The sequence below is a fragment of the Alligator mississippiensis genome, chromosome 5, assembly GCF_030867095.1.
Source record: "Alligator mississippiensis isolate rAllMis1 chromosome 5, rAllMis1, whole genome shotgun sequence".
NCBI lineage: Eukaryota > Metazoa > Chordata > Crocodylia > Alligatoridae > Alligator > Alligator mississippiensis.
Genome location: NC_081828.1, coordinates 187867560 through 187939119, shown reverse-complemented (window position 1 = coordinate 187939119; position 71560 = coordinate 187867560). Strand labels below are relative to the sequence as shown.

The window sequence follows — 71560 nt, the reverse complement described above, 5'->3', positions numbered from 1 at the left end:
TACCCCTCACCTGCTGTACCTTGATGTATTTATCTTTTAGAAAAAGGGGGACAGTCCCAGGGCTCCCCAAACCTTGTCTCACACTCATAAACACAGGTTTCTGTGCTCATTGCCTTAAGGGATAATTACATGGACTCCATCCTCCCCAATATCCATGCCCATGCCTCGCAGATGTTACTCATTTCTCTTTCTCTCACTACAAGCCCCTTGGCCCTGCTGACAAACACTCCTCCCTGGCTACAGGCTCCCAACCCCAGTCCAAAACTCTTCTGGGCTACAGGCTACTTGTCCCCTTCAATCTCCAGTTTTGACCCCCAGTCTTTGGCCCTCTTTCTGGGTCCTGGCCCCACTCTTAGGTCAGCTGAGACTCATGGGCTCCCCTGACCCTGCCTGTCTCTGGCTGTGGCCTTCCTCAGCCTTCATCCCCCATCTCTGGACCAGTGAGACCTTTGGGGTCCCTGTCCCTATTAATGCTCACTCCTTCTGAGCTAGAGACCTGAGCTCCCTGGCCCAGCTCACACTCCAGACTCAGTCCCAGCAACTGGGGCTCCCAGCTCAGACGTACATTCTCAGTCCCACTTGGGGCTCAGACCCTTTCTCCATGTCCACACTTCCAACCCTACCCCTGTTGGGCTACAGGCCCCTGGCCTTGCCTACTCAGCCTCTCCTGAGCTCAGGCTCTCTCCCAGGACTGTTTACTCCTCCTCCCCTTAGTCCTTTCCTCAAGTGTCCAGATGGTCCCCAGCACTACAGCTGCCTGTTCTGCTGACCCTGAGCCTAAGGCTGCACACCCCCAGACATGCTTGGTGTGGACCAGAGTCACTTTCTCAGTAGCCTGCTCAGGAGCTCCTTCCCTGTCCACTACCTAGATAAGACTGACTACCTGCCTCAAGCCCTGGGCTTATATATACCTCAAACCCAGCCAACTTCCTGTCAGGCAACTTCCCTATGTGCAGTGCAAATCACAGTAGGTAAAACATTCTAGAGGTGGTAGATCCAGAGTACACATCTGACAGGTGGGAGTTAATTCAATTTGCTACCAGTCAAGGCACCAGGGAGGTTGCTACCTGAGGACAGGCCCTGTTTCTTCTACCATGACCATATGAAAACTCTGTGGAGTTAAAGGACAGTTTAAAGGAAAAGGATAAGGAACCAGACAAGCTAAGTGGACTTCTACTGGCAATGTATGTAAGCAATCATTCTTACATGTATAAAAATCATGCATCTCTTAGGCTGTCACTAAGTGATAGCTCAGACCATTAGCTACATATTGTCAGGTAAATAAAACATTATAAAACTAATTTACGTTCAACTTCCTATAACTATTTACCTCCAGGAAGGGAGCTGGGAGCAAATGCCTTTAAAAATTATGCAAGTCTTGGAGTCTGAGAGATAAAGGAATACAAGTCATATAGTAATTGCCCAACTACTGCTAATGTTTCCAGCCAAAAAGAATGAGGTAAATAATGAGTCACCTTCAAGTACAAAGACCCCATTTTGGAATAAGGCATCTTTTACTGATCGGAGAATGATCATCATTAAGTGCCCACTTGGCCTTTGAATTCCTTGCAGTGTCAAGTGTGAAAAACCTCAAATTAGAAAAATAAGGGTGCAGAGTCCAAGTGCAACAGTATCTCAAGGGCTTGTTAACATTTCTGTATTCAGTATGTGATCAGCCTGTGGCATTCACTGCTGCAGAAGATCATTGAAGCCATATTGCTAAGGGACACATATTGCACCTAAAATTTCAAGACCTCAAGCTATAACAATTCATTTTACAGTATTTTCTGATTTAGAGTTCAGTATCAGTAATATTATACAAGGGCTTGAGCAAATTGTCACATTTTTAAAAAAATAGTAATTGAAAGCAAATGCAATGTCATCTTCGAAAAGCATTGTTGTCAATATTTATAATGATAGCAATAATGATTTGGATGTACAATAGTGCATATGGAGCCCAGGGGCCCACTGCATCAGACACTGCCTAACAACTAACCAAATTAGGGAAAATAAAAGAACAGTGCCATGTGCATTAAAAGGAATGACTTAGGGTCAAACATGTTTGCAGGGCGATCCTCTGTAATTGGTCACATAGTTCCAACTGCTTCTACTTAACCAACCTGTGATTTTCCTCTGCTTCCCTCTACCAAAATTCCTGTGTCTAAACAGTAAAAACACTTGCAAGTTCCCCATAGTACATAATATTTTACTAGGTAAAATGATGATAATTCAAAAAAAGTTAAACAGATAGCATTTACAGCTCCAGCTACTTACAACCAATGATTCAACTTACCAACAATGGTCAATTACTCTCAGAAGTGCCTTATGTTGATTCAATGTTTAGGTCTTCCTAGAAACCTCACTAGTGCTCTTGTCAAGAGTCAATAAGAAGTGTGATATCCTGAGACTCAATAGTATTAACTTGTCGTGCCATTGGATAACAAAGACTATCTCAGGAAAAAGGTCAAACTCAGTGTCCCTTATCTGTATTCCACTTTGTTTTATGTCCTGAGATGTCATTGGTTTTCAGAGATGTGCACTATGCCATATCCATAAGGTAATGAAGCAGACCACCCACACATATAATGCTTCCTTTTATTTGTTTCCTTTTGTTTATTTATTATCCATCTTGCTATAGTTCTAAAAACCTCAGTTCATGTGGTCTCAGCTTCCAACAGTACGGATTATCTAGTTCTCAGTTTTGTTTAACACAATATCTAAAGACAATAAACCATGTATTTTACAGGTCCCATCATAGTTTTGCAGTGTTAATATACAGAACAGTATCTGACTGGCAGCCTTTGTCAACAGCCTTTTTATCACTACCTTCCACCAGCCCATATGATTGGAGAACAACAGTTTAAAACCACACTTTACTGAAGCCTGCTTGAATCCATCTTTGCCTACTGAAGTGGTTCCCATTATCAAACGCTGCCATGGAGCATGCAGAAGTTATTCACAAACTTATGACTTTATAAGTGATTTCTTCTTTGATCTTTATAATCCGATATAACATGGCACCACCACAGCTGTGCCATAATACTCTAATTGCACAACATATTTTCTTTTCTTTTGACAAACATACATCAAAATGTTCAAAGCTAAGCAGTCAAGGACCAAAAGAAAAGAAAGAGTGGAAATAGCTAAAACAATTTTTTTACCCAATACTATGCTAGTATTCATTAGCAGAGAGAGAGGTTGGTAGTTGTGTTAGTCTATAGTCTATAAGGTACATTTTTACCTTGCCTTATACTAGTAATATTATATTACAAATAACTGATTACAAGTCAGAGGTTCAAAAGAAAGGAGCAGGCTTACTTAGTGCTCTTTGCCTGCTCATTGAGTGCTAGCCCAAATTACTCAGAAATAAATTCAGTATGGTAATTAACTTGAAGTACAACAGTAAATGGACACTGACTTTGATCAACATTTTACTCCACGTTGATTATGTGTGTTTTTGGCACAACTGAATTGTCAGGTAACTTGGGCAATTCATTTTAATTCCATCAAGATTCTTAAGTTAAAGTATGTGCATCTTTGTGTGAGATTTTCAAAGGCACAAAGGAACAAATTCTATTAAGCATAATGAGACAGTTAACTCCTACTTGTACTTTTTTTTATTCACCCTCTGGAAAATTAAACATATTTTAAGACTAATTTTGAGACTTTTCCTGGCTGATATGTTAACTATATCAAAAGTTATATTCCCCTCTTCCAAAACCGTGGCTTCAGAGAAACTGTTTATCTTGGGGCATCTAGAGAAAGAACATCTGTTTAATGCCAGAGTAATACCTGCTCACTCAGCAAAGACTGTCATTAGTGTCAGCTACAGATACAACCCCTCTGTCCTCACAGCTACATTAAATGATAGTAGTCATCCCAAAAACAGAGGGATGATACATCAGTAGGTGGGCTGCACATGGAACAAATGATTTATCTGGAAAAATACACTACTATTAGAAAGGATATTCTAGGACCCTGAAAGTTTTGTTAGCAAAGATCTATATAGAGTTATCATCCTGCCTAATATATCCTTTTCTGCAGGATTTAAGTCTTGAAAAGAGACTTCATGGGGCACTGCAATTGCCTATATTAGTTTCTGTTTTTAGCTTGAATTCAAGATATATTATTTCTTCCTATATGACCTGCCTCTAGGTCCTAGCTAGAAAGGAAATGCAAAAGATTAATATCTTTGGGACTGATCCTACAACCCATACAAGTCAGTGGCAACCCCCTTCCCCTCGCACCCCACCAACCAGACTTCAGTGGTGTGAGACTGAATAAATAAAAGGATTCAAACAAACCATCAAGACTGACACTATTTTCTGAAATTATGCTCAAGTGTTGTTTGTCAGTTGTGTGCCCACATGGGTTTCCCTACACTGCAGGCATTTCTTTATTTTAGGGACAAGAATAGTGGGGTATATAATTTTAACTTGTTAAAAACAAAAGAAAATATATAAAAGAAGTGAGGCACAGGGAAAGGCAGCTGTGCTTTTAGACTTCCTTTACCTGCATAAACACATACTTGAAAGTCTGTAGTAGGATCATGTAATCATTGAACTGCTGACCTATAAACATATGACAGCATCCTGCTGAGCAGTATTATTTTTAAAAGACTGATACCTGTAAATCTGTTCCTCAGAAGACAGGAAATTCCCACCATCTCCACCTTCAAAAATAACACATTAGACCCAAAAGGAAGCATTCTCTTCACTTCAGCACTATGGATTTGGAAGGAAAAAAACTGTAGTCTTTCATCCCTAGGTTAAAAGCAAAAATTATTCAGCTCATGCAGCTAACTAAAAGTATGCACCAAGAGTGTATTCTGCTGTTCAAAGGTATTTTCTTGAGCTGCAACAACCATATATCTCACTAATTTCTATGGGATCATTGTGAATTTTAAATAGTTTAAACTTTTTTTTGCTCATTTAGTTTTCTAAAAATGAAAATGGACAGAAACATTTTACATCACAAACATAAGACTCATTCAGGACACCCCTAAGAACTGCTGGAAAGCATCATTTTTAGTAAACTTCTGTTAGGAATGCCATCTTGTGGTTAAATGCCATATATAACAATGTTTCTAGCCTAAGTAAAGCAAAAAAAAAAGTCACTCAAAACACATTATTCTTTTACCGGTCAATAATGCATGAAAATTAACTGTGAGTGTGGTTTCCCTTCACAAATAGTACCAGAAATTATGTTCAAAGAACCAAAACATTTAATAGAAGACATGAGAATGATGACTACCTTGCCCAACTTTAGGGGAATTGGTCCCATATATTAAAAAGGACAATGTGTTTTTCATCATGATGTACTGACCTGTTCAGCAACAGCAACAGCCTTTGGCAATTTAATCAGTGGTACAGTCTAGCTGGGGATGGCTAGAAAAATGGCATTTAGAGGTTTGCTTTTGGGAATTGGCTTATAGGTAAAGTAGGTATGTATTAGGATAATGGTCCAAGGCAATGGCAAGGATTAATTGACACAGGCCTGGAAACTGTAGGTGTGTACCACACTGTTCCATAATATGAGATAAGGTAGCACCAGGTCAGTGACCAACTGAGAGCCCTTGGGCTTTCTGGTTTGAGGGAACAGACTAAATTAAGAGGACATCGGTAAAGCCCAATTAGGATGTGTGGATGTGATGGGCTTGTGAAACAAAGGAAAATGCTGACAGAACAGAATATGGACAGTATGATGACTGTAGCCAAGGTGGGGCTCCCCACCTAGCCATTGTGCTAGGTTCCCCACTTGCCTTTGGGCACACCCCCCACCTGACTCATCTGCCACGCCTTGTTATTAATTATCTTAATTAGGTGGGAGACGTCCCATTTACTGCCCCGATGCCAGGGGGCGCTATCTGTGGCTCCATACCTCCCCTAAACCACAGCCCATGCCTCGCAGATGGTATCCAGATGTTACAGTGCTCCCGGCCTATAGCTGGGGCAAGCTTAGGCCGTGTCGTCAGGCCTCAGTCACATGCACAATCATACCGCCCGCCTCTCACTCAGGCCTCATACACTCCACCCTCTCTCACAGGGTCTGTTTCATGCATCACCAATTTAAGCTGCCTTTCTCCCTCTTGGAGCAGGCCCCCTTTGGCCATAGGCTTAGCTAGTCTATCCCTTGGGTGGCAGACGTACCATCTAGTGGGCCTCTCCCACAACCCTCACTGGGGTAGTGGCCAGCCAATTACCCAACTGGGTCTAAACTTACTCTGGCCTCTTCCAGGGGTAACATTATGTATATATAAACGTACTAACTTGGCCCTCTGGTTCTTCTCCCCCTTCACTGGGGCTCCCCATCTCTGCCCCCTCTCTAGGGCTCCACACCGCCCCCTTCACTTGGGGCCACAGGGCTTTCATCCCCTGTGGGCTCAGGTGGCTGTAGCCATGCCTGGCCCCCTTTACTCGGATGTTACCCAACCCACCCAAAGGTGGGAGCTGGGGTTGAAGCACCCCAACCCACCTTTCACCAGGGTGGTAACTGGCCTGGCATTTCCTGGGGGCTCCCACACCACTGAGAGCCCTATCAGGCCATCCACTCCTGGCAGGGTGCAGTTTTAGGTCATGCCTAGGACCAGGAGCCTCCTAACCATCCCCTACAGCTCCTCCCTTACCTCCAGGGTGTTCCATGAAGCCTCACAGCCAGGCAATGTTGTTGCCTGACCTGCCAGCAGCAAAATGCCCTGCTTATATAGGCAGCCCTGAATCTAAAATGGCTGCCCTAGTCAGGCACCTGCTGGCTCAGGCCCTTAAAGTGGCAGGCACAAACAGTGCCCTGCCACACTGCCCACAGAAAGACCAGTCAGTAATGCCCACAGATGAAGAGTCATCAGGAGGGGAAAAGAATACAAAAGAAGGGATTTCAGAGAAACAAAGGGTCCTCAAAAGGGAAACCTGAGGCAACATGGACAAAGGGCATACCACCAGCCCATTTCATCCACCCGCTGCGGGTGGGGGAGCCTCAGCCTCTGACCTCCAGGCTGCTGACATCTGACATTCAAGAGAACCTCAGAGTGAAGCTCACATCCTGGACAGATGTACCCCAACTGGTGACAGCCCTGGGACTGGTAGATATAGAATTGCTTGTATTATAGATTTATAGATGTTAGGGGTTGGAAGGGACCTCTTGAGATCATCAGGTCCAGCCCCTCTGTGCTTGGGCAGGAAAGACTGCTGGGGTCAGATGACTCCAGCAAGGTGAGTATCCAGGCATTTTTTGAAGATATTCAGAGTAGGTGATTGTACCACTTCTGGGGGGAGTCCATTTCAGACCCTGGACACTCAAGTTGTAAAGAAGTTTTTCCTTATGTCTAGTCTAAAGTGGTCTTCTAGCAATTTATGACCATTAGTCCTAGTCTTCCCCTGGGGAGCCCTGATGAACAGACATTCTCCCAGTCCCTGTTATGCACCCTTTACATATGGATAGGCTGCCACAAAGTCCCCTCTGAGTCTTCTCTTCTCCAGGCTGAACAGCACCATATCTCTCTGCCTCTCATCATATGGCCCGCTCTCCATACCTCTCACCATACATGTAGCACTCCTTTCAATGCTCTCAAGCTCTCCACATCCTTTCTGAAATGTGGTGCCCAGAACTGGATGCAGTACTTCAGCTACAGCTTGATCAAGGCTGAATAAAGTGGGAGGATGATCAATCCAGTTCCAATAGCTGGAAGCATTGATTATCTAAAAACCATCTGTTGGTTGTTCATGTATACGTTTTTAATGCTCTGACACATGCATTAAACCCTAATATTGCAAGACAAGGGCATCACCAAAAATTCCTATGCTCACTCTATTGAACTGTAGGGGGAAGAGAGAGGAACATATATGATAGAGTTAGGTAGTGTGAGGTTGGAAGATTGTTGAAGCTAAGAGGAAAAGGTCTAGAAAGGATGTGACCAGTGAATTTCCCCATCACCAAAAAAAGGCAGGCTGCCCCTTCAGCAGTGGTTCTGTGGCCCAAATCAAGCACATCTCTATGTGAAGATCCTAGGGAAGCAGCCTGTGCAGACAGGCTCTCACCAAGTAGAGTCTTGGGTTTTCAGGTATATACATAAATATAGAGTCAGAAAATAACAGTTGTTATATGGGACCTTTGGAGGTCATCAAGTCCAACCCCCTGCTCAAAGCAGGACCATCCCCAACTAGATCATTCTAGCCAAAGCTTTGTCTAGCCGGGTCTTGAAAACCTCCAAGGATGGAGCTTCCACCACCTCTCTGGGTAAACTGTTCCAGGGTTTAACTACTTTCCCTGTGAGAAAAAATTCTTCCTAATATCCAACCTAAACTTCCCTTGCTGCAACTTGAGACCGTTGCTTCTTGTTCTGTCATGTGCCATCACTAAGAACAGTCTAGTTTCAGCCTCCTCTTTTGAACATCCCTTCAGGTAGTTGAAGGCTGCTATTAAGCCTAGATCCCCATGGAGCACTGCTGTTAGTGGAATGGAGAGTTAGAGAGAGACAGACCATGAAAAGTAGGAAGAATGAAGAGAAACGTACCCAAGAAAAGAACTGACAGAACCGAGAAAAATCCAGCTCAAGAAAATGTGAAGATGGAAGAGGACAGAGAAAGCATGAGAGGCAAAGTAAGGTAGAACATGCAATGAAATTATTAGGAAGCAGTTTTAAAACAAACAGGTTCTTCCACACAATATGCAATTAATTTATGGAACTCACTGTCACAAGATATGGAGGCTGATCATCTAACCAGGTTCAAGAGGACTGGGCAAGTTTCATGCAAGTTTAATACCATCCATCAGTGGGTATTAAACCTGCATAAAGGCTACAAAGTTGGAGGTACAACCTTCAAAATTAGGACTTCCTCAGCCTTTGAATAGTGAGAGCTCTAAGGGAAGAGGGGCAGGGAGTTGATCAGTCTGGATAGGCTCTGCATATATACTCTTCCCTTTAGCCTTCATTCTCTGCCACCATGATGCTGAGGATACTGGACTAGATGGATATGTGGTCTGACAGGATATGGCACTTGTGTTCTTACATGATAGAAAGATCAGAGTCTGAGGAAAGAAGGAGGAATTTAGGGAACAGAGCAAAGAGGGTTGGACCTACGTATATATGGCAGATAGGTCAGAATAGGAACTGCAAGGAAGGATAGAACAAGAAATTAGAAGAGTGACTTGAGGGTAGTAAAGGTAAGAGGCAAAAGAGAAGGAAGCTTAGTGAAGAAAGAGCTAGAGAAAGGACCAAAAAGAGAGCAAATTCTATTTTTTTTAAATTGCTTAGTTAGATGCCAAATGTGTACAAATAATATCTGTCTGTCACTGTTACTGAATACCAAGAAACATGGTCCTTTGGGTAAGGGTGGAGTTAGGAGCTACTTGGATAGAGAAGAAAACTGGCAAATCCTGTTTTAAATGAAAAATGGGAATGGGATCCCAGTGCATTTATGTCTGTGGAAGGGAATGTACAACTTAGATCCAAGGTTGCAGTTTAAAGGGGTTGGTTTTACAGTGTTGATTTTGGCCTGGTGACAGTTGTGTAGTTTCCATGTGCATCTGATGGAAGGTGAGTGAGTAGTCAAGAATTACTCTGGTTACTCTTTATTTTAGTAATGAATTCCAGCAAAATGCCAAGAACACATTTACTATAGAGTCTGTCTGTGTGTATCTGGCAATGTTTTAAAATCTAAAAAGTTAGAAAATATCTCTGGCCATTTCACAGAGAAACGTTGACCCCCCCCCCCCCCCCCCGCATCTGTGCTTCATCTCAGCTTTCCAGGATTTTCCATTTGAAAATGGCAGGCCCACGTGATGGTCAAATAGCCTTCTGTAAAGCAGTTAAAACAAAGCTATGAACTTCTCAATATTTTATATCTAAGTTTGATTAAAGGCAAGCAATGAATTGAAAGTGGCTGTTACGCCAGAAACTGCTGCTGAAATGGGAAGGGAAACAAGCAGTCTAAACAGTCCAGCAAGTCATAATAAGAGGTAGGGGAATAGTTAGAAATATTAATAATGCATAACTCTATACAGTATAGTAGACATAATAGGAAAATATCTTTGAAAACATTGTATTTTGTATTCTAGAGATTAGGAGCCAATTTTCATAATGAAAGGATACATTGCACGAGCCATCACAATACATATTGCATAATGAAATGTAAAACTAATGAGCCCTGCTCTAATAGCAATATGTCAAATCAGGGTATGCATTAGTAGGCTCATATGCAATTCTCAAGTAATAGAGAAAAAAGGCCAAACATCCAATAGCTTATTAAAGTGCTCCCTGTTCTGGTACAATGCTATCTTACAGCAGGATGAAAATGGGTTTACAGCCTGTTAAATTGGGCCATGCTATCGCTGGTAGGTGCTGTAAGGTTTCAGCCCCTTTCTGGTCGGTGCCTTCTTCCCTAGTGATGTCAGGGTGAGACCGCATCCTGGGGCCACCTAGATGGTTTCGAGCGCTGCCCCTACTCGTCTGCCATGACTTCAGTGTTGATTGATGGGGAGGCAGTTTCCTGTCGGTGGTCCCAAAGGGGTCATGACCCTGGTCTTTCTTCGTGGGGCTCCAAACCTTCCCTTTACTCCACCCTTACCACATCCACGGCCTGGGAAGACGCTGCTTCCTATAATCTTCCCCGGGATAATCTCTTCTCATCTGCGTAGCCTGCCTCAATTGGGGTCGGGTCTTTCCAGCCGTCAATCTCTCCCGAGTCGATCCCTGGTCTTCGGACCAACTTTTGGGTAATTAAACCTACCCCGGCCTGGGGTAATGATAACTTAGGAAATTCTTAACTAAAAGAGAAGATATTCAGCATCTGCCGACGGGTGCCTGGGATGGGAGAAGGAATTTGTCTGTCTCTCTGGGTAGTCTTCCCAGGGACCAGCTGACTAGGAGTTAATCACTCCTGATCCCACCATCCGGTGGTACTTGCCGCTTCCCCATAGGGCTCTGAGCCAGCTTCTGCCTGCTCCTCCTTCTTCACCAGGCTGCCTGCAGGGTTTTGCCATCACTCATCGTCCTTCCCCGCCATGGTACCTGAACTCTCCAGTGCAGCTGTGTCTTTGCTCGTGGTTGTGGGGAAGAACTGCTTCTCCCTGCCATGGCCCTCTGGCAATCTTTAGCTCCCAGAGCCTGGACTCTTTGCTCTCTGAGCCAGGCTTCCCCGGCTAATGCTGGTGCTTTCTGCCCCACTCTCAGTTCCGCCATCACCACCTGACTGCCGCCCGTGTCTCCCAGCCAGCATGCCACTCCTCTCCATCGGAGCAGCTGCTTCTCTCCCCAGTTGCCCTTTGAGCAGCCCGTGCTTCCTTGAGACCCCGCCCCTGGGGCTTGCCAATCCACAGGCTCAGGCAGCTATGGAACTGCCAAGCCTTCATCAGCGTTTCCCCACAGCTGCTGCTCATCTCGGTCCCTGTTGTAAGTACCAGTGCTCGTCAGACAGGGTCCCAGGACATGTTGGTGGGGCTTCTACCTCCCCTCTCACACATGCCTTTTTCAGAAATTTTTACACATTTTTGTAACTATCCAAATAATTGAATTATTCCATGCAAGTATGATAGCAATCATACAGAATAAGATGAGAAAAGACTGTTGTGATCATCTGGTCTGACTTTCTGTATACGTTATTGTGGTGGTGACACCCCCCCACAGGCTCTAAAGGAGGCAAGGGTAAACACTGGGGGGGGCCCAAAACCCAGAAACAGACCCCCCGAGGGGGGAACTTACCTCCGGCCAGTCCAGCAGCACAGGAGCCGGGACCGCTGTGGCCGCACAAGCCAGCATTACGCTGGCTGTTTAAGCAGCTGTGCCCCGTGCAGGGAACAGCTGGACCAATTGCGACGACCAGCATGGCTGCCACGGGGAAGTTTAAAAGCCCCAACGGAACCCGCGGGGAGGAGGGGGAGCCAGAGAGGGAGAGTTGGTGGGCAACATACCCGACTTGTTGAGGCTTCCACTGGGGAAGGGCACAGCGCAGCTGGCGCAGCACAGGCAAGCGGCACAGGGGAAAACTTTGAGCCCCCGCCGGAGACAGCAAGGGAAGCACTGCAGCTCCCTGCAGGAGCCTGACCTGGAGAGGCAGGCACCCCCCCAGAAGAGGCAGAGCAGAGGAGGGGTTTTGAGCCCCCTGTAGACAGCTGGGGAGGAGGAAGCAGCTCCACAACCGACTCCTCTCCAGAAGAATTTTTTCTTTGAAGACTACGGAAAGAAAGCAAAAGGAGGAAAGGAGGAAAGTCCCAGGGATAGGGAAAAAGGGTCTGAGGGACACGAGCTGGCTGAGCCATTCAGCCGAGTGCTCTTCCCTTACCTTGAAGCAGACTGCGGGCAAGCCCCGCCAGACCAAGGCCAACGTCGGACTATCATGTAACTGGTTGGTGAGTGGACGGGGTGTAGGGGAGGCAGAGCCCCGTGGAACATCACGCCAAACAACTGTGAGTATAGCCGTTGTCGGGAAGCCCCTCTAGGAAGATCTTCACTGAACCCCTCTCTTGATAGTTAACAGTAAAGTCGTGGCAGGACAGTCGAGGGGAGGGGTTACATTACCAGCAAGCCGTATCACCCATCAGGCCCCAGGCATCACAGTTATACAACTTATCAGTTAATTTTTCTTTAAGCAAAATCATATCGGGGTGGGCAGGGAGGGAAGGAATCATGATTTTAAGATGTCCAAGTATGGATTTGGGTAGATTCTTCTTAGTAAGTCATTTCAATCCTTAATTACCTTCAGAAAGTTTGTCTTATGCCTAGCCAAAATTACCTGGCTTCATATATCAGCCACTGGATCTCAATATATCCTTCTGTGCTAGACTTAAGAGTCCTCTTATCAAATTTCTTTTCAAGTCTCCCTTTAGCCTTCTTTTGCTGAAGCTAAGCAGATTGAGCTCCTCTCGTCTCTCAGAATAAGAGACTGTTTTCCAATTCTTTATTTCTCATTGAAAAAGCACCCCTTTCAATGAGCCATCCTTCTCATGGCTCATTGTCCTCTCCAATTTGTCAGCATCCTTCTTGACTTGTGAATCAGACTTAGACACCATCCTCCAGCAGCACTTGCACCAGTGTCAAACACAGAGGTAACACAACCTTCTTTAATCCAATAGGACAAGCAGGAGATTCCCATTTAAAGTATCCAAAGATTGCATCAGTCCTTTGAATCATAGCATCACAGGGAGTTCTTATTTGTCTGATATCTACCATGATCTTCAAGTCCTTCTTACAGTCACTCCTTCCCAGAATAGTCTCCTACCCTACAAATATAGTCTGCATTGTTTTTTCCTACATGTAGGACTTCATAGTTGTCTGCATTAAGACATGGCTTGCTTGCAGCAGGCTGTGAGCGGGTTCTTGTTTTGGGCACAAACGAGATGTTCAGTCCTGACTCCCCTCATAATGGTGTCTATCTCACCTGCCGTGACTTGATGGGAGTAAAAATAGGTGACACCAAACGGGAGGAAGTCTTGCTGATTTAAATGACGAGTATCACATATGCCTGCTCACATATAGCCTACTACGGCTGACCATCAGTTATCTGTCACTCACAGACAGGATGTCGCCGCCCTGGCTCCTCTGTTCCCAGGCTGCATTAACTGTCCTGTAATAAATACTCACTCGGGCATTGCGTCCATTGCCCACCTCTTGCATACATCAACAGAAAAAGTCTCTTACTTGTCTGGCTGGCACCAAGTTCAGCTGGCCGCCTCAACTCTCTGCTCCTGGTGTGCCGGTAACTCCACTGCTCGCCGTTCCAGGGAAAGACTTCTCTTCTAGCTCTCTCTCCCCACCTGCACCTCCGTGCAGGGAAACTGCTCATTGCTCTGGTGCCTAACGCCTCTGCTCTGGTTCCCCTTCCAGAGGATCTCTTCACTCAGACTGTCAGTCATTTATACAATGTTTCTAACCACCAATTAACACTTCCCAGCAGTTCGCTGCCGGGAAGTGAGAGTCCTTGATTGGCAATAAACCAGTCTGTATCCCAGTTCCTTTGCTAAGCTACAAGTTTTAAACAAAAAGGATCAATATCTCCCCGTTCCACAGGTTTACCAAAAGATTCCAATTGCTTTGTATGAATGACCAGACCCCTTCATTGCTTACTAGGGTTGAGCAAAACAGGCCATATTCGATTCAGATTTGGCCTGAATCGGGGACAGTGATTCAATTCATTGATTCGGAATTAGATTTGGCGGAATCCAAATCTAAAAATTCAATGCAGGTTAAGAGAATCAGCGATTCGGCCATAGACACAACTTTAAATGTTTTCTCTATGTACCTCGAGGTACCAGGTGCGGCTCATGAATGATGTGATGCTGGGGCGGATGGAGTGTCCCACAGGGGCACAGGGAGGTCCCCCCCATGTGCTTGGCGGCAAACCTGGAAGTGGAAGTGGAAGTACTTCTGGTCCACTTCCAGGTCTGCTGCCAAGCATGCTGGGGAGCCCCCCATGCTCCTGTGGGATCCTCCATCTGCCCCAGCATTGCAGCATTCACAAGCCACTTGGTACCTTGAAATATGTAGAGAAAACATTTAAAGCTTTGTCTATGTCTGAATCACCAAATCTTTCCAAATCAATTTGGAGGGTTCTGATTCGATTTGGAGAGATGAAAGGGTCTCCTGATTCAATTTGGATTCGGAGACTTGGCCTCTGAATCGAATCAGGGACTGAAGCTTCGCACAGCCCTATTGCTTACCACAGTCCAATATTTTTGTCATCTGCAAATCTGATCAATAGTGATTTTGTTTTCAAGCAGATTATTGAAATAATGCATGTTCAAGCTCTGATCTTTGCACAACTCTAGTAGAAACACCCATTCCAGGATGATTATCCCTTTATTTTAGCCCTCTCCAGCAGTTGCAATTGATATTTGTCGTGTTGTTTCAGCAGCATCAGGAAGGGAGCTATGCTTGTTTCCATAGTAACACCTTGCCTCAGATAGAAAAATGGTATTTGAAAACCTGAAGTTATCCTCAATATTTGTGAACCAGTTTTTACAATCAAAACCTGGGACTGCTCTTTCTGAGCTAAGCCATGGATATTATGAAGTGAGGGGTGCTCTTTCAATGAGAAAAAAAATCTCTACCATATTTCATCATGGAAATAATTATTACTATTTACATATTACTCTGATATGCAAGCTGTTAAATTGTCCATTTCATTATCCTTTGTATAGTGGCTTTCCCATTAAAGTCTTAGTTAAGGCTTATTTACCATGGTCTATGCCCATAACGAACTGGACACTAGCCTGCACCTTCTGCTTTTGAATGCTCTGGCTGAGAAAAGCAGCCATATATATTTAAGCAGCTACATGGGAAGTCTCCTGGCACAAAAGGGAATGATCAGGTGCCTTAAATCCACCTTTGGGTTCTGTGTCACTCTTCTAGCCCCTGACACAAAGGGAATGGAGAGCATTGTGTGACCACTCAGCACTGTCATCCAGTTATTCACAGGACACTTCAATGGACATCACCCTCAAAGTCTTAATTATTTTGGCCTTAGTGAAAGCAGATTTTGTAGGATTATAGTTGATGTCAGAGACCCAAACAAGCCCAAAATCTTGTGGTCACTAAGGCAGCAAAATAAAAGGTTTAGAACAATGGGGCTCAACCTTTGGTCCCCAGGCTGCATCCAGCCCCAACAGTGACTAGATCCAGCCCACAGCAGAGGGGATCAGCAGCAAGCATCTCAGCCCAGTACATCCCTTTCCTTGCCCTGGGCCATGTTGTTGATCCCCGTTCTCTCTTCCTCTCCCTCCCCCTAAGGCAGGTACTGCCTACTAAAGTCCTGTCATGTGGGACACTTAGTACATACAAATTCTGCAAGGTAGTAAAGCTAGAATATATTTTGAGTGGTTGCAAGCTAACGGTAAAATTTACTGTGATCAACATGCACAGCTTGCTGATTGCTGGTCCCAGCCCCGGCACTGCATCAATCTTGAACCGGCTCCAATGAGGTGTCCTGGCTAGGACTGACAATCAGCTGATTGGCAGTCTCAGCCCCAGGTCCCTCCAGGGCTGTGGGCACTCAGCTTTCAACTTGGTCCTGGAGGAACCTGGCAAGTAAAAGATCCAAGATCCTTTCTCCTGGCACATGTGGCCCACCTGGAGGCTTGGTACAACAGAAGAAATGCCTGGCTAATGTCATGGATGGGTGAGGACCACAAATTGCTCATGTTATCTCCATGGAGCAGTCAAGAGATTGCTGACTACATGCTACTTAATATGATCTGAAGATATTCCTTAGCAAAACAAGTCATAACTTTGCTACCATAGAAGTATGCTTAACATGTGTTTCACTGCTGTGTCAATTGCTTTAAGTGCATTACCCCAAGTTTAATATATGACACAGTGTTGCTTACTATAGGTGAGCTCTCTTCTTTTTCCATCCCCTATGGCAGATTCCGTTTAATGGACATTAGCTCTCTTCCTCCCTACCTCCTCTACTACAGGGGAGTGGGAGTCAGAGGTGCAGCCAGGTTGCAAGCACCCAGCACCACTGGTTTAGAGGGTAGCATTAATGTAATACACAAAAATTTCTGGGGGAGGGAGGGCTGTAACAGGGAGCTAGAGGATCCTGTTACTTTGAGAGAGAGACTGCAGCAGAAGTGTCCCCAGGTGGCTGGCCATGGGCTAGCTGCACAAGAGCAGGCAGCCAGGGACCCATAGACTGCATGGCTTATTGCTAGGCAGCTACCCATGCAGTAGGACAGTAGAGCAGAGCCTGGAAAAGGCAGCAAAGGATCCACTTCAGCCTAGCCACAGAAACAGCAATGAGCTGCTTAGTAAGCTGGGAGGACACACCTGTGGCCAGGCAGGGGAACACCTAACTGGAAGGAGGAGTCCAGGGGACATGGGCCTAGGTCCGTGATGCTAAGGGGCAGTGCAGTCCTGAACTCTGCTGAGAGAAGAGTTTCTGCCAGCTCCAGATGACAAACAGCAGGAACTGCAGGCTGGGTCAGATACTCCTGGGGCCAAGGGAAGCACTAAGAAGGGGAAACAGTTGCTTGTATTTCTGTTCTGGTTTTAAATTGGAGGACTGAGTAGTGGTTGTAGGGATGCCATGCAGGGGCGCCTGAGGGGCACACCAGGTTAAGCCCTGCCTAGGGCAGGGGCACCAGATGGAAGGAAACAAGCAGAGGCAGGCTGAGGCCAAGAGGGCCAGAGCCTGAGCCACAAGGGACACAGGCAGCCAGAGGCTGAGACTGGAAAGCCAAGCCTGAGCATGTGGTCCCGGGCAGAATAACCTGTAGGATAAGGCTAAGAGGGCTAAAACCTATACAGGAGAGTAAGTGGCTACAGAGTGATGCCCACAAGGCATGGGCATGGCTATGGGGGAAGCTGAAGGCCATGGTTAACACTCTTAAATTAATTTAGTGACTGGGGGCAAGACTGGTGTCCAGTGGGCACAAGAAGTAGAAAGAAACATGAATTGAGGCTCAGTTCAGGGCCCTGGGGCAGCCACCCAAGGGACTAAAATATCCATCAAAGGTACGTCAGGCGAGACAAACAAAGGAGGGTCCCATGAGGAGCCACGGTGAGGTAGGGGTAGCTTGGCCACCAGGGGGCATCACAGCCACTGTCAGGGCCCGGAACCCGCTAGGAGGAAAACTCACATTTTCTGATTTCTATTTTCCTGTATAATGATGTGATGTGAATATACTGGAAATAAAATATTCAGAGCACAGCATCAGGCACATAGTCCCAGCCCAAGTAACAAATATTTCTGTAAAGTACTATGGCCAATAACATCAGTCATATTAAATCCTGTGCTTATGGCTAAGGTCACTAAGAGGTGCTAAAGCTGGTGGCTTTTGCCATGGAGACATCTGCTTACTAAGAACTGGACTGAGACCAGCAATTCGTTTCACATGACCCTTTCAACAGCTGTCAGGTAACAGTTGGTCACTACTATCCTGGGCCCTTTTCAAACTGGTGACCTTGGAGCAAAATGCTCCATTTCATCTGAATCATTCATTTCCTGCAGGAAACTTGAACAGCAGTTCAACCCTCCAATGTTAATAAAGGTAAATAGATGGAAGTGGAAGGACTGCACAGGCATGGATTTTCTTGTCATTTCCACACAGCTTCTTTTTTTTCTTTTGAGATCTACAGAACATCATAAACTTGTGGTGCTATACACAGCAAATGTTTTAAATATATTCCTAGTACTACTGGCTGTTTTCCATATTTGACTTTATTCTAGAAAGAATCTCTCTACTACTTCACTGACACAGGCAGGTGTTCATTAAACGTACAGCCAATGTTAGAGAAGTAGAGTAGGCTGCCTGTACAGGACATGTACTCAAGTCTTTTGGCTAGGGACAGAAGTTTCACATCAGCTGGAATAAGCAATCAGAAGCCGGTTCAAAATCTATAACACAACAGAAGTTCAGTGCATAAAAACCACTTTCAGAGTGGCCAAAACAGATTTAAGATAAACCTGGATGGATGTAATAACAGACTTAACTGATTTAGGATAAACTGGTCTATCAAACTTCTGTCCCAGACCCCATAGCAAATCAAGTTAAGTCATAGTCCTCCAGCATGCTTTGCCGCCCCAGCTGTCAGCTCCAGCCAAGCTGGGTGGCCTGCCCCCCAGCCATGAATCCTGTGTGCCCCGGAGGCTGGGGGGCAGGGCAAGCTCCTGCAGGTGGTGGTGCTGTTGGTGGCGGGAGCATGGTGGCAGCAAGCAGGGAGCAAGCAGGGAGGCTGCAGGCAGCTGCAGTGCTGTTGGGGGGGGCGGGGAGGGAAGGTGGCGAGTGCTGACCAGTGGTCAGCGACCATCCACAGATGCCACTGGCAGTGTCGGCAGCAGCCAACTGAGATCGCAGACCTCACACAGATGCCACCAGCAGTGCTGGTGGCAAGGGGAGGGTGGGGGTGAGCGGCGACTGCCCACAGGCGCCACTAGCAGTGTCAACAATGCCTTTCCACAGGAGGTACACAATGCTCCCAGCTGTCAAAGAGCTGAGGCAAAGCTTCTGCTCCCCAGCCAGGCTGGCAGACAGCATGGGGTCGGGTGAACAAGGGAATGGACCCCTGCTCCAGCCCCAGCAGAGGCCAGAGCAGGTCCACTCCCTCCCTGCCCAACCTCCAGCAGCTGACAGGCCAGGGGCTGGCAAGATGGTAGGGCCTTGAGGTTCCCAGCCTGGGGGAGCAAGGGGGAGCTTGTCAGTGCCCTCCTCCTTCTGGCATTTGCCTGTCTTGGCCAAGGGAAGGCAAGAATGTCAGTTCAGTTCAGTTTGGTAACGGTTCAATCTACACAGCTTAGAAAAAACCTGTGTAGATTAAATTGATTCTGCCTCAGGCTTTGACTATCCATACTTCACTTTTGAAAACTACAAGACACTAGTTTCAGGACATGACGTAGATTTAATTTGGAGTAACCTGTTGAAGCCCTGAGAAGCAAGACGCAACTGAGGCTAAATTAAAAGAGGCTGAATATTAGATAGCATTGGGAATTTTATTGCCTACAAATTTGGAAAGGATTTAAAAACAATTTGAAAATACACTTCCCAGGACAGTGGGGGGAAAGATACAGCAGGAACTTTTAAAGGAGCTGATCCCTCATTATTGTCTGGGAAAATTATGAAGTGCACGGTCTGGCAACTTTTTACAACGGCAGCAGGCTGGGCACTTATGACCCAGCCACTGCTGCAGACAGCTAATTCCCTGCCCCTGCCACAGATCCCCTGCTACTCCCAGCTCTGTAATCACCTCTGCTTACTGTGTGCTGCCCAAAACCAGGGCAAATGCCAAAGTCAGCCATAAGGGCACAGAGCAGGAAGCTTTCTATTGCTGCTTTAATCTAGCCTCTTTATATTACAGCTTTAAACATAGTGCCTTTAAATCAGTGCCCCTACACATACATACACCCCCCCGCCCCCCCCCTCCCCCCCCGAATCAGACCTTTGTGGGCTGGATATGGCTCACAGGGCACAGACTGTTTAACCCTGTGTGACTAGGAAGCATCATGTAGACATGAAGAACAGAGGCTAAGGTGTATTTAAATACATTTTAATGCTTACTTGTAGTTCTGGTATCACTAAATAATGCAAGGCTGACATCTTTTGGGAAAAAAACCAAAAAACCTTCTATTTACAGAATTCTGCTAAGATCTCACAAGATCTCTACTATACATATATTACACCATGCTAGATCCGGTGCATCAAACATACAGCCCACTGGCTATATATGGCCTGTGGAGCTGCTCTGTCCAGCCTGCCAGACTAGTGGGGGGCATGGCCTGACATGGAGTCTGGAGCCCTATTGGACATGGGTGTCAGTGGCACGTGGGTGAACAAAGGCAATGTCAACACCCCCCTATCCCCCCAGTGGTTTGGCCATCCACCATTGCCACTTGTGCTACCTGTACCATGTGGCTACTTGGCCTGTAGCTATTTGTCCCACCCTCTCCACCACTGGCCCCACCTCAGACACTGCTTACCCCATGGATCCAGCTCATGCAGGAACCCTAGGGTCTGGCTCTGGCCCAGGGCACATTTGATATGCCAATGCTAGATGAAAGGACTGTTAGGAAAACAGGACGATGCTAGAGAAATTCAGCTGCTTCTGAGGCTGGCTCTTTAAGTGGCATCATACTCTAACATTGCAAGTTGCTGTTTGTATCACAAACTGAATGATAACTGAAGGCAAGTAATGAGCAGCTGGTCAGCTTCTAAGGACTACGGATAGTATTTGCATACAAATATTCAACGTTGAAAAACAAACAAACAAAAACCCCAGCATCAACACAGATATTGAATAAGCTAGTATCTTCTTACATTTCTTCAAAGTCTTTCATGTGATATCAAGGAAGCAGGAAAGACTTATTTACACACACGTTACAATTGTTTAACTCAAGGTGCAACCACTTCAGTTAAACTAGTACAGCTTTGTGTGTGCCCAGTTACCTGGTTCGTAGATCTTTAATTAAACAAAAGCAAGTTGTGCATCATGCCTAAATCCCAAGAGCATTCATATTCCCTACACATTACTGTTATCGTGTCTGCGGGGTACCGTCTTTTCCCCTGGTTCTCGCCTGCCATGACTTTGATCTTGTTAACAAAAAGGGAAGAAAGAGATGACACATCAATCAGTACCCGCGGAATGACAATGCTTGACCTATCACATGATTTAGGGTGTTTTTATTCTTTCCTTTCTTTTACAGAGACCTGGATTGTAGGTGGCAGCAAGTCCAACTGGCCCCCCTAGATCACCTTTGGGCTCAGGAGCGCCCAGGCCACCCCCTATAGCCTCAAAATCCTTAAGGTAAGTGCCGGCCGATGTCCTGTGGTGCTAATTACTTAATTAGCAGCCTGCACGCACAGCACCTCTTATTCTGCACTGGCTACTTATGTGGGGAGCAACCCTGGTTAAATCCCTATTGTGAACTAAAGGGGATTACAGTGCTGATTTAGTCACTCCTAAGTTTCGAAGTGGCTAAGGGATTCCCATGCCCGTGCCTCAGTCTATTGCCGCTAATTGCCTCATTAGCAATTCGTTAGTGGTATCCCATGGTCTCTCCCCGTGGCTTGTGCCGGCATGGATCTGGGAGTTCCCTCGCCGTCAGAGCTGGCACCGCAGGCCCAGGAACACTTTCCTCCCATGCTCCGGGGTCATAGCCAACTTCTCCTCCCAAGTCTCACCCTAAGGCTCCTTCTCTAATCAGGGACTCCTTGCCTCATCACTGCATGGCCTCGGCTTTTCCCCAGACTCACCAAGGTAGCTGGAGTTTCTCTGTAAGTAATTGACGGTATTGCCGACCTGTCATCCTTGTGGACCCTCAGTCTCAGTATCACTCTGGGCCTCAGATCCCTCTGCCGAGGTCCTCTCCCTCTGGGGTCTCAAGCAACCCCCTCTTCAATTCATTGGTACCCGAAGGCGTCTTTCTCAGGGCTTCGTCCTCTTTATATCCCCGGAAGCCGAGCCCCATTGGCTCACTGCGGGCGTGGGAATCTCCTCACCCTGCCCTCTCCTGGGCATTATTACTGTCAGCTGCTGGGATTTCCTCAAGAAACAGGACTCCAGGCGGGGACCCTGTTACAATCACAATGGGTGGAGACCAAAGTAACTTTAACATTTCCAAGCATACTGTACTCAAAGACTTTTCAGAAGGGTAGTATTTCACCCAGGGAATATGTACAACCTCTCCTCTCCCCTGGCTGGAACACTTCAATTGCTATGGCTGCATGCAGTCACAGGTCTCCAGCTGGGGACAGCAGAGGGAGCTGAGGATCTCTCCCAGGATCAAAGATCCAGAGGAGAGAGGTCAGCAGAGGTTGCAGAGAGCAAGTCTGTGGCATCAGTGGGGGATCCCTGCTGCTGGGACTTTGGTTCTGCATCTTGCCAGAAAGGGAGGTAAGAGGATAGGAGAGAGGCTGGAGATTCTGGTTCCAGTAGCAGGCACAGGAGTAAGCAAGGATTGGTGGAGGGGGGACAGGGATTGGCGTCCCCCTGGAAATTTGTCAGTGCCCTGAGCACCAGAGTGGGACCTAGCAGCTGGACAGCCCTGCAAGACATCACTCAGTACACTGTGGGATTCTGGAGGACCTCTGGGTGCCCCACCCCATACACATGTAACAAGAAGTGAAACACTACAGAATAGCACCTCATCCCAAGAGGTACTATTTTGGAGTGCTTCAGCTGCTTCTGTAATGTTTCAAAGGGCATTTATAAAAATGTCAGTTGTTTCTTCTGTCCACCCCCTTTTTCCCCCCCTGGAAGTACTACATAGGTTTCATTTTCCCCAATAAGAATCAAAATCAAAGATCTTTTGGGGCCAACAACCATTAATAATATATGCAAGGCATGCCAGTTTCTCAAGCCATGGAAGGGAGTGATGTAGTTACCATTGTATTCAGCCACCTCTGGGTACCTGATCATTTAGGTTGAAGGAACATTTACACCTGGGATGACCAGGGGCAGCCTTCAACATTAATCTAGAGCAGGAGTGTCAAACATACAGCCCATGGGGAGCAATTCTATCTGGCCCACCAGACTAGCAATGGGATACAGGAAGTTGGGGACATGGAGAGGCAGCAGGGAATGTGGTGACAGTGGTAGCAGAATACACAGTGCTGACAATGGCACATGCAGCAGCAGCTCCAGCCCCTGTCATATAGGCCCCATGCTCAAGCCAGAGCTGGAACTGCCACCACATGTAACAGGGGCTCCTGTTACTTTAAAAAGATAATGCAGCAGTTTGGGTAAGCAGCTGAGCAAAAGATGGCTGCACTGCAATAAGCAACTAAGGGGAGGATCTCCAGACAGGCAGGAAGTAAAGGCTGCAGACAGCAGGGTCAGACTCCAGTGCCCCTTGTGGCTCAGGTTCTGGCCCTCTTGGCCTCAGCCTGCCTCTCCTTGTTTCCTTCCATCTGGTGCCCCTGCCCTTGGCAGGGCACAACCTGGTGTGCCCTTCAGGCACCCCTGCATGGCCTTTTTTACCATCCCTACAACCACTACTCAGTCCTCCAATTTAAAACCAGAACAGAAATACAAGCAACCGCTTCAGCAGAAGAGGGCAGGCGAGCCCTTAGACAAAAGGGGGAAACCCCTGTGTGTGGCTGGGGAGTCACATAATTGGACGGGGTGGTGCTTTGGGAGCATATAAGAGGAGTGCCTGAAGCAAGACTGGCAGGCTGGCCCTGCATGCCAGAAGGAGCTCCTGGGAAGAGCAGTTGCAGAAAGCAGGACCACAGGCACCCAAGCTATCTTAGACAGCCAAGGGGAAAATATGGCTTGGGACACGGCATTGGCCCAGGGTAGGGGTGAACCTTAGTTGGAAGTGGTCTGCTTGTATTTATGACATGTTTAGGTTTGATTGGAGGACCACATTGTGGCTGGAGGGGAAGACAAAAGCCATAGACAGTGCCAGGGAGCCCTTTCCAAATTGATGCCAACCAACACGTACAAAGCACGGGCACAGCTACAGGGACAGCAAGAAGCCAGTTATAGCCCATAAGGTGATTTGTGCCCTGAGGGCCACAATCTAGTACCTGAAGGGCAAGACTAGGATCAGTTGGGCATAGGAAACGCCAGCTGGCTGAAATGAAGTGAGGTTCACTCTAGGACCCTGGGGCAGCCTGCCTAAGCACTGTAAGATCCATCAAGGCATGGCAGGAAAAGTAAAAAAAGGGAGGGTACCTCAAGGAGTCAGAGTGGGGCAAGAGGTGCTTGGCCACCAGGGGGCTTCACAGCAACCCTTGGGGCCAGGTTCTGTTAAGCATGGCACAGGGCATGTGGTGGGAACAGCTCAAGATCCATCATGGAGCATGCAGCAGAGGTTGCCACCACTGCCACCAGATGCTCTGCTTCCACCATTACCGCCACCTTCTTGTGCCCCAGGATGGATCTGACCTGCAGGGAGCTTCATGGTCCGGATCTGGTCTAAGGCATAAAGCTAGTTTGACACCTCAATCTAGAGCAAGGCTTAAACTCATGCCCCTGGAAACTCTCTTATAAGGTTATGAAAAAGTATTGTTATTTTATATACCTTGCAAAAGAGGGAATATCTAATTCCTTGTTTTAAGGACAGAGTTAATGCTGTACTTACAAACATAGTGGACAATAACTACTTAACACAAAACATGTAAGCAGCATTGGCAGCGGGGAGCAGAACCCAAGTCTCTCTCCTTCCCAGGAAGTGCCCTCCTGAGTCAGAGCTAGATCTACCTCTTGCTTGCTCTTCCCCTAGCTCCATTACTCTTGCATTCCTTTCAAACAGTGAGTGCAAGAGACCAGGCCATGGGCAGTCTTGTCTAGTGCTTAGGCCACCAGAACAGAGTATGACAGGACCAGCCCTGAGAGTGGCTATGATGCTCCCTGGTGACCACCTTAATCTTGCCCTACATGCCCACTCTGGCTTGTCAGGGTCTCACCTGCCCCATATTAATGGTAAAATACAACTGGGGATGCTGCCCTCAGAGGTCAATGAGCTCTGGGTCCCCCATCTAGCCCTGCTCCCCCTCAGGGTTTGCCCTCTGCCCTGAGCAGGACTCCTTCTCTTTATCTTGGTCTTGGCCCAAATTGGCCCACTTGACTCAGAGCTCCAACCCTATTGCACACCAGCTCTTTCCAGGGCCCCAACCCCACTGCACACTGGCTCTCTGACACTGAGTCCTATCAGCCCCAACAGTGACCTGTGGTCCTACTTGCCTTAAGGGCCATAATTGTAGCCTCTAGCCACCCCCATGGCCTTGCCCATGCCTTGCAGGTATTCTGCCCTCTCATGTACTGGGCCCTCAGATCCTGTCCTCACTTGCACCCCGCCCCATAACCCAATACTCTGTCCCACCCTGTACTGGATTTACCCCCAAGACTCTGACTGTACAGGGTTGTTCAGCCTCTCACTCAGTGGTCTCCAACCTTTTTAAGCAGGACATCACTTTTGGCATTTAAAAGCAACCCAAGATTTACCATGCGCTACCGCCACCCTGCCCTCCGCCAGCAGATAAGTCTGTGGAGAGGGAAGAGGGGGGTAGATTGAGGCAGAGGGGGGAAAAAACTTATTTGGGGGCACGCCTCCTCAGCAGGTAAATCCCACCCAGCCTGGGCCCCACTCAATTTACCCCTGCTCCTGCCACTGCAGCACTATCCCTCACCACAGGGGACTCGGTTTAGCCCCCGTCCCTTCCTTCCCCTACAGACTGATCTGCTGAACTGGGGTGTACACATGCATGCACACGGGCACTCAGACCCCCACCCCAGCCTCAGATCGACTTCAAGAGGCTCCGAGATCTACTGGTGGACCGAGAGCCCTGGTTGGTGACCACTGCTCTAACTGCTTGCCTTTAGTCCCACACAGCATGCTGGGTCTCAGACCCTTACCGGGCTCTCGCTCTGGACCTTAGCCTCTTCAACAGCAAAGTACCTCCCAGGGACCCCACTTGTAGCTTCCACACCACCCCTATAGCCCCAGTATCAGCCAACACTAAAACACAAACCCCTCTTGGAGCTCCCAACAAACTCTGCCTTCCAATCTATTGGCTCCTTGCAGCTTTTCTGAATATTAGTCAAGTTTCCTCACTTTAGCAGCCCAGGCCATCAGTTCTACTCTCAAAGGTCAGGGCCAGATTGAGGTTACTGGCTCAGGATCCAGGCTTTTCGTATGCCGCGGCTCCACCCTTTCCAGTCACATGGCCTCCACACTGCCCAGGGGGCTCCAATCAGCCCAGTCCTCAGCTTACTGTAGTCTGCTTTTGCCCATACAGTTAGCTCTCAAGAGGTTGCCTGCTACATGTTAGGTGCTCTCTTTAACTACCTTGGCTGCTTATTTCTCTGCAGCTGGCCCTTGTTCAGCTGCCTACCTGATTGCTGCCCTCTGATACTAGCTTCCTATTCTCCAAGTTGTAGGGGGTGCAAAGGGCCAAAGACAGGAGTGGAGTCCAAAACACAGGCCAGGCTAAGATCAGGAAACAGATACTAAATTACTAGACCCAGAGGAAATCCAGAGGCAAGGTCCAAATCACAAGTCAAGTCTAAGTTCAGGAGTCAGAGACTGATTTACCAAACACAAAGGAAACTTCAGAAACCAGAGTCCAGGAACAGAGCAAGCAGAGTCAGGGAAACTGGAGTACTCCATCACAGAGAGCTGCAGGGCAAACCTTCAGCAGGAACTGCTGGCTGGTCTGGAGTCTGCTGCCACAGCTAGAACTAAATGAATAGACTTCTCTCCCAGGAGCCAGTCAAAATGCCTTACTAGTGGCCAGCTGGCATCATCAGCTGGGGTAGAGCTGCCAGTCAAAGCCCCAAACAGGTGTGGCCTGCTAGACCATTAGCCCATGCTGGGCAGCCTCCGAGGGCACCTGACAGTGGGCCAGCTTTAGCAGGAACCATAAAAAATACTCTCAGTCTTGTCCAGCTCATAAATTGGTTGTTAGGAAAGTGAAAGATGTGGGTTTGAACCACCTCTGGCTGTTTGGGGCCTAGAACCAAAGCCTAACTATGTAAGTACCCTAACCACTCCGTTATTGGGAAAATAACTTCACTTGCTCAGTGTGTTCTTTTCTTTCTAAGGAATCTGGACTTAGGTGGATTTTTATGTGCTTCAGCGGAAGAACTGGTGCTCAACAGATGTCTCAGTGACTGTTCTGAATCTTTTCTCTTCAGGCACAGCATGCCAAATCTAGTACCTAGGGATCTTTTCAGGCCTAATTAGAAATGCAAAAGGAATCCAGAGGCTTTTGTAGTTTTATGACACCCAGTGGGACGGAACAGGACTGCATTCAGTAGGATAGAGGAGACTAAACTGGGTAAGTTTCAATTTGATATCTTAGAATAGAATCTGGGTTATAATAAACTCTAATACTCATGAGACGACAAAATCATATTGATCTAAGCTCAGCATAGCCAGACGTTGTGCAATTTCCAATGAAATCCTGGGCTGCAAGCCATTCCTATTCTGAAACATCAATATTAGTTCAGTCCAGGCTTTTTTTTTATTTTGAAATTGACAATCATAACAAATCATGTACATATTTGACACTGAGCATATATGAGTCCAGAGTGAAAAGTCTAACTTGGACCACCAGAAATGAAAAGGTAGCAGCACACTAACACAATGGACCACAGATTCTTCTTTCCAGTAATAAAGTTGTGCTACTTTTTTTCCCCTTGTGATATTGCACTAGATGTCAATGCTTAGTGTGCCAACATGTATTTGGGGGCCTTCCCATAGCGCTTCTTGAGAAAAAAAATATAAATTGAGTTTCCAGGATTACAGATACAATAAGGAACTATGATAGAGCTAAAAAGGGCACAGAAAATAACTTAGAAACATCCTGAAAAGGAGTCCATGTACAGCAATGGAAAAAAACCTATGTTTAATGCTTACACTTATGCTGAAGAGTCCATCTATAAATTAAAAGGTATTGTTTGTTATATTTATGATACAACATACATATTTTGGAAGCATTCTAAGACCTTCCTATTTGGGTAGGCATTTAGTAGTTAGGTTGAGACATTGTTTGGGGGAGGTCTGTTTTAAATTGATATTCTAGTTCCCTTTTCAGTTGGTTTGTTTTCTTTTATAAGCAGTGATGTACTCAATTCACCAGTGGCGACGCGTAGGAGGTACAAGGGGGTGCACATGCACTCCCTGACCAGCCACACTCCCCACTTAGGTGATGGGCAGGGGGGGCAGGCGGGAGCACCAGTGCCCACCCCTGCAAGCACTGGCCAGGGAGTGGGAGTGCCAGATGTAAGCTATCGGAACCACCACGGCTGCTTTTGGGAGCAGCACCACCACTCACTGCTCTGTAAGTTTTGCCGTGGGGGGGATCCCCCCCACCTGGTCAGTGAGATTGGCCGTGGGGGGACTCCACCCCCGATCGGCAAGATTGGTCACTGGGGTACCACGTGCCCTGCCTAAGGTGGCGCCAGTAGCCCCACGGAAGTCACAATTTTGCAATTTTCACAGAAACCAGGAAAAAAGGCAGTTTCCATGATCACTGTGAAATCGGTTGTTCCCCACAAGGGAAAAAAACCTTACTAAAAATACAATGTTAGCTTCCCAGTAGAAGCCAGAGCCCAGCCTCGCAGCCCACAGGTGGGGGGGAGGGAAGCTGCTGACACGAAGGGAGGCAGCCAAGATGGTGGTCACCCCCTCTTCTCTCCACCACTGACTGGCAGAGGGGGCTGCCTTTTGTGCAGCCCCGCCCCTCTTCACTAATCAGCAGTGAGGGGAGGGCCTGCATGAAGGGCAGCTTTCTCTGCCAAGCAGTGGCAAGCGGCAGGGCTGCATGACAGGCAGCCCTCTCAGCTAATCAGCACCGAGGGGCAGGGACACCAGAGCCCCTCTGCCAATCAGCAGCAGAAGGCTGAGGAGTGGAGGGGAGGCTTGCAAAAAGATGGCGAAAATGGCATCAGGCACCACAAGCAGTCTGCAATTTTTACTTCCCCTATGCAGGCTTTAAGTAGATCCTTATTTATAAGTTATTCTGTTCTCTTATTGTAAGCTGCCCTGAGCTTTTGTTGGGTAGGGTAGCATATCAATGGAATAAATAACAACCATTCTAGTGTCATTTGGCTTATACTGATCTACACAAATGCATTATAACATGTGGACTATTCTTAAATTTTACACTTATAAACTGCAAAATATAATAAACACAATTACACAAAAGGTCATCTGGTTTAAGGCAGGTTTTCCCTAATGACATCCAAAAAGAAATCTATTAAACCTCTAGTTCAGGGGCATGCAATTATTATCTGTTTGTGTAGTGTACATAGAGGTGACTGAACCATAGTTTAAAAAGAAGCCTTAGTCTTGTATATTGTGCGGGGGGAGCATGGGGGTGGATATAGGTTTGTGGCAGGGTGTGGGTGTCGGGGGGTGGATAGGTGTGGGGGTGTGTGTGGATATGTGGGCTCTGGGTAGGTATGGGGTTTGTGGGGGGGCTGTGTGTGGGGGCAGGGTGGCTGGGGAGCGTGGGAGGTCTGTGTGTATGACAGTTCAAAATGGGCGTGCATGTGGGACTCACTCTATGAACACACACACACACACCTACACACATACTCTCTCTCCCTCCTTTATTGTGCACGTGCACACACACTTTCTCTCTCCCCCTCCCTCCCTCATTGCAGACATATGCACGCACATCCCCCAACCCCCTGGGTACCAGTGCATGTCCCATGTTCCCTTGGTCTGCTAATGCAGCCAGGAGCCACATGGTGCTGGCGCAGTGGGCGGGCAGGTGGCAGCAGGCAGAAAAGTGGGAAAATGACAGCTACAGGCAGGGGGAAGGGGCAGCAAGTGGGCATGTGGGAGCCCAGCAACAGCTGGGCGGGAGCACAGGACCCACACTGGTGCTCCCAAAGCCAGGGCCAGCCAGGGCCCAGAGTGGGGCAGCAGGAGTCCAAGCCAGCAGGGACTCTATGGAGCCAAGCCAGCTCCCCCCCCTCTCCCTGCTGGCACAGCCCAGCCTGCCCCCTGAGCCCCTGCCAGCCCAGGTCCTGGACCCACACCGGTACTGGCCCTGGGACACTAGCGCGGGCCCTGTAATCCCATCCAGCAGTCGCTGCACTCCCGCACACCAGCTCACTCCCACTCCCCTCCACCTGCCACCACTTTCCTACCCGACACCATTGCGCTCCAGCACCATGTGGTTCCCGGCTGCATGGCTGTGACCACAGGACTCAGCAGGAGCTGGCCTGGCCCAGCCCCGAGGACTGGAATGATTGCCTGTGGTCCTCCCTTTCCTCCCTCCCTTCTCATTCTTATCTGAATTTCCCTCTCTGGCAGAGGGAGGCAGAAACAGCCCCATGGTCCCAGGCCAGAAGCCTCCACTGGGCAGAGGTTTCCAGTTGAGAGAGTGGGGAGGCTGGAGGTGGGGTGGAGCCCAACAGGCCTTGCTGCTGGGTCCTACTGCCCCTGACTCCTTTCATCTTTGACAGGCAGCCAGGAGCAGATAAATATTAATTTGCTAATTTTTTTAGGGGCCCCGCAGGCCAGATAGAATGGTCTGGCGGGCTGCATCTGCCCCGGCGGGTGTATTTTGGTCACCCCTGCTCTAGTCATCACCTGATAGAGGGAATCACATGACCTAAAATAGATTTGCCTTAGCATGGGAAAACTTAAAATGTGCAGTGGCATTAATGTAAATTTGTTCCCAATTTTCTTTTGTTTTCTGCTACTGAGTTTCTGTGTCTTATTTACACTACACCACACACACAAAAATAAAGAATAGAAAACTAAGAATAATACAAAAAATAAAGTTAGAAACTTCCAGAGGCCTATTGAGGTCCTAAACATATACTTTAAGTTTTATAGTTTAAAATGTAAAGGATAGAAACTGAAGAACTGAATATTTTTATTTCATATTCAAGAAGATAGTTTCTATTACTTTTGTGTAGAATCTTCTTCTGCACTTGTGAATTCAAATAAAAACCCTCAAAGTTGAAGCTGCAATGAATTATGGGAAGAAATATGCTTTAAAAAGTTATTAAAAAGATATAGAGTGAAGGTTTTTATTTCACACAAAAAAATACAAACTGTTGGTGTGAAACCCTTGATGTTTGATGAAGAGCAAGATTTTTATATAAAACTTCAGCTACAGTCAATACAAAGACAATATAAAGTGAGAGAACATATTAAAGAACTGTGCGATTGTATGGCTCAAGGGATGTAGATAATTTCACTTCAAGGTTTGCAATATTAATGTATAGTATATTAGTAACAGTCTTCATATATTACTACATCTGACAGCTTTCCAGTGCTCTGTGAAATGAGTTAAAGGGTTTAGCAAAAATTCCCAGTGGACAAGCATTCACATCACAAACTACATACACAACAAAAATACAACTCATTGCACTTGTTCTCAGAGGTGCCAGCAGCTGCCTTTTCTTTTCTTCTTAGCAGTCCTTCTTCCTTCCAGGTCAAGGCCAAGGAACAGTAGAAGGATTGCCTGGAGAAGTTGGCACTGCTGCTGTCCTTAGCCTACTTGTTCTGGAAAAAGGCACATCAGTGTCTTGGGCTATCATTTCAGAACCTTCACAGGGATTCAAATTCTCACATGCAGTGAACATTTTTAACAAGCAATGTTAAAATGTTACAGCTAAAAATGAAAACGAGAATGTGTGTTCTGAATGTAAACTGGGCACAGGCCTCGTGAACGATGCTTTTATTAAAGCATGCATCTTTATCGAAGAAAATATTCAAATTGACACAGAAAATGCCTAGTGAGTTTACTTAGGAAACCTTCATGAAGCGGTTTTGTATTAAGGTTTCTATATGTGCCATCAGGACATTCACATCAGCAGCACAGACCTGATGTTTCTGCAGCTCATTCTTTTTCAATGTCTCTAACAGGCCTTGGTGGACTGGAGGCAAAGGGCTGTAAGAACTCAGCAAGTGAAGCTGACTTAATGGATTCTGTTTTATTTCTGCAATCCTCAGAGCCCGCAAAATAGCAGGTGCAAACTTGGAATAATGAGCTGTAGATGAAATGATAACTGGGCAGGTTCTATCCTGTAATCGATCTGCAACAACTTTAGCAACAGCTGTGTGTGTGTCCAAAATATACCCAGTAGTACTGTATACAGAGTGAATAGCAGTTAAACAGTCCTCTTCAGAACACCACCCAGCCATCAGGTCCTGCTGAAGCTTCTCAAGTAGCTCATTCTGCAACTGAAAGTGGCTTTGATTTTCCAGCTTATTAAACAATAGTGTCACCAGCTGTCCATCACCATTAGCAATCAGATGCAAGTGTCGTTCAAGGTTGGAAGACTTCAAAATATCTATTGCTGGTGACAAAGTACGTATTAGCCTTCTGCCCCTTAAGTCATAAAGGCCTGTTCTCATGAAACTGGTCAAAACATTATTTTCATTAGAAGCACAAATACATTTCCTGATAGGTATTCCCATCTTTTTTGCATACAAGGCTGCTAATATGTTGCCAAAGTTTCCAGTAGGCGCACACACATCTATTGGGCTCCCAAAAGCAATAATACTTTGATGAACGAGGTCAAGATAGGCAGAGGCATGATAAATCACTTGAGGAAGTAGTCGAGCCCAGTTTATAGAGTTTGCTGCACTTAAAGCTGTTCCATATTCTGCAGTAAGAAAGCCAGTATAATCAGAATCGGTAAATATTTGTTTTATAGCCATCTGGCAAAAATCAAAGTCAGATTTGACACCTATTGCCCATCCATTTCCTCTTTGGCAGCCAATCATCTGAGATTTTTGAATCTGGCTCACTCCATCTTCAGGAAAGAGACTGGCCACAACAATTCTTTGCTTGTCAGCATCATTAAGACGACTAAAACCATCTAGGACAGCACTCCCTGTGTCTCCAGATGTAGCTGTTAGGACCAAATAATTGCAGCTTCTGGGAACACAGTAAGCAAAGATATGAGGTAACAGCTGTAATGCAAAATCCTTAAATGAGGCTGTTGGTCCATGAAACAACTCAAGGAGAAACTGGTTGCCTGACAAGTGCCTAATAGGGGCAATTTTAGAACAGGTAAAATTCTCTCCATAAGCAATCTCAACTATTTCACCCAGTGTTGAAGCAGGTATATCAGCAGGATGTATACATTTTTCCAATATAATCTGGGCTCTTTCAACATAGGTTGCTTCTACTAAGCTTTGCCATTCTCCAGCAGTTAATTTTGGAAGCCCCTTCTCAGGAACAAAGAGTCCACCATCAGATGCTAGGCCCTCAATCACAACATCACTGAAATATTTAGCAGGCTCTTTTTTATCACATTTTTCAGATTTTACATATCTGGTTGAAATAAAAGTTTCTGCTTCTGAGTCTTGATACCTCTTAACTGCATCAAGTACTTTATCTGCTACAGCCTCTGCTGTAATCCCACTTTCACAAAGAACCCGGATATCATACCACTTTTTATAAAACTGTTTCCTATACTGAAGTATGTCTCTCATGGAAATTTGAGGCCCCTGACCCACAATACGATCCAGTTTTATGAATTCCAGTCTATCTATTATGTCTCTTGTGGGTACATCCAGATACACAACTAACCCATTTTTCTTCATGTGCTGCATACTAGCAGCATGCATTGGATTGGATCCAGTAAGGGAAATTACGCTTCCAGATGCTGAAAACCTTAACAGGGCTTTTCCTTCCTCTTCTAAAAATTGTTCATTACCAATATCCTGCAATTTTTCTGACACACTCATATTCCAGGTTTTTTCAAGGACATCGTTGTCTACATCTATGACAGGACAGCCCAGTTTTTGACCTACTATTCTCCCTACTGTTGTTTTCCCAGCACCAGGAGGTCCCATCAGGATAATATTCTGATCTGCAGCATGAGAGTGACTTGAGATCCATGACCTTCCCAGTTGTGCAAATGCCAGGGTCCTTGGAAAAATCAACTTTAAATGCACCTTAGAAACAGTGTTCTGGGTTATTAGTTTCAAATGCTGATATCGAACAATGTGATACATCTTCTTTTCTCTGATTTTTCAAGATAATTTTACAAGTGACTCAAGTGCTTTAAAGAGAAAAAAATATATACAGAATTAGTCATTTGTACAAATAGACACATGAAATTAAACAAGGGAGAAAACCCAATCCATTAGAATGGAAAACTAATTATGGCTGTCTGCTAAAATACCAGAGGAAAACATGTTTTTCAGCAAGACAGTTCCTCCTGATCTCCTACACTGTGCCTTCCCATTTCATTGACAAGTGTTATAATCATGCCTGAGTTTAATACGAGAAACTATGAGTTTACTATATCTTCATGCAAAATATGGTTTTATAAAAAAAATGCTGAATTCATGCAGAGCTTCTAGTCTAGTGGAAGACACTACCATTCGTTCAAAACCTTTGTTTCTCTTATCCTAGAAGAAATGGAGTCTGTATTATACCATATGAGAAAGCTGATCTCTGCATGTGTGTCCCATATTGAACACTGGGCATAGCTAAGGGTTGTCATCTGAACTACTTAGAACCAGGTCCAAAAGAGAAGCTGTTGAGTATCCGGATAGTCCATACTGATAACACTCCTGGAAGACAACATCCTCAGAATAATAAGAACTCTTGCTGGCCGCTGGAAAAGATCCCAGAACTTAATGATACTATATTACCACAAGAACTAATACATACTTGTTGCTTATACACAGATCCTAAACAGTGGTTGGTTCTGTGTCATTAACATCAGACTTATTTATAAAAGCATATACAAGTCACCCTTATGAACAACATGCAATAAAAATTATCTTCTCCAAATCCTAAAAACCAGCCTAACAGCTAGAGGTCTCTGGTTCTGATTTTAAAAAAAGCAAAAAAAGCTAGAAAACTCACTTAAATTTACAGACAACTCAGACTACTGTAGCAATACTGGCAGAGGCTCATCCAATTCCATTCTGCATAATTAGAATATACAAATGGTATCTCACGTACTCCTAAGATGGGATCCTATTTCCTCTGCAGTTGACATGGATTGAGTGAAATTGGAGAGAGAATACAGTGAACACTCTATTCTCAAAACAGCCATTGGGCTAGGGGGCTCTCCAATGCTGATAAATCAAGCAGTTCCCAACAACAATGAGCTATTTTGTTTGCTCTGAGAAACCAATGCCAGTGTCAACATGAACTGTAGAACAGGAATGGTGAATAGTGTTCAAGGGGGCAGTCAAAATCTGCACGAGAGGAAATGATCAGCAAAAACTTGCACAGAAGCAGCCCTTCAGGATCACTTTCCATTTTATGCTGGAAAATAAGTCTGTCACTTTATTATTTTCTACTTAATAGCTAAAAAAAATGCTTATTATTTAAAATAATCAGTATTGTTGCAGGATATTATGGAAAGCAAACTTTTCTGCTCTATAAGCTCACAAAGTCAAAACATAATTGCTTGCGTACTGCTGGCTACAAATGACTTGCATGGAAATTAATTCCCTGCAAGATTGTAGCCTTATTGGGTATTACAGTAACTACCACAAGAGTTGACTATGCCTAGAATAAAATATTAGAACTGTCAAAAAAAATACCCAAATAAAAAAAAACAAAAACAATCTTTAAACATTTTTCAGGTAAAGCTATTAACTAACTTAACAAGATGACTATTTTTAAGTTATCCACAACCTGTACACAGTTAGAATATTAAGCCTAAAACCAAGTGGTCTAAACCTACAAAAATGGCAACATTTTTTAAAAGTAACTGTTACTTGCTAAAATAAGCCAGGGTTGCCCAGGATAGGTGGGTTCAGTTTTTGAACAGGTCTAATGATTCAAAACCAAAAATGGATGCAGTCATTCCTAATAACTAGATTTTAGGGATTCATTCTGGTAGCTGGAATTATGACTGCTTGCATTTCATGTTACACTGAAACACTTCATGAATTTTTAAACTACTTGTTTTTGACCCTTTATATAACCTACGCTGCCAATCAATTTCTAATAAAAAGAGGTGTTTTGCTCTTTTTCTGTATTAGCAGGATAAATTAAATAAACTAACTTCCTTGAATCATTCACTACATATGTTTTCCAGTCCTTGAATCAATCGCATGAGTATTCTCTGCACTTTCTCCATTCTTGCAACTCTCAGACTGAGGATAGAAGAATTGGGCATGGTATTCCATTAAGAGTTGTACCAGCACAAATGCAGACTTCCTAACTTCCACCAGAGATTCCTGAGTGTACATACCAGGATCACAATAATCCTTTAAACTCTGTACTCAACTAGTTCCACCTGCACTAGAGCACCATCCAGATCTGAACTTATGTGGCTATAAGTGCAGAAGTAGCCACTAGATCCTCATTGGTTCTTGGAGTGAACAAATTCTGCAGTATCCCTGTTCCTGTCATTCTCTCTTCCATCTTCCAGGCTCATTATCATTGAAAAGATCAGTCTCCAAACATCTTGTATCTATTATTTCACAAAGCAGCCACCTTTAACACGTTTATGTACAGTTTAAATTATGGTTTGTATGGGATGGTTTGGATAGGGATGATCCTGCCTCAGGCAGGGGGTTGGACTAGATGACTTCTGGAGGTCCCTTACAATTTCTCCTATCAACTCACAGTGATTCTCAACCAGGGTGCTGCAACACCTTGGGGTACCATAAGATCCTTTTAAGGATCCAGCAGTGTGTCACACAACATTAACATTATTAGGTGCATGAACACCTACACAATTCACAAGATAAACAGAGATTTAAAATAGAACTTTTTTTGACATCATGGTCTTCTGACCTGTTGTGGTTTTTCTGAGTTCAGTGCAACAAAATAAATATTTTATTTCTTTTCCACAGTCAAATTATTAAAAGCTGAGCCCGCATTTTCCAAAGAGTGCCTCTAGTCTAAAAAGATACAGTAGTTGTTGTAAATAAGGGTAGTCCAAATGGCAAACTGCAACCTACATTTGGCCCCCAAGGGGTTAACCTGCAGCCCCAGGCTCCTTATTGGGGCTCCACTCCCCCACTGCTCCCCAAACAGCTGCTGCAGGAGTCTTTAGACTTCCCTCCTTCCCCTGGCTTCTTCTTGCCCCTTGGGATAGGCCAACACAGCCTGCAGGGGTGAGGGAGTCCGCAGCCTAGCATTTCAGGGGACACCCAGGGACCTGACACAGCACAATCAGTAGGGGGAAACTCATTGTGGTAGGTGGTGGGGGAGCCAGTGTGGCATAGCAAAGTGTGCAGGTCACACAGTGCAGCATCCATGGTGGAGCACCCATGGCACAGTGCAGTACTTGAGGGTAGGGGGGAAGCACCTGCCACATAGTATACAGACCAGGGTCACGCCCCCAGCCACTCACATGTTAGACAGCCCTGTTTTAAATAATTAAATCCCTCCATGGGAAAATGGATGGATATGTATGTGGAATACATTGCTTTTTAATTGTTTTAAAATGTGAAAAGTAGATTTAATATTCATTACAGGCACAAAGTTGCATCCTGCGGCTGATGCACAGTACACAGCTGGTTACAAGGATAGAAATGTTTATTTGTGTAAATTCAATTTTGATTTTCCAGTTTCAAATGTTAAATCTTCCTTTAACTACAGACTTCAGCATATTTTTATTTCCTGAATAGACTTCATCATTACCTCCTTATCTGCATTTCAAAGAACTTTCTATGCAAGGGGCCTATATGCCTAACCTAGGCTGTGGATTCCACTTGAGTCACATGCCTAAAAGTTAGGTGTTATGATACTTATTCTTGAAACACCCAATTACGGACCTCGTCCTAGTCTGATACAATATGGAACTGAATCAAGGCACCTTATGTTCAGGGCAACAATCCATTAACAAAGGCCTGGTGCGCAAAGTTGCAACAGTTTCACAAATAGGTTTGTTTTAAACATGGATCGAGAGAAACTGGTGCACAGAAATTCCTCATTCAGTCTAAACAAGTCTCTATTAATTTTGTTTGTTTCAGTGTAAGCCCCATTTATACCAGTATGCGTGTCTACAAAGGGGGTTAAAAACAATGTTGTAAAAATTATTTTTAAAAGCTGCTACTGCTTCTGTATACAGGTAAGTCCTGAGTTAGGCCTGGTCTACACTAGAAAGGCTGTGACAACAGTGTTCAGCTGGCAAACCAACAGAATTGATACTGGCCAGAGTGCTTCTGGGAGCATCCTTTATACCAGCTCCCAAACTAAATAAGTGTAGAAAAAACACCCTTTTGCTAGCAGGCCTTTTCCAATGTAGAAATACGAAAGCATCCACATCCTCATGTCACTTCCTATATCAGCAAGTTCTCCGCAGACCCAGCCTCCCTTATCAGGCCCTTGCAGAGACGGTCCTGAACACATGCTCCATAGCGACAACAACTCATGGGCAAGGATCCCTGCTGGAGGTCGAAGCTGGGCCATGACTGACTGCGTGAGTGCCCTTCACAAGGAAGCCTGGAGCCCTGGACTAGGCTTGTGAGGCTGGTCAGGTCATCTTTCCTCTTCCGCGCAGAGGCAAGCGCCAGAGAGGACACGAAGGCAGGGACCATTGCGGAGTGCACGGATGCTCTGCCATTACCACCCAGGCACCTGGACCCACATCCTCAAAGGGAGCGAGCCGTCCATGTCCCAGTCATTTCTCTGCCTTGAAGTGCCTGGGCCGCAGTCCCCTGCTCAGACCCCACGGGGCAGCTGCGCAGATGTCACCCCCAAAGGCCACATCAACGCGGAGGGGCAGGATCATGTGCCGGTCCGGGGTAGCTGCCGGTGACGGAGTGCGGCCACCGGGGCGCCCCCTTCCCCGGGGCCGCGGGGGGCGGGAACGGGCCCCCGCCACGCCCCACCCGGCGGACTGGGGCAGCCCCGCGGCAACACCTCCCCCCGTTGCCATGGGAGCAGCCACGCGCGGGGAGGGGGGCGGGGGCGGCGCCCCTCCCCCCGCAGCGGGGCCCGCGCACGTCACGGCGGGGCGCACGTACCCGGGAGGAGGGGCGGGGCCAGGTCGGCGGGGGCTCCGTGTGCAGGTGCTACCCGGACCCCAGGCACAGCAGCCTCTCCGAGCCCTCGGCCCCGCCCACTCCCAGCCCGCGCATGCTTCTGAGGCAGTCGCGAGCTTAGGCCCGGCGCATGCGCACACACCTCTTTCTCGGGCGACGCGACTGCGTCAGCTCCCCCTCCTCCGCCGCCACTCCGCCCCTTTCCAAGTCTACCTAGTGCGCCTGCGCGGCCTCTTGCGCACGCGCGCTGAGGCGGGCTCCCGATTGGTCCGTTCCCTGTTGGATCCCGCCTCTGCCATTTTCTGCCGGGCCGTAGGCGGAGGAAGGGAACTTTCCCTTCCGGGGGAGTGTTGCTAAGCAACTGGTTCCCATAGCAACTGCGTTGTTGTGGGCAAAACCCTGGTCTCTTTCTCTGGACAGAGCCTGAGCGGGGCGGTGCGATGGGCGCGGGGAGGGGCAGGGCAGGGCAGAGCGGGGCCTGCGGGGGTGAGAGGGTCTGATGGGGGGGAGGAAAAGGGGGTGACTCGCAGAGGGGGAGGAGGGGATGGAGGAAGAGAGAGGAGCCGGTTCAAAGTGGACTGAAGTGTGTGGGGACATAGAGGAGGGGGGGAGGAGAGAGTGGAAAAGGAGGAGGTGAGAGGCAGGGACCGGGGTGGGGAGCGCGGGGCGGCAGGAGCATCCTGACACACCTGCGCTTTCTGTTCTCCGCAGAGCTGAGGATGACACAGGTGTGCGCCCAGGAGAACCTCTACAACCTCCTGCCCCGTCTGGAGGAGAAAGCTGTCAGACCGCCTCGGTACGTGTGTAAGGGCTGTTTTCTCATCCGGAGAATCGCTGCGACCAAGGACACGTTTTGTCAATAAATAGCGGAGGAATGTACTGGGCCTGCCCTGGTATAAGTGACGTTATGGTCTAGGGGCACTGAGACGGGTGGATTTGATTTAAATCAAATTGATTTAAATCATAATTTGAATCACTGGTCAGGAAGCCTCGGTTTAATCATTGTTCTCTACAAAATGCATTTTTGCTGTTTGATAGCCTTTATTCATTGAACTTCTTGAAACTTTTAGAGAGGGCTTGACTCTGTGTACACAGACTTGCAGAGAGACAATGGGGCAGATGAGAGATAACAGACCTCATTACCTACCCATCTCCGTATACTGCTGTTAACAAGGATGTTATCTCTGGAGACACAAATCCACAGTTTGAGAACTGAAACGAAGCATGACAGAGATCCTTAATGGGATCTTCTAGACTGACCACTGCGTGCCATTGGGTAGAGTGGTTTTCTTTAATTTTTACTAATCTATAGAGAAGCCCCTGGGAACCCCATAAGATTGGGCCCCTAATATAGTTCATGGCCTGCTGTGACCAATGTTGTAAAACTTTTCTAAAAAGGTTACATGAATATATTGTCTCAAATAGTATATAATTAGAAGTTATAATCCCTATTCCACGATGATATCTTTGAGCTTTAACATATTTTAAATTAAAGCCATCTTTATATAGGTTTTTAAAAAAGCAAGCGTCTTAAATAAAACTACAATTAAATTTAAAAAAAAATCTGATTTAAATTAAAAAATCATTTTTTTAAAATAAATAATTGCTTTTTATCCACCCTGCACCGAGATTTCATACAGATAGCCCTGCCTGAGACCTGAGTGGCTGGCCAGAAAATGGGGGTCTTGCAGATGGTTCTGTTTAGCAAGAGGAATTGAGGAGAGGGTTAGGAGTCTTAGATTAAGTCCTGTTTATTCACAAACAATGGACAAAGTGCTGTTTTCCTTAGCAGAGGAGGAAGCAAAACGATAACTTCCTTGCTTGCACTTCCAAGTCTGTTTCAGCCAGTACCCAACCCAAGAGCTCTCTTTCTAGGCTTTGCCAGGGTCATGGTACCAGTAGTTCTGTTCCTCCACCTGATTTGCTTCTCTGTCCATGTCTCTGCATATTGTTCCTCTTGTTTCTCCCCCAACACACACATTTACCTAAAACAATGCCCACCAAATCCCTCTGCTCACACTATACTAATACCTGAGTGTATTCACATATGTCCTATGTTTGGAGAGTGATGTGTTTGTTTGTTGTGAGGCGTGTTTTTCCTCGTGTTTATTCTGAATGAAAAGTAGCTGTTATGCTTGTCTGTTTCATTAATCCATAACACACTGCTATCAAAGTGAATCAAAATGTTAGTGTGTTTTACTGGAACAAAGATACTCAATTTTATGTCAACTAAAAGGTCCACTTTGCTAATTCACCAAATTCTTATAAGTCACTGTAGGGGTATAGCTGCCATATCTGGATATTTAAGTAGTGACAGGTAGGGCTGGCCACAAAAGGCAACAAAGAAAACCCCATATGCCACACCCTTCCTAAACTATCACACACTAACTGACTGTCCGCATGCAAGGACCTCACCCACCCTAAAACTCATTTCCCTGGGAGAGAAAAGTCCTCCTCATTTCTACAGTCATTGTTTTTTTCCTTCCCATATCTACACCATCAGAGTGGCCAAATGAAGAACACTCACATGTCTACACAGTCTGTTACAAACATGGCCTCCACATCTCTAACTCTCCAGTCATGAAATTGCAGAAGGAAGATTCCTTTTCCCTCATAATCACAGGTGCCTTACACAGACAGGTACTATCACTAGCCCTCTGTTTCCGTGTACATTTTTGCTGTTGCTGTTATAGCACCTACTCACCTGAACATGAATGATCAAAGTCATTCCTTATCTTCTTTGTGTTTCAGCTAGCTAGGCTATACTTAAAAAAAACTCCTGTTAAAATGTATTGCAAACTTTTAAGTAACATTTTTATGGTTATTTTTTCCATTTGGAAAGGCTGCTCAGTTTGGTCCAGGATTTTGGCTAATATACTCCTTTGTGGTTCAGTTTTTACCTCAGTGATGTCCTGTAGCAAGGTCAACAAAAATATAGATACTATAACAACTTACCTACAAATGCAGTCTTCTTTTTTGTTTCACTTTAGGTTTTTGATACACATTTATTTATGCTTTTCATCAAAGCAGAGGCAGGGTGTCACTCTGCCTGAGAGATGTAAAGAACAGAATTGTAAGCATACAACATACAAATTCTTCTGGGTCTAGCTTTTATGGGCTTTAACTTGCACTTGTTGAAATCAGTAGCAAAACAGCCATTTCAGCATTTCATAATCTTCCCCCCTATGCTGTATTAGAAATATGTGATACAGAAATAAATCATTTTCTTTATTGCCTTATAGTAATGATCCATCTAGGCTATTTTCCAATATTAGCTCATAGTATGTACTTCAGAGGAAAGTACAAGAAGCAGCATAGCAGATGAAAATGTTATAATTTATAGAGAGATACTTCTATCAACTCTCATCAGTACTCAGTTGGCATATTTTCTGAAGCATGAGATGTTATATTAGAGTCAGCAACATTTTTTGGGCAGAGTGCCTAAAATACCCACAGTCTCAACTTGTAAGATATTGGCATGCCAGGGCCAGATGGCAGAGGAGACACAAGGGGCCTGATCCTTGTTGTGGCACCACAGTCCCAGCCCTTCTCCGCCATTTGTCCTGAGGCATGCAGACACCTGCCACTGGCAACAAACCAGGCTGGGGCTCTATAGACCCTGGTGCAGCTGCTTTCAGACTCCTAGCTGCTAGTCACAGCCAGCCTGGGCTCTGGGCAGACCCCTGCTGCCTGTCATAGAGCCTGGGCTGCTTGCAGCAGGAAGGCTCCAAGCAGCTGCACTGGTGTCTGCGGAGCCCTGGCCTAGCTCATTTCCAGTGGCGGGTGTACATGCATCTCAGGACAGATGATGGGGAAGGGGCCTGGGCTGCACTACTACAACAAGGATTGAGTCGCTTGGAGCTCCCTTGCTGACCACTTCAAGGCACATGTTTCAAGCAAAATGCCTTCACGTGCCAGGCTCTGGCGTGTGTGCCAGGAGTTGCCAAGCCCTGTTTTATATACTTTTAAAATATATTTTCATCCTATTGAATGTAACTATGGATATTTTCGTTAACGATAAAAATATTTAATCCTCTGTGAAGTTTGATAAGCTTAATGTGAGTTGTTATGATGACATCCAAGGTATGGCTTTGTGTTTTGTCCATTGAGAAAAGCTGCAACTTCTAAATCTTAATAACTTCCAATAGTGCAGGCGCACTAACCTGAATTGGGAAGGGGTGTGGTGGTGAAGTATGGGAGGGGGTGACATAGCCACTTCTCCTGAGGAAGGGGTGTGTGCACACGTGCCTTGGCTCTGCACTGGACCTGAGCTCATGACTGGCTGATAAATATGTGTGGACGTGAGTGGTCGGGGGCTGCGGGGCTTGAAGAGGTACTGTATATTGTGTACAGCCTTCCTAGACTCGGTGTTCAAATGTGGAAAATTCCATGAACATAGTTGAAATTTTCACGTAGAAGCATACTAGCAGCATATTTCCAATAATAATTGGACAAAATACAATGAAGCCAACATGCAAATTCTAGTGATCAGAAAACATTCAAGTACCATTAAATATAGCTGCAGGAAGCAGGTCGTTTAAAAAGAAGATGGAGCAAAGTATACAGCACAACATAATGATTTATCATGATGATAAAATAATGGTGTAATGTCTAATCATACTTTTAATAAGGAAAAGCTCAAGTGTTTTGAGCAACAAACTGCATATAGATAGTTTTATATAAATATTTTCTATAGATAAAGACTTAAAAATATATTTTCAGCAGAAAAATAATTTTAACTGGTAGTCTGACTTCTAATTTTTGTCTTTCTATTTTTTAATATTATAGATATATATCAACATTTAGATCATCTGTGAAGTATGAGGCACAGAAAAATAAAGCTCCTTGGAAAACCATTGGACCAGAAAAAGTTGAAGTACCTTCTCCAAAAAACTTTCTTCTGAAAGGTTCAAGGGAACCAAAACTACTACAGAGTATGTATTTTTAGGATTGATAGTCTCAGTATGGAAAACATCATTACTAACTTGAATGTTCTTTAAGAAAGTTTCAAGTAGCTTCTATATGTTGAGACTGTTTTGTGTGCTCCCTTCAAACATTCATGATTTTACAATGTCCGTTTTTTTTTATATTTTTCTTTCTCCTTTCACTGGGCTTCAGGTACAAAAAAAAAGCCCTTCTATGGGCTTAGCCTTGTTTGTTGAAAGAGAGCTCCTGGTGACAGCAGCTTTGGCTTGCTGTTTGGACATAGGAAATAAGGATTCACATTCTGGCTCTGCTGCAGACTGTTTGACCTTAGACAAGTCCATTAAGTCTCAAGTTTCAGAGTCGCTGGGCACTTCCAACAGCCATTGCTTTTAACAGGAGTTGAAAGTACTAGGCACCTTTGAAAAAATCAATTTAGTTTTCAAATATTGCTGCTGTGAGGGATATAGAAACACTCAGAGAGACAGGGAAAAAAGTAAGGTAGCCAGCAGTCTGAATCTATCTAAGAATACTTTGCTTGGGCAGTGTACAGTTTCACTAGTCATGTATTCTTGTCTTGGTGAGGTGTTTCTTCTAAACTTTGCCACTACAAAAATCCTTAGGGCTTTGCCCAGAGCAGAGTTGAGACATTTGAGATCCAGTCAAACTTTTGTTTTTTCACACTTACTTGTTGACTTGTATGACTAAGGATTCACATTACCATTTCTTACTAATGGGAGCTTGATAGCTGAGATTTAGGAGGTCATGACCTGTCTTTTCCTATCTTCCACTATCAAATTCAAGAAAACAGCTTGTTCTATGAACCAGAGGAATGTTTTAATTCTGGTAGCTATATATACCTTCTGATTTATGGTTGCATGACTTGTGTTGCACATAATCTTCCTCTAGGAGTAAATCCTCTTTTAGTTTCTCAGGCCTACACTTTTGAAATAAAGAAGTTTTCATTCTCCATTGCTTAGAATTGTTTTTCCTTTCAGAATGCTCAAAAAGCTTGGCCAAATTTTCTTTTTTAGTATGTATAAATGAGGTTCTTCATATTTATCCCTTATGTTTTTGGAGGTACCTGATCCCTCTTTTCTGATATTCAGAAAAGAAAAGGCAGAAAGTCTACTGTTGATTTAATTAGTACGGGCAGAAACTTTCAGCCCTGACCAGTGCAGTGTATATTACAGATCTGTGTATTAGAAGGGACATCTCTCAAGATATTTACTCTCTGAAAGTGCAAATCCTAGATGATGGTATCTTTGAAGATAAATTATCATTCACCTTGTAATTCTGCTTCTTTATAAAGATATTGTTTTTTAGGATTCATGCTCATCTATCTGCTTCCAGAGTTTGGGAGCTTCAGAATATTTTGCCTTTAAGGTTGTACATGGGTGAATATTTCCTCTGTTGCTCAAAAAGGACCCACAGTTGAGCACTCCACTACGTTGCACCATGCATACTTGCTTATTTACCTGCATTGCGGGGTATGGGGAGTGGGAGAAGGTGAAATCCTATAAAACTTTAGAGCTTTGACAGCTCCCAGCCAGTCTTACTCTAGATGTTTGAAATCTGAGAGGGAGAATCCTGTGAGACAATCAAGTTGAACAAAATTACAAGAAAGGTATGTATTATATGCTATAATATGTAAAAAGAATCTGTAAAGAATTGAAGATATTACAATATACATAAAACCGTTAATGTCTTGGATGACAGTACCTCCTTATTCTTTAGGAAAAGACAACTGTTATTCTTAGCTTCTTACCATTTAAGTATATTAAATAGTATCATTCTACTGCAGTTAGCAGAAAATGTATGGAAGAAGTCTTACAAGGTGGTACTTATACATGGATTTTACCATGCAAATTCTGACTGGAAACTATACAGCTTTTCTTAGGTTTAGGACTTTTCCCATATCCAAAAAACTTATAGTAGCTTTTTACTGCAGTAGTTCCCTATTTATTCTTATGTTGCTGACTAACTGGTTTACATCTTTTGAGTGATTTTGTTCATTGTTGTTTTCATTTTTAGTTGTTTCAGTTTCTTGAGACATCAGAAAACGTAAATTCTTTATAGTTGTAACAAGGATCCTTAAATGCTTAATTCCACAGGGCAAAAAGATCATGGTTCTAAAAAAATCTCAACATTACCACCAGTTCCACAGAAGACAGATCACCCAATTATAGGTGTGCAAGTTAAAAAAAATTTTATACGTACAAATGCAGTTGACGCTGTTATGGGAAAGCCAAAGACGTATCAACCTGTTTGTGTTGACAGGAGACTAGGAGACAAATATCTCCTTGAAACTTCAGGACTTGTTCCAAAATTTATAAAAAAAAAGGTATGTTTTGTTAGATTACCACAGAAGTACCTGTTTTAGATCACCTGTCACTTTTCATTATAAAAGACACTTGTGATGTTTTTGGTAAGTTCCAACACCTCTCTTGTTTGCGGCAGATTTTTGCCATTCATCAGAAAAATACTGGGATCAGAAAGGTGTCTTTGTCTATGATTGTTTTTTTCAGGTTTGTTCAAATAAAAGTTTGTGAAAATTGGCATTGCCCTTTCCTTGCTTCCATTGTCAGAAGAACGTTGGCAGCATGCAAAAATAACAACTATAGATGTTCTAAAGTTCTGGCCCTGTGCAACTGCCAAAGCAAGCTTAAACATTGGGAATTTGAGGAATATACATTATTTTTAGGAGGTAGGGATAGATTTCATAGATTTCATAGACTTCATAGACATTAGGGCTGGAAGGGACCTCGGAAGATCATCGAGTCCAGCCCCCCGCCCAAAGGGCAGGAAGTCAGCTGGGGTCATAGGATCCCAGCAAGATAAGCATCCAGTTTCATCTTGAAGGTGTTCAATGAAGGCGCTTGAACAACCTCCGGTGGCAGGCTGTTCCAGACCTTGGGGGCTCGGACAGTAAAGAAATTCTTCCTTATGTCCAGCCTGAAACGATCTTGTAGTAGTTTGTGACCATTCGACCTTGTCATCCCTTGGGGCGCTCTGGTGAATAAACGTTCCCCCAGATACTGGTGGTCACCCCTGATAAACTTGTAGGTGGCCATCAGATCACCCCTGAGCCTGCGCTTCTCCAGGCTAAAGAGCCCCAGGGCTCTCAGCCTGTCATCATAGGGTCTGCTTCCCTGACCTGTGATCATGCACGTGGCTCTTCTCTGGACTCTCTCAAGCTTCTCCACATCCTTTTTGAATTGTGGAGCCCAAAACTGGACGCAGTACTCCAGCTGCGGCCTCACTAAGGCCGAGTACAGGGGGAGAATGATGTCCCAGGATTTGCTTGAGAAGCATCTATGGATGCAAGCCAGCGTTTTGGTCGCTTTACTAGCCGCAGCATCGCATTGCAGGCTCATGTTCATCTTGTGGTCAATGATGACCCCCAAGTCTCTTTCTTCCATAGTGCTAACCAACATAGCACTGCCGAGCCTATAAGGATGCTGCGGGTTTTTTTTCCCAAGGTGGAGAATCTTGCATTTATCGGCGTTGAACACCATCAGATTCTCGTCCGCCCACTTGCTGAGCCTGTTCAGGTCAGCCTGGATCATCCGCCTGTCTTCTGGTGTGGATGCTTTGCCCCAAAGTTTGGTGTCATCTGCGAACTTGGCCAGTCCGCTTCTGACTCCAGTGTCCACATCATTAATGAAGATGTTGAACAGTATGGGTCCAAGGACAGAGCCCTGGGGGACCCCACTGGTCACAGGACACCACGATGAGTGACTTCCATCAATTACTACCCTCTGGGTCCGACCCCGGAGCCAATTATCCAGCCAGTGGATCATGGAGGACCCAAGGCGACAATTGGCCAGTTTCTCCAAGAGACGATCATGGGACACCAGATCGAAGGCTTTTTTGAAGTCAAGATATATGACATCAATCTCATCTCCCTTGTCCAGGTGATAGGTCACCTGGTCATAGAAGAAAATGAGATTGGTCAAGCAAGACCTACCCGCAACAAACCCGTGCTGGCTATCCCTTAAGATGTTGGCGTCGGCCAGTCCATTAAGGATGGCCTCCTTAATAAACTTTTCTAAGATCTTCCCTGGGATAGAAGTCAGGCTGATGGGCCTATAGTTAGCCGGATCCACTTTCCTCCCTTTCTTGAAGATAGGCACCACATTGGCCTTCTTCCAGTCTTCGGGCACTACACCAGAGCGCCAAGAGTTTTCAAAGATCCGCGCTAGAGGCTGGGCTGTGATGCTTGCCAGCTCCTTGAGTACCCTGGGGTGAAGATTGCCAGGGCTGGCTGACTTGAAGGTATCCAGCTTCTCAAGATGTTTCTTCACGAAGTCAGCATTAATGGAGGGCAGGGGATCACCCTCACCCGGACTTCCTGGCCCTGTAGCGGGCATGGGCATCCCATGGGGCTGATGAAAGACCGACGCAAAGTACCTATTTAATAGGTTGGCTTTTTCCTGGGCGTCAGTTGTCAGTTGCCCCATCTGGTTCAGCAGGGGTCCAACGTTGCCCCTGCTTTTCCTCCGGCTCCCCACATATCTGAAAAAGGACTTTTTATTGTCCTTGATGCTCAAAGCTAGCTGGAGTTCAGTTGCAGCCTTGGCTTTCCTGGTCAGCTCCCTACAGGACCGGACCAGTGCAGAATAATCCTCCTTGGAGTTGACTCCCATCCTCCATTCTTTGTAGGCCTTTTAGATAGTTCATTTAGATTTCCTCCAGCAATTTCCTCTGACCTAATGCCCCCAATTAGCTCATACCCCCATCTGAAAGAACAGTATCAGGAAGGAGCACCCCACATCCAAAACAGATGAGAAAATACACCACTAGGATCCCTCTAATGCTCTTTGGGTCAACAGCGTTCTTCTGTAGTCCTGTAGCTCTGCAGTTCAAACCCTGCAGATGATATAGTTCCACACAGTAGACATCTTTTTTGCCCATTGTTTCTTTTAAAACCCTAGTAAATTACAGACCAAAACACATTCCAACAGCATTCTTTAGCTTAGGAGGGGATCTTTGATGTGTACATCCACAGCAAAAGAGGAATATGAAAGAGGGAGGAGCAACTTGCTGCTTTCTTATAGCACTCATGGGCCAGCCACTCAGGCATGATCACAAGTCAGTGCCTCATTTATATAACAGTTTCAGATGTACTAAAAGCTTTTCACTCATATTTGTTCCATTTCCCAGGTTTGGCTCTATAGGTTTGGCTCTATAATGGTAGTTTTGATGTAAAATAACTGCTTACATTTTACAGTAACTAATACAGTTTCTGTGTGCTATGTAAAATTTGCATAACCCACTCTCCTGTGGAGAACAGAGTTTGCTCAGAGTCGCTCATTCTCATTCTGTCCTAGGCCAAGAATGAGGGATTGTTGCCAGTTAGTTAAAAATGAGTACCTCATATTGTGCCACAGAAACATCAGCCTTTATAAGGAATGGTAGTGTTAGGTTTACAGGAGAACTCCAACTTTTATTTCACTGGAAATATAATTAACGTGTCAGAACTTTGACTGATGGGTGGAAGAATAAAGCACAAAAATGTCTGTCACCCTCTGCCTTTATAGGGCCTTTACAGAAAAAAGAAAAAATGCTAATTGAGATGGTTATTGGTTTGCTATGTACATAATCTTCACAAAATGCAGTCTGTCAAAGTGCTGGTAGCATATACCTCATCATTATATATTAGCTCACTGTTCATAAATATTAATTCACATATAAATCCTTGGAACTTTATGAAAGGATCAGGATTAATATCTTCATAGTCTCCCTTCACTTACGAATTTTGGGTATGGCTAAGAAGTACAATATTCCGTTTGTGCAGCTGTGCATTTTAGCCAAGCACACCCATCTGCATACAAATGAGCATCTGTGATATGTCTGAAGTGGGGAACAGGTCATAAAGCTAGCAGAATATGCGAAGTGACCTCCATTAGTATATAGAACAAAATATTAATTTGAAAAGCCTTACAAATATACACAGGAAGTTGTGTAACTTATGATTGTTTAACCAACTAGTTTCTGCACGATTTTATGTTTGACATTACATTAATATTTCTAACATCTTTGTTAGATCCTTTAGAAATTATATCAGTAATTCTCAACCTTTTTGGACTCAAGGCACCGCTGGATAGATTTGAGGTACCCCTCGGAAAATGCTACCTCTGAGTTTTCACTTGTATTTTTGACTACAGAGAAAAGTTGCAAAGAAATCAGAAAGATCACAGCAGGGCAGAATGCTTTTATAGCTTCAGATCCTTATTTTGAAATCTCTGTTTGTTATGTGAATCCTGCTTATACACCTCACAGTGCTAATGTTGTGTGGCACCCCACAGTACCCTTGAAAGGATCTCAATTCACCCTGGGGTGCCACATCATACTGGTCAGAAACCATTGGATTATAGTTCAATACATGAAGTCACATTGACATCAATAGGATTTTCATCTGTTATGCATAATATAGAGAGAATTCTAGGGCCAGAGCATTCCTGATTGCTTAACAAGTGAGCAAATATAGGGAAAGGTACTAAAAATCCTCCTGGGCCTCATGTCACCTTAGTGACAGTGAAGCATAGTGGTAATGCTGTCCAGCATCCCTGGGGTCACAAGGCACCCCAAATTTGGTGGGGAAAAGCCAAGACCATGATCCCACCTTTTCTAGCAGAGCTGGCTGCCTGCAATGAGAAAAGCATAGTGCATCATTGTAAAGGATGATGCAGAGGCTGCGTTCACCCTGAACACCTGTGACCTTCTGAATGGATTTTCCCTCCTTGGAATTCAACCCTGCCCAGTGAAACTGATAGTTTAGTCTACCACCCCCAGTGCAACTCTGCCTGTCAGTCATAACTGAGCCCATCATTAGCACACATGCCATATTAAAATATGTAAGTCCTTTTCATGATATGTAATGTTTTAGTAAAGATCTGTGCATAGGAAAAAATTCAAATAATGTATCCAAAAACGAATGTTACAGTGTGGCATGTACTGTTAATAATGTAAAAATGTGAAAAAGTGGTGCTGTGGTTAGCAGATACAAAGCTGTTTAATATGCCAATCTCATAGTGGTCCTTAGAATGGAAGTTTTGGGGTTTTTACTTTCATGCATTTCGAAGCCCCAAACATACAGGTGAAGAGACTCTTTCAAAGTCTATGCAAAAATCAGGCTTAATGCTCCTCAGACGATAACATTGACTTTTTTTTTATTGTTCAATGGTAATACATAATATTCCAAAATAATACTCAAAACCAACTTTGATTGTAACCTTAAATATCATTACAGATAATATTTGTTATAGAAGTATCTTTGATTTTTTTCTCAGATGTGTCAATGGGATTTAATTCCCTTTATCCTTACAGGATTATGGTATTACTCCCAAATATATAATTAAGCGAAATGAGGAAGTAAAGAAAGCACAGGAAGATTATAATGCCTATTTCAAAGAGGCTCTCAGAGAAAAAACCATGGAATGGATCTCTGATGAGGAAAGGGAAAATGTCCTGCAGGTATGCATTGTGTAGTAGGTTACGTACTGATACAGAAAAAAAGACAATTTAGATTGTTATTTCCATATAAATAACATGAAAATATATAATGTACCAAAGTATTGTTTTATGAATAAACAGTTTTTCAGGTGGGTTGGCTACTTCCTCACTAGATGGAGCTCTAGAGTAGCGATAAGTAGAACTGGGCAAATCTGACCTGTCTCAAATTTCATAAGTTTAGGATGTTCTGAGGTTCAGATTTATAGGTGCTTCTGATCTGGGACTTCAGTTCTGCCCTGTGAGCGCACCTCTTTGCCTTTATGGGACTTAAGCAAAGTCCATAAAGCTTCTGAGAGGCACAGATCTAGCTACAGGACAGAAAGTCCTTACTCTGAAATCTTACAGAAAAAAGAACTGTACTTCTTTTTTCCAAGTTCATGTCACTATCTTCTTAATCTCCCTTTCTGTCCTTAGTCTAACCAGTGAGGTCACCATGTAAAGTCACACTCTTAATATGTGGCCAAAGTAGTAGGTAACATTCCATTGCAACATTGTCAATACTGGAAAGATTATATGTCAGAGACAAGAAAGCCAGTCTTTTTCTGTTTTTATACAATGGATGATAGAAGTGGTGAGTATTTTTTTTTTAAATCACATTAATATATATTGCATTTATTGTTGAGGTGACAGTCATGTCAGCACCTGTTTACTCTGGTACTTGTGATGTTGTTACTCCTTTTGTTTGATAAAAATTATGCTCTTACGTTTTTCAATTAGGAGAACATGAACTGAAACGTGTTTTAGTTGGTTAAAGTATTTTCAGATGTTATTTGGATAAAACCCTACTATATTTTAAATTTGTTCCAAAATGTTTACAGGATTATGGGTCAGATGATTTATAAAGTTACAGTGTCATCAGGAGTGATTAGCATGCTTAGATTATACAGTCACTGCCTCACACTCACATGGAGATACACATGAATTCCAATCTTGTAAGATAGTCCATTGGGTTGGATGTACCACTATCAAGTTTTACACAATATGTGGTGATACATATCTGAGAACAGAAGCAAGGTTTATGATCATACAGCAAATAAAAGGAAATAGCTGATTTTTAAAAATCTGAAATTCCACATAGTTACATTATACCCAAAGCAAGTATATGTGACAAAAGGCTAGAATTTCTATAATATATATGGTATGTACATCTCACAGATACAGCCTTCATTCTCATTTTTATATAGGGTTAGAGCTTCAGTTTGCAACCAAGCCTGTGGGTCAAGCACGATTGCATTGTGTCTAGCAGCTTTGGAGGGAAACTAATATCACAGCCAGCCTTTTGGTTTCCCTACTGCTTGTGAGGAAGTTAATTGCAATAAGCTGCTATTCTAGTCGGTGTTAAAACTGCCTTTTTCAGTGGTTCATGCTGTAAAAAAACCCCAAAATGACATAAATGGATGACAACTAAAAGTTTAAAAAATACTTTGTTATCATTATTAAATGCAAGAAAGTAAAGAATGTCATGTATGCTGTGTTAGAAGCTACAGGCAAGTATTCTGCTGCCCTTGATCGTAAAGAAAGTAGCATTGCAAAACAGCAGATAAAGTTATGCTCAAATTGTGTTCTCAGAATCACATATTGCTATAATTTTTTAAAATTTGTTTTATGTATATTTAAAAAATAATCATGCAAACATAACACAACCATACACAAGTACACTATTTGAGCACATAAAGTTTTATAATGCCAGCATCTCATGAAGTTTGCTGAGACTAATGAAAGCTTGTGCTATACATAGCTGATTTAATTAGTTTGTAAGGTGCAAATCTACCGTGCCTTCTGCCTGACATGACAACTACTTTTCTCTGCTGATAGATAACTTCTGAATGTCATTTTAAAGCCATACCATTCATTTTCCATTAAAATGCATGCCTCATCTAGGTCATTCATTGTATTTTAGTATAACAGGCCAAATTCCTCTTTGCTGTAAGCATGTTGACTTTTAAAGGGATTAATGGATTTGGCCCAGTTATTGAGCCCAATAAAGTTTATCCAGATGTTTATCAATTATTTTAATGTCTATTGATTGTGTTGAGGGAGGTGATCACTTAAGAGAGGGTAACATGTCTGTTTATATTGCTGTAAATATATTATAACATAAGTTACTTTCATAAGCTCCCTTTTCATGTAATATATCTAGGATCTGAAAAAGGCCTGGGAAGAGACACACCATGAGTTTCAGTGCCTTTCTTTAGAAATAGACACCCTACCAAAGAGGATGCATAAAGAACGCCTGGAATCACATCTGAAACAGCTGGAGCACGACATTAAGCTAATTGAGAATCCACATTGTATCTATATTCCAAAGAAATAAGGACTGTCTTGCATAAAATTATTTTTTATCAAGAAGAAAATATAAGTGCTAAAAGAAGAAAATGACAAGTCCTAGTTATTCAAAGGAAGAAATTAATTTATGCAAGTGTATTAGAATCTTATCAAGTTGTAGCATTTAAATAATTTTTCATCTGGATAATTCATATATTTTTTCAAATAAATTTTTCATTTAGTTTAATCTTCAATAAAGAGCTATGAGTTTTACTTATTAGTTGTTATTTTTTATCTCTTTCCTATGAGGATTTTATTAAATACTGAGAGAGAGCCTATTTCTTGTATGTGTAGAGAACTTACATTTTGCATGGAAAATCTCTAAAGCAAACTTGATGAAAAAATGAGGATGGGAATTACCCTAGACTAGATATTAAAAACTGCTTTAATGGAACACTTTTTGATGAATTTATAAATACTATTTATAAATAATTTGGCTTTTACATCACCTATATGTATTCATTTTTATTACTAAGAACAATTTACAGCTACAGCATGACAAGTACTTTTTGACTGCTTTCATTGTTCAACTGAAAGTGAGTCATATCTTGAGCCCAGTATAATGTTGGCACATTCTAAATTTCATACATTTACAATAAAACTTTGGTTTTCCACATTAAAACGTAATGCATTGTTTGTAGCATCACAATCATTTCCATTGCAGCTACCAATTGTGATGTCACAAGTAAAAACAGGTAGCCTGATTCAAATAAACCCTTAAGAGCTTAGTTCTCTCTCTTACACTAAGCTCCTGCCCCGCCCCCCCACCCCGCACTGGACTGGTTGTATAGAGGGAATTTGAAGGAAGTACGAAATTCCAGTCGTACTCAAAACCTGATCTCTGCATATTCAAAACTGCCCATGATGTCTGCTACAGGAGTTTTAGCTGTGTAAAGAATATAGATTTGTATCCAAATAATCCATTTAAGCCACTGTGTTTATTAATGCAGTATACATAGTATGGCAGCACCTTTTTAATGAGTACCTACATCTAATGTATATTCATAATGATTACTTATACTGTATATTTTAACAAATAACACAGACTACAGTATGTATTGGATGGCATTGTATTTGTGAATGAACTACAGAGGCCTTCAGTAAACGGTTTAGTTTGATTAGAATAGATGCTTCTAATTGCTGTAAAGAAACAAAAATGGCACCCTGTTTCAAAATTAAGTACATTTACTCTACAACATCCCAACTTCTGGTTATTTATAGAATTTTGGACTCGGCAGGGCTGCGGATTAGGATTTGGTTCCCTCATTTGGCAGTATATTGGCCCATCACTAATCTGCTTAGGCAGCCCTCCTGATTTTTGCAGCATAATCTATTATAGCACTTCACAGATGGCTATGTTGAAAAGTAGGATATTCCCTTCTTGACACACAACTTTTTTTCATTTATAAAGAAGTATACGTTTATGAGAATTAGCTGATCTAATTATGGAAAAATATGTTATTTTGAGAACAATAGAAATAAAAGGCATAAGGAAAACATTTTTATCCCTTAACTCTTTCTGGGAAGAATGTAGCTCTGTTTATAAGTTTAGGAAATGCCAATGGTTGAAGCTGCAGTATTCTTGAGTAAGCTCGTATGCACTGTCAATGCAATTAACGCAACAAAGGTGAATAAATTCAATTGTTGCGTCATTAGAATTCTTCCTTTATTAGAGTGAACTAAATAACAGTAAGAGCAAGTTCTGAGCAATTTTTATACAACACTGTCTTCAGATATGTATGGCACATCTTGACTTTGTATAATAATCTGTACCTTTACGTGCACAGACCTTCCAAGAGAAGAGACTGTCAATGTTTAGACCCATTGGGCATGTCCAGATGAGCCCTCACATGCCTCTTGCAGCATCTCAAACCCCTTTGAGACACTGCAAGAGGCATGTGCAGGAACAGGAAAAGGTTCCCCCCGCTGCAATTTTGCAGCATGGAGGGCAAAATTAGACCCCTGGATATCCAGGGGTCAAAAAAGGAAGAAAATGGAGCTAAAAAAAGCAGGGCAGGGCACAGTCCTGGACCATACCCTGAGGCAACCAAAGGCTGGGTCCTCCACAGAGACACTGTGGCTGCCAGAGCGTCTCTGTGGTTGGCCCTTGCCCTGGTTCTGAAGTACGCTGCCTGCCTGTGCAGGCCAGGCAATGTGCCAGCAGCAGGACTCCAGAGCAAGTAAGTAAGGGGTCGGGGGGGGTTGAAGGAGGGAGGGGGCTGGGGGGGACCTCTAAGGGCCCCACCCCCTGCTTGCCCCCCAAGCCTCCCCGATCCCTTCCCTGCCCAGCCCTGCCCCCTGCCTGCCACCCAAACCCCCCTAATCCCTGCCCAGCCCCATCGGCTCCCAACCCCCCGATCGCTGCCCCCACCCACCCCAGCATCCCCACAATAAAAAACCCAAATCTTGGCGCCTACTGCCAGTTCCACCTACCATCTGGGTCACTAGGGCCCTGCCCGCACAGAGCAGGGCAGGGTGACAGCCCCAGCAGCTCCTGCTGTCTCTTGCTGCCCAGGGGGGCTCTGCGAGTAGGCCCCAGGGTCCCCACAGCCCCTGCTTCTATGGCGAGTAAAGGCTTTTAAAAATATATATATATATCAATATATATATATATTTTTTTTTTTAAGTGCTGGTGCTTGGGGTCGGGGGGCAGCCATCAGGGGGCTGGGGGCACAAGTGGGGGATGGGGCCAGGCATTGCAGCCATCGAGGGGGCTGCAGGAGCTGGCAGGGGATGGGGAATGTGGGCTCTGCAGGGCGGGTGGTAGCCCCTACAGGGGCCATTTGGCCCCTGCTAGGGGGGGTGTTACCCCTGGTGTGGGGGGCAGCAAAACATATAGGTATTTAGAATTCATTTTATTATGATGCTAGAGACTCTGCTAGGCATCCAAATTACTTTAACACTGTAGATATATCAATAAAACATGCCCAACTGATCACTGTCTCTGTGTCTCACTATATATATCTATATGTAGAGAGAGAGTGGTCTTTTGTTTTAATTGTGGAAGAACATGGATTTCGGAGTATTTTATAGAGTGACTTTGGGATTTTTTTTATCAGGGATTTTTCAGTTTTCCAATAGGAAACACTAGAATTCCTGCTAGGGAGGCCAGTGGCAGGACCCTGCCTGCTCAGAGCTAGCATGTTGGACCCAGCTGAAGGTGGCTGACCTCCTGGCCAACTGGTTTGACAGTTCAAAGCAGGCCACCACGTTGGGAACCTCTTCCGGGCGATAGCTGCCCACATGGCTGGGCAGGGGCACACATGGCAGTAGTGCTGCACAAAGGTCAACCCTGCATCCACAACCCACTGCCATCTGGCTCAGAGGGGCAGATGCCTCTACTGACTGTGTAGTCCCCATCCGGGTCTGACAGGTGCGCAGCAGGTCACAGCCAGGCAGCAGCCCCCACTGCCAGACTGCTGCAGTAGATAAAGTGTGCAGGGAACTCTCAGGGCTGCTTCAGCAGTCCAGGTGGCACAAGGGCTAGTGTCCCATGTACCAATTGGCTGGGCCCCAGAAGCTCCTGTCTATTTGTAACATTCAAAATATTGTGGCCCCTAAGGCCCACACAGCTAACAAGTAGCCCCTATTGTATGGGGTCTAATGGGTGAATGCTACAACAAAATACTTGGGACAACTAATGAAAAAAAATAGGATAGGAGTATTGTGTGGGTCAAAGGGTCAAAACGTGAAAATAAGTGTGCCTGGGGGGACACCGAGCAGAGCCCCCCAGGCTGCACCCACTGGTTGTCAAAGGCATCTGAGGGGGGGCAACAACGTGCAGCAGAGGATCCCCCCATGGGGGGGGGGAGGGAGCAGCAACATCCCAATGCAGGAAGGGGCGTTGCCACCTTACTCCTAAAAGCTCTGAGACCAAGCAAGCAGCTAGCAGTAACCAGGGGCAGGAAAGGGCCTGGCCATCTTCTCCCCACAAGCTCCTGAGACAAAGCTTGCAGCAGCCTGGGACAGGAAGGGGAGCGGCCAACTTCCTCCCAGAGGCTACTCCCTCAGAAGCTCCTGTCTATTTGTATCTTCCGGAGATCATGGGCCTTAAGGCCCACCTAGTTACCTAATAGCCCCCACTACTGTGTGGGGCCAAAGTTTCAAAGATACTTTTTTTTTTTTTTGGTGGGACAACTAAGGAAGAAAAAGGTAGGAGTGACATGTGGGTTATACGTTCAAAATGTGAAAAAAAAAGTTTGCTGGAGGGGGACACCAAGCAGAGCCCCGCTGAGTCACACCCACCGGTCCTCAAAGGCATCTAAGGAGCCAATGGATGCCACCGACTGGTGCTCTGCCCGGAAACATGCATGGACAAGGGAGAGGAAAGTGGCACCAGTCTCTGGCCATCTTTCTGGCCAGAGCCTCCTTCCTGGTCAAGTACAGGGCCCACTTGGCCAGGGCCAGGAGCAGGTTTACCAGGAGGTCCCGGGACTTGGTAGGGCTGCAGAGTGCCAAAAAAAGGCGGGGGGTGAAATTCAACCAGAACCTCAAGAGGAGGTTCTGGAGCTGGAGGTGGAGGGGCTGCAGCCTGGCACACTCGAGGGTCGTGCACCAGGGTCTCCCTCTGCTCGCAGAAAGGGCAGGAGACTGAGGTGTCTGTGAAGCTCACCACATACACACTCATGGCAATGCCTCCATAGAGGAGCTGCCAGCTGAGGTCCCCAGTGGCTCGTGGGATGAGGGTGGAGTACAGACTCAGCCACTGGGGTGCCCCAGCCATGCCCTTGCTCAGCAGGTCCTGCCACTTGGTGTCTGGGTGAGATGCAAGGGCGGCATGATAGACAGTGCAACACACAAGCGTGTAGAGGTGGCAGCGATGGACAGTGGAAAAGCGGACCTGTCTGGCATCCTCCAGCTGGCTCAGGTGGTGGAGCAGGGAACGCCGTGAAGCTGGGTGAGGCGCCAGCCCCACGACAAACTCTGGTGGGCTGGAGGACAAGGGGTTGGGGGTGCCACCACCACACAGGACCTGGTCAAAGGCAAGGGTGTCAAGAGGTAGGGCAGATTTCACCTCCCGGACCAGACAGCAGGTTGCACGTGTTGTGGGTAGACCCATGCACTGGGCCAGTGTGGCGGAGTCCACCCACTACTGCCTATTGTAGTACAGGAGGTCTCCAATACGGGTGACACCAGCCAGGATCAACCTCTCTCACAACCGGGGCACCTCTGCTGTTGGCACCTCCAACTGGGAGTTCCAGAGGAGGGGTTCAAGCAGGTCAGCACTCTGGGTGACTGTTGCGGGGGACCTGGGGGCAGAAACCAGCCTCCAGGCCCAGAAGAGGTCCTGGTAGAAATCTGGCAGCCCTCGCAGGTCCTGCAAGGAGAATCCCCGCAGGCTAAGGAGCTGCCAGTTGCATCAGAGCCCCCAGAAGTGGCGGAGGAAAGCATGCCCCAGGTGGCCCCATGCTGTGTGGCCACTGACACTGTATAGCAGTCACTGTAAGGCCTGTAAGGTGGAAAGCCAAGACCTGACTGCGCAGGCAAACCAGGCCCTGGCTGCCCTCCCACAAGGGGAGGATTAGGACCTCTGCAGTGACCCAGTGCCATCCCAGCCAGAAAAACGTCAGCACCCATCTCTGGAGTCCAGCCAGGACCTCAGGGGGCAGAGGCAGGGTGTGTAAGCAGTGCCAGAGCATGGACAGGACCAGCTGGTTCAGCACCAGCACTCTCCCATGCAAGGAGAGACATCTCAGGAGCCCTGCCCATGCACAGAGCTGCTCCACCACACTTGCCTCCAGCTGGTGCCAGTTCTCCAGCAGGGAGGGGGTCTGTGGGGGACAGGTAGACCCTCAAGTAGAGCAGCAAGCCTGTGCTCTAGTGGATCCCATGGAGCGCGGGTGGGAGGGAGCCCACCTGCCACCCGTCACCCATTTCCAGGCCAAAGCTCTTGACCCAGTTGACCCGGGCAGAGGCCGCCACTGGTTACAATGCCTGGCAGGCCTCCACCTGTGCCAGGTGACAGGACCAGCTACACCACCGGCTCCTGGAGCATCAACCCCACCACCCACTTCTGCAGGAGATCAAGGAAGGGTTCCAGGGCTAAGGCATACAGCTGGCCTGACAGCAGGCAGCCTTGACGCACCTCTCTCCTGAATGGGATGGGCTCCGTCAGGGTCCAGTTGAGCTTGACCAAACATTCTGCAGAGGTGTATGGCACCTGGAGAGCCCACACAAAGCGGGGCCCAAAGCCAAAGGACTGTAGTGTGCCTGTAAGGTACCCATGATCCATTCTGTCAAACGCCTTCTCTTGGTCCAGGGACAGGAGGGCGAAAGACAGGCCCTCCTGGCATGCTAGCTCCAGGAGGTCCCAAAACAGGTACAGGCTGTCAAAGATGGAACATCCAGGCAGGATGGATCACATCTGTCAACACGGACCACAGGTGCAGTGAGAAGGCCTTCACTACCACCTTGTAGTCCATGCAAAGGAGGGACATGGGACACGAATTCCTTAGGTCATGGGGATCCCCCTTCTTCGCCAGGAGGGTCAGCACAGCCCTCTGGCACAACAGGGGGAGTTCCCCACTTGGTCAAATTTGGCCCAGACCGCAGCAAGTTCCGGGCCAAGGAGAAGACCCGGTAGAACTCCATGGTGAGCCCGGCGATGCCTGGCACCTTGTTGCCAGGCAGCAGGTGGAGGACAGCCGAAAACTCAGCCAGGGAGAGGAGCTTCCAGCCGATCCTAGTCGCCCACACTGGCTTGCAGAGTCCCTCCCATAAGGTCTGACAGGCTTCAGCATCAGTTGGATCCAGAGAGAAGAGCTCTTCATAGAGGGAAGAGCTGCCGCATCTCACCTGGATCTGTGAAGGGGGTGCCATCACCCACCAGAAGGCAGGTGATGTACTTCTTGGCCCCCCACCTCCTCTCCAGAGCATAAAAGAAACAGGAGCCATGGTCCATCTCCCAAATGAGCTGGACGTGTGAGCAGACAAATGCATCACGGGCACAGTGGTTCCCCGGAGTACAAAGCGCTTTCCGCCTCTCCCAACACTCTCTTCAGAGGGACAGGTTGGTTGGATCGGTGATCAGGCGCCTCTCCAATTCAAGCACTTCCGGCTCAAGCTGCTCCTGGACTGCCTCCCTCTGCCGGGTACACCTCCCCCCCCCCCCCCCCCAGTGTAGCTGCGGCAAAAAAGCTGGATGCGCACCTTCCCCGTATCCCACCATCTCCGAGCCAAGGAGAAAGCTGCCTGTTGCTCCCGCCAGGCCAGCCAGAACTCCTGGAAGGCCTCCCTGAAGCCCACATCGTCCAGCAGACTGGCACTGAAATGCCAGTAGGCTGACCCCGGATGCCCAGGCCCTAGCATGGCCTGGGCCCAGACAAGGTGGTGATCACCCTGAAAGGGGTCGGCCAGATGCCAGAGAAGTGGGCCCGGGCAAAGTGCAGCAAAGAGATAGAAACCCGGTCCAACCTGGAGTAGCATGCCTGCTCCTCCCCCACCTTCACATAGGTGAAGGCAGGGGGAGTCAGTAGAGTGACAGGCACGCCACATGACCACCAGGGAGTAGTCCATTAGGATCTCCCTAAGGACGCCCACGGCGGCCTGGATCCACTCCCTGCCTGACTGGTCTCGCACATCTAGGGTGATGTTGAAGTCCCCGCCAAGGACCAGGCACTTGCAAGGGTTGAGGGTGCCGATGTATGTGTTCGCCTGGCGGAAGGAACCCGCCAACTCCGGGTCCCTTACAGGGGCATACACATTCAGAAGGTTCAGGACCAGCACCTGCACCCGGACCCGGAGATGTAGCAGGAGGCCCAGCACCACCTCAATGTCCTGGAGAACCTCCGGTTGCAGGCCTGGGGAGAACAGGCTGGCCACCATGCATGAGGTGGCTGAGGTGACTAAAAAAGACCCTGCCTCCCCACTCCAGCCACCAATTTGGCTCATCCACTGGAGTCATCAGGGTCTCCTGCAAGAATACCATGGGGTACCCCCCCTCCTGAAGGAAGGAGAGCACCCGGCACCTCCAGAGACCCTTCCTGCAGCCGTGGACATTGAAGGTCACGATCTTAAATGATCTCAAAGCTGAGGGGGGTGGAGTAGATGGTTCAGCAGGGGCCCTGCACATCTCAATACCCGGTGTGGGGCCAGCCGGTTTGCGTGGCGCCCTCCCATATGTATAGAGGGCATCTATGAAGCTGTGGGCCTACTTATAGATCTGGGAGTTGCAGCTTTCGAGCCTCTTGCTTTCTGCCCCCCCACGCCCTAACACTGGTGAGGAGGCTGTCAAAATCTCCCCAGCAGTCCAAGGATAGCTGTACCTTGCTGGCAGACCGCCAGGTGTAGTCATGGTCAAGAATTACAAGTAGCTCATCCCTGGGGATCACTGGGACCGACAGGTCTGCAGGCTCCACGTAGTCTCCTGGTTCTTGGCCATCCTTCTCCTCCTGGTCCTGGGGCTCAAAGGGCTCTTCTGGCATCATTTGAGCCCCCCAGTCTGCTAAGACCCCAGATTCTGGTTGTTATAGGGAAAGCTCTGCAGTCTCCTGGGACAGGGGTAGGGGTAAGGGTGGGGCTCCTTCATAAAATGGTGGGGTAGAGCTGGAGCCCTGAGGGATCTTTGCAGGGTCTCCAATGAGATTGAACCATTGATTAGGGGACTCTACCACGACCCCCTCTGGTGCAGGACTATGGGGTAGGCTGGAGGTGAAGTTTTCCTGGGAGGGGGAAGGAAGAGACCCACCAGGGCTGGGTGGCTCTGGCATCTGCCTTGGGGTCCTGGGAAAGGGCACCTCCTTCCTCAGAATTCACCAGGGTGAGCCCCAGAGCCTCTGTATCCCCTAAATCAGAGGGAGGAGGCTCTGCCACCAGGCCTTCCTTTGAGCAGGCCTCAGCCTTGGCGCCTGTGGTTTCAGGGGGTAGGCCTTGGTCAGCAGAATGAAGGGCTTCCCCCAAGGGCTCCTGTTCAAGACTATCTAGCAGCCCTGAAACCTCCTCCGTGGGGATCACCTGTTTGATCTTTCCAGGGGGTGGGGTTTCAGGCACAGCTGGGGAGGCCCCCGGAGGCTGAGCTGCTCCTTCCCACCCCCCCTGTGGTGGTCTTGGGAGGGGGAGAATTCTCCATGTCAGAGGGCTCCAGCTGTGCCTGGGCCTTCCTTTTGCCTTTTCGCCCAGAGCGGACCTGCACCCACTCAGCCATGGGGAGGTCCTCAGGTGGACAGGCTCCAGTGAGAGAAGGTGAGGGTTGATGGGGTGGGGCAGACACAACAGGGGTATGACTAGGGGAAGAGGGCCCTGCTCCCTCTCTTCCCCTGGTTGCTGCTGTCCTCCCTGGAACTCCACCGAACTTGGTTGGGGGGCAGGGTCCCTTGAGCTCACGGGGGGGGGGCACCCCTTTTTCCAGTGGGACCTGCAGATGCCCTCCCCGCCTGGCCCATGGGGCACTCATGATGTGAGTGCCCTGGCACATGGCACCGGAAGCACCACAGGTCCCCCGGTGTATAGAAAATCCTCACCAGGGCCCCCTGATAAAGAATTGCCAGGCACCCCTCAGCCTCCAGTCGTGCTCCCTCTGCCAGCTGGATCATGACCTAGCTTCAGAAAGAGCGCACGTGGCGGAGGCCAGGGTCTCGGCCCCTCGGCGAAAGGGCCCCACCAGGGAGATAACTCTCCCCATGGTTTGGAGCTGGGGGAGCAAGGCCCAATTGGAGGTATAGGGAGGGATGGAGCTGAGGACCACCCTGGTCCCCAGCTCTTCTAGAGGCTCAAGGGGGACGTACTCACCCTCCACCATGGGCCCCCTCTCCACCACCTTTTGTGTAGCGGCCTTCAAGGCAAGGAAAAAGACCCCCTTGCCATGAAAGTGGGAGGCTGCCATGATCTTGGGGGCCCCCACTACCCGAGCCAGGGCCTGCACCCAGGTCTTAAAGTGCAGGTTCTTCCACTTAGGCAGTTGGCACTTCACCCCATCCCTGCGGGTGAGTGCCAGAAAGGGTGCCCCACTGACCGAGCTGGAAGGGCCGGCAGTGGAGGGTCTAGGCCCCCTGGCTTTGGGTTTCCCTGCAGCTGCCTGTGCATAGCTACGGTTCCCCGCCCAGCGACCATGTTGGTGGGGCCTGAGCTAGGGCCAGGGCCAGGCTGAGTGGGCTTGCTGGCTGGTGTAGTGCACCTGATCCCCTCAGGTGCTGGTGGTCTAGGCTTCAGGGCAGGGCCCTTGCCCTTCCCAGCCCCATCTGTGGAAGAGGCTGAAGAGGAGCCCTTCCCACTGCCCTTGCCCTTGATCCCTGATGATGGGAGAGGGGGCTTGAAAACCCCTAAGGGGGGGCGGCCTGGCCAGGGGTGACCCCCTGGCCCTGTTGGCTCCCTACCAGAGTCCCACCTGCTCCTGCAGTGGAGGTTGCAGGCTTCTCCACCCCTGGAGGAGGTTGGTTGGACTCTGCCTCCAGGCATGCATCCCCTTGGGGGCTTGGCTGGGATCCACCCCCATAGTGGGGGCGGAGGGTAGCTCTGTGGGGGTATCTGCCCCCACCCCCCCGAAGGTTCCTGCCCTGCCATTGTTTCACATGAGGGCAGGGAAGACAATAAAGAAAAACAAAACATCCCGCGGGGCTGGTGAATTTAGTAGGGGCAGGCTGGGGTTGTGGGGCAGGAGGGGGATAGGGAAGAAAGGGGTTGAAGCTCACTGAGCCACAGCTCCACAGGAAAAAAAAAATGGGAGGCCTATGCTTTGAGAATGTGGGGAGAGGGGAAAAAAAACCCAAAAACCACACACACACATGGGCTGGGGAAACTCAAGCCGGCTTACTCAGCCACACAACAAACACCAGGTCAGGGGGAGTGGATCACAGGACTTACCACACAAGGGCAAAAAACACACAGGGAAGGCTGCTGAGGCAGGTGTAAAGGATGGCTGGAGCAGTGGAGGGGCTTTGTTTGTAGAAGATCTGTCCAGAATCCCCTCAGGCCTCCAGCCATGCTCAGCAACAGAGCAGTTGGCAGAAAGACAAATCAGATGCAGTGCAGTGACTCGCATCATGAGCTGTGGGGGAGGGTAGGAGCAATCAGTCAATTAGGAAGTGATCCAGTGCAGGTGTAGTGTCAGGTGGTACAGCAGGGCATCTCCCTCTCCTCAGAGAAGGCAGCAGCAGAAACAATAGCAGCAATAATGGTAGGAGCCGTCCAGTTCAGCCATTCAGGGTGTGCCTCTGGTGAAAGTGGAGGTGAAGGTGGGAGTGGCCTGCCAAGGAAGCTGGGGCAGACAAGGCACCTTTAGTCTCTGGCAGTGATGGTGGAGGAGGGGCCCACAGGAAGCGCAGTCTCCCTCCCCAGGCTGTCCCCCAACCATGGCTTGGCAGCGGGCTGGGCAGCAGGCCAGAACAGGGGTGCAGAAGCTGGGGTGCAGTGCAGTGCAGTGGCCCCCTCCCTGAGCATGCAGCAAAGGCCCCCCCTTGAGAGGGGGGGGAGCAACAACAGCAGCAGCCCAAGGCAGGAGGGTGTGCAGCCAACTTACTCCAAAAGCTCTGAGACCAAGCCAGCAGCTAACAGTAGCCAGAGGCAGGAAAGGGTCTGGCCATCTTCTCTCCAGAAGCTCCTGAGACCAAGCTTGCAGCAGCCTGGTACAGGAAGGAGTGTGGCTAAATTCCTCCCCCAGAAGCTCCTGAGGGCAAGTAGCCCTGAGCTACTTGCCAGGGCAGCTTTTTGTACTGATGGAGCCAGGACAGGTGCTGGCCCTGGGCTCTAGCTCCCCTTGGCTACAGATCCGGGAGGAGCCAAGCCGGGTTATTTTGCCCCAACTGGCACAATTTGCTACACAACAAAGTGCATGTCCGGGCATGTGCGCTGAGACAAAAAGCCCCGGCTCAAATTTGTACTGCTTCTATTTGAGCTGCTGCAAGCGCACATGCTTGCATGTGTGGATGCGCCCATGATGTGCATTTGAAAACAGAATTTTACTCTCACAAACTTATTGTATCCTGTATGTTAAAAAACTGAAAACTTTTTTGCTGGTTTTAAATTATCAAAATGAACATGAGCCGGCAGTGTAACGAGGCCATCAACAAGGCCAATTGCACCTTGCCGTGCATTAGCAGGTGCATGCCTAATAGAACAAAGGAGGTGATGCTCCCCCTCTATGCAGCACTGGTCAGGCCACAGTTGGAGTACTGTGTTCAGTTTGGGGCGCTGCACTTCAAGAGGGACACAGGGAATCTTGAGAGGGTCCAGAGGAGGGCCACTCGCATGATTAGTGGCCTTCATGATAGACCTTACGGGGGGAGGTTGAGAGAGCTGAATCTCTTCAGCCTTCACAAGAGACGGCTGAGGGGAAATATTGTAGCTGCCTATAAATTTATTAGGCGAGGTCAACGGGGAATAGGGGAGGCGCTGTTTACTAAGGCGCCCTAGAGAGTGACTAGGAATAATGGGTGTAAACTAGTTGAGAGTGGATTTAGGTTAGCTATTATGAAGAAATTTTTCACAGTAAGGGTGGCCAGGATCTGGAATGGGCTTCCAAGAGAGGTGGTGCTATCACCTAGCTTGGAGGTCTTCAAGAGGAGGCTGGATAGTCACCTGGCTGGGGTCATCTGACCTCGGTCCTCTTTCCTGCCAGGGGCAGGGGGTCGGACACGATGATCCATTGTTGTCCCTTCCAACTCTACAATCTATGAATCTATAATGAAGCCGCATGAATCATAGAAAATTAAGATTGGAAGGCACCTCAGGAGGTCATCTAGACCAACTTCCTGCTCAAAGCAGAACCATCCCCAACTAGATCATTCCAGCCAGGGCTTTGTCAAGACAGGCCTTAAAAACCTCCAAGGATGGATATTCCACCACCTCTCTAGGTAACCTGTTGCAGTGCTTCACCACCCTCGTAGTGAGAGTTTTTCCTAGTATTCGACTTAAACTTCTCTTGCTGCAACTTGAGACCTGTGCTCCTTGTTTTGTCATCTGTCACCACTGAGAACAATGTAGCTCCATTCTCTTTGAAACCACCTTTCAGGTAGTTAAAGGCTGCTATCAAATCCCCACATAGTCTTCTCTTCTCCTGACTAAATAAGCCCAGTTCCCTCAGCCTCTCCTTAGAAGTCATGTGCTTCAGTCCCCTAACCATTTTTGTTCCCCTCCACTGGACTCCAACTTGTTCACATCTTTTCTGTAGTGGGGGGGCCCAAGACTGGACACAGTACTCCAGATGTGGCCTCACCAGTGCTGAATAGAGCGGAATAATTACTTCCCTTGATCTGCTGGCAATGCTCCTACTAATGCAGCCCAGTATGCCATTAGCCTTCTTTGCAACAAGGGCACACTAATGACTCATATCCATCTTATTGCCAATTGTAACCTCCTTTTTTTCAGAGTTGCTGCTTAGCCAGTTGATCGCAAGCCTGTAACAGTGCATGGGATTGTTCTGTCCTAAATGCAGGATTTTGTACTGGTCCTTGTTGAACCTCATGAGTCTTCTTATGGCCTAATCCTCCAGTTTGTCTAGGTTCTTCTGAATCCTAGCCCTTCCCTCCAGCATATCTACTACACCCCCCCACCCCACCAGCTTGGTGTTATCCATGAATTTGCTTAGGGTGCAATCCATCCTATCTTCCAGATTGTTAATGAAGATATTGAACAAAACCAGCCCCAGCCCGACCTCTGGAGCACTCCAGTTGATGCTGGCTGCCAACTAGACATTGAGCCACAAATCACTACCCGTTGAGCCTGATGATCCAGCCAGCTATTTTTATTACAGCATGAATGCAGATTCTATATGCACAGGATATCGGGGACAGCCACATGGAGGCCATATGCCTCTTCATTGGCTCTGACTCCTGGTCTAGTCAGCACTATCAGAACCATACTACCAGGAAGTCCCCGTTTGTGATGATGCCACAGCTAAGTCTTTATTTCCTGAATATAAATCATTTCCTTCTGGAGGAGCAGCTGCTTAGATATTTGTAATTATTTCACATTGGTATTTTTAAAAAATATACGATTTCGTCATGCCTGACTTCAAAGAGATGTTCAGAGTTGATGGCCAGTGAAATATTATATGCTAGTGCAGTCTGAATTTTTTCCTTATTCTCCAATGCTTACATTGACAGTTGTTATCAGACTAGTTCAGAGAACTTCAGTGATAAAATTATTATAGTACATGTATTAAATATTGATCTTATTTTTTTCTTTTGTGCAGTTCTGTTTTGTCAGTGATGTGTCAATACCTGATGAGCAATGTAATAAAAATAAATTGCTTGAAAACAGCACTTCTACTACTATTGTTCTCAGCCTGTGGACAGGACTTCCATTGCCATTAATGATTTTGCACAATTACTGAGGATAGATTGTTTCAAACTCTTTAGGGTATTGCACAAGGCTGTAGTGAGTTCTAAATCCAAGACCTTGTATGAACAAGCTCTATTAAAGCCACAGTTCACAACACTCAATTCTGGTGAAATAGTAGCTGGACATCTACAAATAAATAATCAATTTCTAAAGCCTGAATTTTATTCCAGCACAAGGATAGTTTAATTATTCTGCGCAACTGTGGAATGGAATGTATCTATCAACCTAGACTGAGGAATACAAAAATAGAAACAACAATAATTCACATATTTCCAGTCTGACCAGAGTTGGCACCTGAAAGAAGTTTTCATGTTCTTGATTACCATTCTCTCTCTTTCTTTCTTTTCAATTATGACTTCAAGATCCCTCTCTGCCTCCGAGCTGCTGAGAAGGACACTCGCCAGCCTATAGGTGTGCTGGGGGTTCCTCCTTCCCAGGTGGAGTACCTTACATTTATCTTTATTAAATTGCGTCCTATTTCTCTCTGCCCATTGATCCAACCTGTCCAGGTCAGCCTGAATCTGCTCCCTGCTCTCTGATGTACTAATTTTACCCCATAACTTGGTATCATCAGTGAACTTGGAGAGGGTGCTCTCCACGCCCTCGTCCAAATCGCTGATGAAGATATTGAATAATATCAGTCCGAGGACCGAACCCTATGGGACCCCACTGCCCACCTCCCTCCAGGCCGAGAAGGAACCATCCACCACCGCTCTCTGGGTGCGGTCCCTAAGCCAGTTGGCCACCCACCTGACCATGTAGGCATCCACTCCACAGTCTGCTAGCTTCCCAATGAGGATAGGGTGCAAAACTGTGTCAAAGGCCTTCCTAAAGTCAAGAAGATGACATCAGCCTCAGCTCCCGCATCCAGGCAGTGTGTAAACTGGTCATAGAAGATATGCTGGAGGGAAGGGCTAGGATTCAGAGCAACCTAGACAAATTGTTCTGTCCTAAATGCAGGACTTTGTACTGGTCCTTGTTGAACCTCATGAGTCTTCTTATGGCCTAATCCTCCAGTTCGTCTAGGTGATCCGGATTAGATTTAGGGATGGTTCTGTATAACTTTTCCCCACAGGACAGCAAACAATGTGGAATAAGGTGGGAAGAGTTCTATGAGGGAATTGTCACAGAGATTTCATTCCATCATAGTTCTTTTATGTAGGTTTTATAACATAAGGCTTGATATGTCCATTTGCACAGTTTTAATAATCAGCCATCTGTGGCTGGCCAACTTTATTTGAACAAGTCATTGTGCCAGTGACTGTTCTGCAGTTTAACAGGTTCTAGCTAGATCCTCCTAATCCAGTCTGCCCATTGCATTGATCCTGGCTCTGAATTAAAGGAGTCTTTCTACAGCTGACTTATGCTGAACATGGCTTATGGTCTTCAAGTATCATCTATTTGTGCCTTTGTCCTGTATCTTGCTCCTGTCCTAAGTCTTGGTCTTTGACTCCTGTTTCTTGGCTACTGACCTGATTCCTTATGCTTTGCTCTTGACTTTTACCTTAATATTCTGGCCCCAGACCTTCAGCGCCTGACCTCAGATTTGCCCCTAGATTTGTCTCCTGTTTCTGCTCCTTGATTTCCCAAGTTTAGACCTGTAGCAGTCAAGCCTACCAAAGTTCCTTGAGCCTGCCTGTTGCTCTTACCCTTTTTGATTTGGCTTTCGTGACCATTGATCTCTTGCTAACTTCAAATCAATCACTAGGGCACTTGGTTCCAGACATTAGTCTGAGCTACAATTATTGGTTGTGACAGCAAGAAAGCCAGGATCTAATTTTTTATTGACATGTTTTTCATAGAAAACAATAGAGCTAGTGATTTCAATACTAAAGAAGGTGAAAACTCTTCCTTTTTACCCTGGTTATGCCAGTGTAGGGACAGTAAGCAATCTTACTGTACATAATATAATGAAATATATGGTGGCCCCTGGTTCATGGCCACTACAAAATAGGTTAATATCTTAACCACTACCAATTCAGACATTTATCTTAACAGCTGCATATACATTTATATTAACAGCTGCATATAAAATGGCTGCTGAGAACAAGAAAAAATAAGACACAGAAGATTCAGTACCTCAGGCACATCAAAATAACAAAAACAGCAAATTTAGATTGACTTCCAATTCTCTTATCTCTCATATACCCCAGAATTCTGAGCTATTGTAGGAATAATATTTGCAGTAATTTGGTGGCAAATTCCAAACACACAGAAATGATTGCTGAAGACTCCAAGTGCAGCAAAACCAAAATGTTATTCTGCTAGAAAGTAGGCAGAGTATGTGCTACTATGGAGCTCTGTTCCAAAGAGTTTCTTTGCATTGAAGAACACGGAGGACATTGCCCAGAGCTGTTCAGCTAGGCAAATGGGCCAGAGCCAGAATGAGTGTTTCAGCAGAGCAGCTATAGAATGCCTCTGTGGCTTAGAATTAAAGAGTACAGAAAGTGGCAATTTTTGCCTGATCTGGCCATGGAAAGCAGTTTCTTGCCATGGCCAAACACAGTGCATGGCTGCAGACAGCTTCAAAAATAGCTGATCAGGTGAAAATCTGACTCCTCATTGCATGAGGGATCAGATGAAGATATTTCAAAACAGTGTATTCTGTAACTTTTGTCTGCGCTGCCTTCCAGCCTGTTGTAGCAGCTGGGCAGAAGCTGCTAGGCGCAGGCAAAAAGCAGCCACCTTCCCCTCACTGCTGCCAGGCCCTCCTTGCTACATCCACCTGGAGCCCAAGCCCAGGCTTCCCTGTGGCTCCTCTCCGCTACTGTCACTGCTGCCTCCAAGCCACCCAGCAGTGGCAGTGGGAAGGAGCCACAGGACAGCCCAGGCATGGGCTCTGGGTGGCTGCAGCAAGCAAAGCCCAGCAGTGGTGAGGGGGAGGCAGCCGCTTTTCCCCATGTCCAGCAGCAACTTTTGCTCAGCTGTCACCACTGCTCGGAGCTGGGGTTGGGGCTATGCATGTGGATTCTGGCTGGTCCAGAGCTGGTCTGCTCCAGCCAGGACAAGTTCAGAGTGGACATGCGGTGGGCCGGGGTTGGGGCTGGAGCTGTTGGCATCAGTAGTGGGGAGGAACTGCAGAACACGTGGGCTCTGGGCTGTTATGTGGGACAAGGGAGTGCTGACTGGTAGGGCTGTGCGAAGCTTCGGGTGGCGATTTGATTCAAAGGAGATTCAGCCCAATTCAGCGGGTGAATCTCTGAATTTGAATAGAAACAGGGAACCAATTAAAAGGTTCGAATCGATTCAAAGCTCTCCGAATCTTCAGAGAAGATTTGGAGGGCTTTGATGATTCAGATAGTCCCCAGTAGCTACTGCAGGGAGCTGCAGGCAGACTAGGAGCTGGTAAGTAGGGGGTGGGGGGGGCTGAGGGAGGGGACCATGGGGGGACCCCTGCCAGGCCCCATCTCCTGCCTGTTCCCCCAGCCCCCACTCCTGGTGCTTAAAAAAAAAAGCCCCACTAACCAGGTGCTGCTGGGCGGGGGACCATCTCCACTGCCCCCTACTGCCCCATGCTGCATGGGGGGCTCTGCACAAGTCCCCCTGATCCCTCCCCTCGCTCCCCCGCACCCCATGCCTGACCCGCCCACCCCAGCTCCGGCCCTTTAAGAAAAAAAAAACCAAGCAAACAAACAAAACGACCCCGGGACTCACCAGCTCCTGCAGTGGCCTCGGGGGAGCTCGTGCAGAGCCCTCCATGT

At 46.4% G+C, this 71560-nt stretch overlaps 2 protein-coding genes across 4 annotated transcripts; one reads left to right on the top strand and one right to left on the bottom strand.

Annotated features, from left to right (window-relative positions):
• Positions 1 to 30908: 30908 nt before the first annotated feature.
• THNSL1 (threonine synthase like 1) lies at positions 30909 to 39021 on the bottom strand. 3 transcript variants are annotated; one of them, XM_019497890.2, is made up of 2 exons: positions 38962 to 39021; positions 30909 to 33913 (listed from the first exon to the last, which is right to left on the bottom strand). In XM_019497890.2, the coding sequence occupies exon 2, from the start codon at positions 33864 to 33866 to the stop codon at positions 31644 to 31646; it is 2223 nt and encodes a 740-aa protein (XP_019353435.1). In that variant the 5' UTR covers positions 33867 to 33913; positions 38962 to 39021; the 3' UTR covers positions 30909 to 31643. The 3 variants fall into 3 exon arrangements, with proteins under 3 accessions (XP_019353435.1, XP_006258463.1, XP_014464581.1); XM_006258401.4 differs by lacking the exon at positions 38962 to 39021 and adding an exon at positions 38802 to 38915; XM_014609095.3 differs by lacking the exon at positions 38962 to 39021 and adding an exon at positions 34828 to 38792.
• Positions 39022 to 39202: 181 nt separating this feature from the next.
• ENKUR (enkurin, TRPC channel interacting protein) lies at positions 39203 to 53798 on the top strand. Its single transcript, XM_059729089.1, has 6 exons — positions 39203 to 39221; positions 39531 to 39615; positions 43608 to 43753; positions 45857 to 46086; positions 51075 to 51221; positions 53401 to 53798. The coding sequence occupies exons 2-6, from the start codon at positions 39539 to 39541 to the stop codon at positions 53572 to 53574; spliced, it is 774 nt and encodes a 257-aa protein (XP_059585072.1). The 5' UTR covers positions 39203 to 39221; positions 39531 to 39538; the 3' UTR covers positions 53575 to 53798.
• Positions 53799 to 71560: the final 17762 nt, after the last annotated feature.

Excerpts from the sequence above, each read along its gene's own strand:
- THNSL1 (XM_019497890.2), bottom strand. The coding sequence starts at position 33,866 with ATGTATCACATTGTTCGATATCAGCATTTGAAACTAATAACCCAGAAC.
- ENKUR (XM_059729089.1), top strand. The coding sequence starts at position 39,539 with ATGACACAGGTGTGCGCCCAGGAGAACCTCTACAACCTCCTGCCCCGT. Across the intron at positions 39,616-43,607 it reads AAAGCTGTCAGACCGCCTCG|ATATATATCAACATTTAGAT; the intron begins GTACGTGTGTAA and ends TTAATATTATAG. Across the intron at positions 46,087-51,074 it reads CAAAATTTATAAAAAAAAAG|GATTATGGTATTACTCCCAA; the intron begins GTATGTTTTGTT and ends TTATCCTTACAG.